We start from the raw sequence: 72,089 nt of genomic DNA, 5'->3' as shown, positions 1-72,089 counted from the left end.
ACATAAATACTGCAAATTCTGATTCTTTCGGATGCATTCTTTTTATTGTTTTGCAGCTGCAAAATTTGGGAAACCATACCACAATGTTGAGAGGATCTGTTGTTTGTAAGGTAATATCCCAGTTTTTCTTTTCCGAATAAAGGATAACTTCCATTTAAGGAGGTGTTTTTCAGTTAAGTATTTGGATTTCTTATGCTATACTTTGGTCTCTGCCTTCAAAAGATACCTGTGGCCTATGGCTTTAAGAAATGGACATAGATCTCTGGGAGAAGACAGTGGCCCTATATCCTGTCTCCGAGAGAGGGGGCACCTTTGGACCACATACTTTAACTAGTCTCTATCCCACAAAGCCTGCTGGTCTTTATCTTTGTGTGACCCTTTTTTAGAGTATGCTCCAATCCTTACTGTGGTTGTTGAGTAACCAGCTTGTAACTTCAGGGGGTGTTTGGGATGGTAAACCCCCCTAATAAATGTATCCTGTAGTAAATAGTTGGGTGCACTTGCTTTACATCGGGTTTAGTGAGGTGTTTGTCAGATTTCACTTGGGATTTTTACGTATATATGCAGACAAAAACACATATACATTTGTCTGTTTAAAGATCTTCAAAAATGGCTATTTTACTAAATATTGAATATAAGTACCGCTCACAATCTACACTCCTTGCCTTTCCTACTGCTCCTTCAGCCCTCCTCCTGTCCTGCCCCTCATATGATGCATTTTAATCAGCCTGATTTTGGGGAAATAGGAAGCTCCCCCCACCCCAAATATTACTCACCAGGTAACACCCCTAATTGTACCACACCTCCCATCTTGTTTTGTTTTTCCTCAACAATTCTGGAATCTACACCACCCTGATCCCACTCTTCCACATTGCGGGCTTATTACTTTTTAAAGATTTCAAGAGGGACCTGTATATCCTGGATGGTGACCAACTTGAATGCTTGGGTGTGTAAGACCAAGATCAGTGTGGCCCCAGAGGATCTGGAGTCCCCGTTTGGACTATCAGAACTTATTTGGCAACTTTAAAATTTTGTGGAGGGCAAGATTTGTACTGATGTGGTCAGGTCAAGATGCTCTGGCACCCCACTTACTAAAGCCTGTTCTAGTATTTTATGGGCATGGGGTAGAAAAGGAATGTGTGAGGCCCCTCCAATTTGCATACAGCATGAAATCACTATAAATTACCTCATCAGGAAATGTCATTATTGACTATCAATAATTTGGCATTATTGAGGAGACTTTTTATATAAGCAGCTGTTCAGATGCATGTATCATTACAACATTAAAAGTTTAAATAATAATCCTAATAAAATAAGTACATATATATAAAAGCAGGTTTAAAGGCAAAGCCTTAGCACGCATTAGTAGGGGCAGCTGGAATATGGACTATTACTACTTATTGTTCACCCACTGAAGTAGCCTTTTAAACCATGGCTCAGGTCTGTCACTGAAGCCTCTAGTGCTGTTTTAAACTGCCATATCGACCTGGTAAAATAATCTAAAGTAGGCCCTAAAGGCAAATAGAGCATAGTGAATTGCATTTAAAAAGTAGATTGTGTGTTAGGTTTTACATACTCTGATGGCGAAATACGCCTAAAATCGTTTTTCACTGTTATAAGGCCTATCTCTCCCAAGACTAACACTGTGTTAACCTATTACCTTTAATTAGTGGTAACCTCAGACTAGGCGCAGATAGAGAAATTATGTTTACATTCACATGAATTGTAATTTAAAATACTCTTTAATGGTGAAGTTGGATTATAAACTACAATTTTAAAAATGGCACTTTTAAAAAGTTTCAACAGCAAAGTTGATGGGTGGAATGCTTGAATTAATCTCTGCCCTTGGCAATCGCTCCGGACCGCATCCCAATCCAACTTTCTTTGCCCACTGTGCCACCTCAGTTTGGACCCAGCCATATCCAATCAGCCTTGACCATGCCCTAGTCAGAACAGTCCAGCCTGAACTGCCAGGAGAGGTCCTCCCTGAACTGAAAAGAAATCAACTCAGGACAGGTTTCACCCTTATTATGGGCACATCAGCCAGGTACAACTTGATTTATTTTCCGGTTCAAGGAGGACCTGGCTTGGCAGTTCAGGCTGGACTGTTTCAACTGGAGCAGGGTTAATTTTGAGTTGCATATAGATGGGTCCAAACTAAGGTGACATGGTGTGCAAAATAATTATGGATTGGGATGCAGCCAGTGGCTGAGATGAATTCAAGCATTCCATCCATCACCTTTTTAGATAATTTAGTGTGTCACCCTTACTGGGACGGGTATGCCCAGCCATGGGTCCCGTGCATTCTGTGTCACTGGAATCAAGCCGTACCGTTGCTTGTGCCCTGGTTCTGAAAGAACCTGGCTTGGCAGTTCAGGCTGGACTGTTCCAACTGGAGCAGGATCAAGACTGATTTGCCTACAGCTGGGTCCAGGGAATTCTCCCACACAAAGGCTGTCGAAAGGTATAAAAGAGAGTCCTCAAGAACCACTCTTCAGAACACTCCTGGACCTGTGTAGAATTCAGAAGAAGGAATGCCCTGCTGTTGGAAGAACTGGGAACTGCCTTGATGTATGAAGAAGGAAGATTAGACCTGCTTCCCTTGATCCCGGACTACCCCGAGCAGCATCAACGGTCAGTTGGCTTTCTTCCTGTGTGAGCTATAGAGACAGAAAATAGCTTCCATAGGCCTGTCCTGCAACTGCCTAGCTGAGCCTGACACCTGCTGCTGGCCTCTGCTGGGTTGAGGCCTAAACCCCAAGAGATGCCCCTCCCAGGTCCTGGACCCTTGGCTGACATCAGAGTGTACTCCTTCCTGCCTAACTGAAGGTTCCATCAGAACAGACGTGAAGTGACGTAGGGCCCTGCAAAGTCACGCAGGTCAGAACCGAAGGCTCCACCAGAGCAGACGCCGAGCGGCGCAATGCCTTTCACAACCACACCACGGTGACTCCGTCTGAGTGCTGCACCAGGTCCAGCGCAGAGCGGCGCGAAGCCTCACAAAGCCTCACTGCACAGTTGAAAGCTTCATTGGATCTGAGGCTGAACAATGAGAAGCCCTGCCAAGCCCCGCCATGCTGCTGAACACTTCTTTGGATCCAACGCTGAACGACGTAAAGCCTAATAAAGCAATGTTGCACAGATCTCATATCAAGGACATAAGCTACCACCCGAGTGGGCCGAACTCGGCCCTGTACCTAGCCTACACTCCATCACGTTCATCATGAACCTGTATCCATCCTTTTAGCCATCTATCCCTACAGCCACCCTTTCAGTCATTCATCCCTTCATCCACTCTTTCACCCATCCATCCTTTCAATCATCTTTCCATCCATCCTTTTGCATATCCATCCACTCTTTTACTCCATCGATCCATCCACCCTTTCCCTCCATCTATTCATCTTCCTTTTAACTCATCCATCCAGCCTTTCACTCAGCCAATCCTTTAACGTATCCATCCACCCTTCCACACACTCATCCATCCATTTACCCTTTCACTCATCCATCCATTCACTCACTCATCCATCCTTTCACTCATCTCTCCATCTGTTCATTCTTTCACTCATCCATCCTTCCTCCTTTTCATCCACCCTCCCTTTCACACATAAAGCTATTCTTTCCCTCATGCTTCCTTACATCCATTCTTTCACTCATCCATCCATCATTTCACTCATCATCCTTCAATCCTCCAATTCACTCATCAATTCATTCTTTCCCTTATCCACCCATCGATGCATCCCTCCACCCATCTATCCATCCATCCATTACTGCTTCACTCATCCATCCATCCATCCATCCATCCATCCACCGTTTCATCAACCCATCCCTCCACTCTCCCTTTGGCCCATCCATCCTTTCACTCATTCATCCATTTGCCTATAAACCCACCCTTTCATCACCCATCCATCCTTTAACTCACCCACCCACCCTTTCATGATAATTAGAAGCCTTTGTCTGCTGGGCTGACAACAGAAGAGTCCCACCCCGCTGTAGCTGCTAGCTGTTCACAACACTCCTGATAAATTGTGAAATGGAAGGTAGCATGTTGTTGGAAATTAGGTTGTTGATTGACTGGGGTGTGAACCCTGGTCAAGCAACAGTTACAATCCCTTAAAGGGTGAACCACAAAGAATCACTAATATAGCCTGTGCTTAACCATGGGTAGCTTGGCACGAAAAGCATTCTGGCTTAATGTAGAGGCAATGTGTTATTTATGCACCATACAAAGTGAAAACAAAACACACAAAAAATCCCTAACCTATTTGAAAAACGGTAGTAAATTTAAATAAATTATTCAACATAAAAATGACAAAAATCCAAACAGTAGAACCAGAGTTAGGAATTTTTAAAGTTTTTTATAAAAAGATCAAAGCGCCAACTGCAAACTTCTAGCTGTGCAAGGCCCGCCCAAAGTCGAAAAATATTGCTGACCGCGATGGAGGGCAGTTCGCATACAAGAAGTCATTTGGGCCCGATCAGTGCTTACCTTTGGTAAAAAATTCTGAGAAGGTAAAGTTCAGTGAGGCAGGGCTGCAGGTGATGTCTGAAGAAGGAGCGTTGGCACCAGATAGCCTAGGGTCGGAGCTGCAGTGAAGATTTCTACGTTTGAACTGAGTCTCTGAAATGGAAGTTGAAAATCTCCAGCGGGACGAAGTAGAGGGCTGCAGCCCAAGACAGTTCCACAAGGTCAAACAACCCTTTGATGAAGGGCACTGAAACAGATATGCTGCAGCGGAGAAGAACACAGTGGGTAAAGCCGCAAAGTCAATCCGACCAGCAATGCACCTCGGATGGATAGGTGAGCAGGATGGTCCCTGTCTCTTCCTGGTTCTCATAGCAGTTCTAATCCAAAAATGTTTTGAGATTTTGGCTATCTGGGCACCTTTATCACCACTTCAAAGGGTCAATGGGCACCACTTGGAGAGTCACCCAGGCTGGGTCCAGGTTCAAGATGGAGGAAACCTTTTGTGTCCCTGTGGCTCTGAACAGGAGGCCAGCAAACTAACCCCTTGGGAGTCACTCTGGATGTCCTGGAACAGTTGAAGATCCAGTCCTTGTCCCCAGGCAGGAGGTAGCAGAGAAGCAGGACAAACAAGGCAGCAATCCGGGCAGGTCAGCAGGTTTGGAGAGCAGCAGTCCAGCAGAGTGGCAGTCCTTCCAGCAGCACAACAGTCCTTTCTGGCAGAGCATTCACAGGTCCAGAAGTATGCTGAGCTATTCAGTTGTAAGTGAGGCTGTGCTCAGCTCCTTCCCCATCCTGCCAGCAGATGGCCAATTTAGGCACATCTAATCTCTCTATTGTGTGACTGTCTGAGAGGAATTCACAAAGTCTAACAACCCGTTACACCCATTCACACGAACTAGGTCAGGCTAGAGGCACAAAAGTGCTAAGTGAAGAAGAATGGCAACTTTCTAAAAGTGGTGTCTTTAAAATGTTGATCAAAAATCAGAGGGCTCTTCACTGCAATTCTAAAGACACCAAACATGAAAGAGCTACCTGCTCCCAATTTGAAATTAAATGTATTAAGCAATCCTGATGTTTTCCTATGGGATGAGTAGGCCTCACAGTAGTGAAAGATGAATTTGGAAGTGTTTCACTACCAGGACATGCAAACTTAAAAGTACATGTTCATCCTTTAACCCCTTCGCTGTGGGGGTAATTCCCCCATGGTGAGGGGGGGGGCGCGGTGCCGCGGTGCTCGTGACGAGCTCAGCTCGTCATGAGTCACAGTGGAGCTGTGCTCATGATGAGCTGGGCTCATCACGACTCCGGCCACTGATTAATTCGCCCGCACTGGTGCGCGTGGGCGGAACGCGGCCGTTATGACGAGCCCAGCTCGTCATGAGCACAGCTCCACTGTGACTCATGACGAGCTGGGCTCGTCATGAGCATGGAAGAGATTAATAACACAGCACCCTGCCCTATGGGCAACTTAGGGTCTACCGTAGGGGTTACTTATATGTAATAAGAGGTGAGTTTAAGGCTTGGCAAGGGGGTTTAAATGCCAAGTCGACATGATGGTTTGAAACTGCATTCAGACTGCAGTGGCAGACCTGGGAAATGTTTTAAGGTGCTACTTACAACGGTGGCACAATAAGAGCTACTGGCCCACTAGTCGGATTTAATTTACGAGCCCTGGGCATATATTATACCACTGTACAAGAGACTTATAACTAAATTAAATATGCTAATTGGATATATACCATTTTAAAGGAGAGAGGACTTTAGCAATGTTTAGCAGTCGTAAAGTGCACAGAGTCCTAAGACCAACAAAAATGAATTCAGCAAAAAGTGGAGGGTAAAAGGCAAATGGTATAGGGGTGACCCAGCAGAGACAGCCACGTCCAACATATGTGATCATGTACAGGTTGGAAGACCTATGCGGTAGGAGTCTTGGTCAAGCGGTATGTTTTTTGTGAACTAATCTGACACAGACAGCAGTGGCGTAGCTAGGGGGTGGCGGTGGGGGCGGTCCGCCCCAGGCGGCACTATTTTGGGAGCGGACAAAGGCATTCAGATAAGGCTCGGCTTGCTTTCATGGACGTTCGGGGACGGGCAGAGAAGGAATAGGACTCGGGCAATGTCCTCTTCTTTTCTGTGCTGGCAGCTGCTCCCCCCCTCTCTTCCTATTATTCCCTCTCTTTCTGTCTTGCTCCTCAATTACTGAAAACCGTAACTTGAAGAAACGGTTCACAACCTCTTTCCTTCTTTCATTTAGTTGCTTCCCTGTGAAATGGATCCAAAAAAGAAAAACACTCTTGCGGGAAATGCCCTTTTTCTGACATTTTTCTATTCCACAGTGCAGCGGGATGGAGAGAAATAGAAGGCTTTAAATATGAAAAATAAATACATAACTAAATAAAGCAAGACAGAGTGGTTGCAAAGTGGGCAGATTGGTTTTATTCACATCCAAATACATCAGCCTCACTTTACAGAGTTTGCCAGTGAAGCACTACTTTTGTTATCTAGTCTTTCTTTGAACAGCATTGTTGTCCCCAGGTGGGAAAGTGTACCATTCCAGGAGGGACTGCAATACCTGGTTGATGGGTGGATTGGAAAAAAATGTGTACCATGGCTCTGTGTTTATGGGTGTGGTCTTTATAAACCATACTGCTTACGTTTTGTAAGGATATAAGCAATGGACATTGAAACGGTTCCCTTCAGGGCCCTGTAGTCATGTCCTTAACTCTTCAGGTAAAACCACTTGCTGATTTCTGAATAGTGAGTGAGAGATCGTTAAGGTAACCATGTTGTTTCTGCTTACATTTCACATGCTTTACTTAATCTTGCATTCCCTATGAGTGTTTTCTTTTACTTTTTTTTTCTAGGGAGCATATTACTCTTTTCAAGTGCATAATTTGAATTGAGCCACATCCAAGTGTTTATAGCGGGCACAATTAGGTTGTAGCTGAAGGCAGTGCGAGTTTCTCTCAGTGGGGCAGTATGGTGTTCAGTGGGGGAGAGGATGTGGCACTATGGCCAGAGCTGTCGAATTTGGAACTGGGGAACTGGGTTCAGCCTTCATGACCAGTCCACCAGACCACTCTACTGAGGGGGCATATTCCTATGCTAGACCTTAGAAGGTGACACTAGACCTTAGAAGGCTTGATGTCTTAGCACAAGCAGGTGTACCCTAGTGGTGTCAATTGTGAGTTAACCTTGAAGGCCTGTCCACCACAATCCATACTGAAGTTCATCTCCAGTCTTGTGAGCAGGCTTACGAAGCAGCACACCCTAGAGCAACAGTGATCCAGTCACTGTGGCTCTGTCACTGAGGTCACATGAACCTTGAGCAGGTTACGGCGGTGCGAACGGTGTGACCACACTGGGTACCTATTTCGGGTGGGTGCGTAGTGTTTGCAAGTATATTATGGTTTAAAAAAAACTTGCTGCCTCCTTCCTGGCCTCCAGCAATTTTCAGAAACAATAAAAATGTCATGATATCTTCGGTGATTAATGTTCTCGCTAGAGAGAGATCCGAGTTTTGTCTAGTGGAAGGGTTGACTCCTGGAAAGGTAGCACAGAGGGTTAATGTGCCTGCTGCAAAAAACATGTACCATGAAGATCACAAAGTGCACTGCTTTAATGGGGGGACCATGATGAATGGTCATTTAATGTCAGCTGTAGCTGATGGGTCCCTGAACAGTGTCATGTATGTGCATGTTTGCATTGTGCTGAAGGGATTACCAGGTAATTGTGCTGGAGCAGAGTTTTCAGTTTGAAAATTCTGGGGCTTTTGAAGCTCTGGCATGTCTATTCGTTGTATTAATTTATTAATAATTAATAATTAATTATTTGTCTTGTGCAAGTGCGTTTATATTAATCAATCCGTTTGTCCTAACAAGAGAGAGTTACACGTGAGTGTGCATAAATGTGCTGTTTTAAAAATTAACGTGCATGTTTTCATGTTTAAATGTTGCTATGTGCTGTTTATTTTTGAGCACAAAACGCTTTCCGAATTAATGCTTTTCCATGTTGCAAGTGCTAGATAAATGCATACACATAAGGGTATTAGTGGGGTTAACACTGTTTAATCACTATGCTGTAGTAATGTTGTTTTTGTCTCTTTTAATTAAGATGGTCTATTAAGGCCTATGTTGGCCTAAGAAAAGATGGCCGAATTATGAGCCTGGCTGTGTTTATAATATGAAAACTGTGACGAGGGAGACCCCTGCTGGAAATGGTCCTGAAGCTAACTGATCATGGTCCTTGTTGAAAAACTTTCCATGAGGACAGCAGCAGTTTTTGGGAAGTCTCCAAGAGAAGTGAAAGTGTCCTTGGCAGCCTTGGGAAACAAAGGAGCCTTAGAGGGAAGCTCTGAACTGTGGCTCGATGGCCGAGGAGAAGCAGGATAATTGTGATACATGTTTTATTTTCTTGGTTCCTGTTCCGTAGTTTTCGTTATGTGTACTTTTCCTGAGCGGAGATTCTCAAATGTAGCAATGTTACATCCTTTCCTTCTCGCTCTGCTCAGCAAGTCAAGGCGGACATTATGGTTTTTTCTATGTTCGCAATGTATCTTTCTATTGTTTAGAAACTATAAGATGTTAGTCTAGAGAGGGTCTTTGCCACTTGCCATTTTGCCTTTGCCGCGTACCGAATCTGCGTTGCTGAGGATTGATGCTGAAGGGACTTCGTCTTGAGAGACATTTACCGAGAGACTTGTCCTGACCCGTTCTGACATTTAGCTAGAATAGGTAATTATGAGAAATGATTTACTCTGATTGATTTTCTTTGACTAATTTTAGATAAAGCAATATAATTTTAAACATGGTGTTGGATATTCTTTCTTGTCAATTATTGGGTTTACGTTATTGATTATTGTTGTATATTTTGTATAGATTATGCTTAGGGACAGTCACAAAAACCAGGTCTTATCGACCTCGATATAGATGCAGGGTGTTTAGGAGTGTTTTCCTTCCACAGGTGTATTGCTGGTAGAGTATTTGAGCGTATGTTAGTGAAATGGGCCCTAGCGTATGATGTATGCATGTGCGTGTAACTGTGAGATTACTCTATCCGTGGTAGTGGGGATATTGTACACACCCTGATCTCTATCAATTGTTCACGCAGCTCTCTGATGGATGTCACATGCGGTTTTTCTGAGTCCCCAGATAGATCATGCAGTCTGTGTGTTCTCTTTTGTACTGCCAGTCACTGCCAGTTCCCGGTGTATTCAACTGTGTAGCCTTGAACCGTGTCATGTATGTGCATGTAACTTGCATGATCGAGGTAACTATTAGCGGCGATACTACGTGTCTTTCGGTCCTCTTTCAAGTACTTGCCGTCCTTTTTCCCCAGCAACCTCCCCCCCCCCTCCAGGGGCGGCAATCTGAGTGATAGCCCCAGGCGCCACAAGCTCTAGCTACGCCTCTGACAGACAGGGCACTCTATTGGCTTTGTTATTGCTGCATCACCTGTTCCTATATACATGCGTGTCTCAATGATGTATGAACATAGCTTGAACTTGCTGTTATGATTTTTCTTTTGAAAATCAAATACAGAAATGGAAAACAACTCAAACGCTAGACTTGTTTATCTGTTGCTTAGGACAAAGTATTTTCCCCATGGCATGGAAAACTGCCATTGTGAAATCCCTTATAAAAAAATCCAGCCTGGCAGCACACTGGACCTTATAGCTACCCATTCGTATTGGAGGCGGGTTGCTGACTCCCCCCCCCCCCCTTTTTATATACGCGGGTGGCCCTCTATGGGTTGTAGGTGACATGCTGTGTTAACTATCAGTCGGAATGCTTCCATTCATTGTCTCGTTGTCATATTCTGACCGGACGTTAGCCGGTCCACTGGGTTGTAGGTGCCATTGTCCTGTTTTGCCTTGCCTTGTGTTCTGCCAATAAAATTGATTTCATACTAAAAAATCCACCCTTGACTCACAAGATCTCAGCAACTTTCAGCCAATATCTCTTCTATCAATCATTGGCTAACGTTTGGAAAAACTGGTCTTTAAACAGCTCCAGCAATTTGTCAAATACAATATTATTTTGGATGCCTTCCAAGGTAGATTCTCACTTGGACACTGATGATCTTACAGGTTTTGGATAACCTTAGATGCCTAGTCGACAATCTGGCTGTTAGAACACTTGCACATTAAGACCTGCCAGCAGCCTTCAATACCATAGCTCATTCCATCCTGAATAATATCCCATAAGAAGTGGGGTTTTGGACGGCGGCCAAGTCATCAAATGGATTAAATTGTTTCTGTCTGAATATCAGCAGATCACTTAGTTACCACATTTTAATTCCACTCCTAAGCAATTGAATGGTGGTGCCCCACACTCCTGCTTTTTAATCTACTCTCCTACATCTTCTAGGGGTCAGTTTTTCTATAGCTATGCAGATGACTCAATCAACCAATAACTTTGTGTGGAGGCGATTAGCCATCCATTAAAGCAGTGTATGATGCAAAACGGACATAAAAAACATTAAAAATACAATTCATAGCATCAGATCAAAGTATGTACATAGATATACAATAAAACATAGAATAAAAGGAATTTAAAATCGAAAACAATGCCAAATTATATCTGTGATAAAAGGACAGGTGTGCAACAATTGGGAGTTAAAAGTAGGAAGAGGGTACGTCAACATGTGTGTGGATTATCTCACCAAATTCACGACATCCAGTTGGAAAAAAGCATCAGCACCAAATTCCCATTACATAATTAGCTAAGATTAGATGAAACCAGAGTAAAGAGGGAGGACAAAAACCTCATATTGGTTCCGCCATTCACTCCCCACCTACCTTATCAGACGTATGTAAATCTTTTTCAATTAAAAGGATGTAGAGATACAGTAAATTGTATGTCCAGTACTCAATTCATTTAGGACTATAAAGGTTTGCACACTATGTCCATGACTGTAGGGGATGTACGGGGATATTCTTTCTGGCGTAGAAGACAGCCCATAAAAAGTATATCATACTGTGGCAGATCTACAAGGAAGGCAAAGATTATTGGTATAAATGAAGGTCTTTTAATCCGTATAATGTAGCGCTTCCTCTGATAATTATAAAACATGCAAAAGAACACCACATGCACAGTATTCTGAGCCATCACGTCAATCAAGGACAACTGGTTAAAATTGTGGAATAGTCATTCATTTTCGGGAAACTAATCAATCAATGGAAAGTGTCCAGTCTCGAACGAGTCAACTTAAACATATGCCTTGCATTTCAAAATGGCTTTAGGATAGGGTTACATATCAAAAGTGGTTACGATCATTTGATTTTTCAGGACGCTGGGCTTAGGTATTTCGATTGACAGTCTCAGATTTCGCAAGTGTGTCACGGCTCTGCTTTTTAGAGATTTTTTACTAATGAAATGTTTCAGACTTCTCAAAATACTAAGGGTGACCCAGGTTGTTGCAGAAACAGTGGATATAAACAAGCCATGGCAGGCACTGGTATAAACTTGAGTTGGTACAGTCCCTGATCATGGTTTAAATCAGTATATTCAGAAGTCCATACTTTATACCAGAGTAGGATGGCCTGCAGCATTATTAGGTCTTTGAGGAAAGGGGCTCCAAGTTGGACATAACATACATATACTGGGGCACTTTTAGGAGTGGCAAGAAGATACTTAAAAAAAAAATTTCTTTACCAGATGCATGTCACCACATTTCTTGTGTCCCCACACACCTGCCCCAAAAAGTGCTACACTGAGACATTTAGTTTTGTAAACCAACATCATTAACTCTGGTGGGTTAGAACCCAAACGACTTGCAAATCCTAGAAGGGCTGTACAGGGTTTACTAAATTGTAGTTTGCTATTGGAAATAGCATTATTCCATAAGCCCTCTTTGTCAAATAAAATCCTCAAGTAGGAGAAAGTATTAGTAAAACCAACAGTTGTGCCATTTATTTTTAAATCTCGACAGTTGGCAGTGTTCCTCCCTTATTTCATAACAAAGGTTTTTGATTGATTCACTAAGAGACCAAGGTCCTGCATATATTCAACAAAGTTTGTGAGCAGGGTCTGAAGGGCTAGTGGAGTACGTGCCATGAGGATGGCAGCGTCAGCGTAGAGTAGGGACGGTACAGGGCGATTTCCTACTTGCGGAAGTAATGCACCCACTCTGTTTATGTATAGGGAGAACAGAAAAGGGGCCAGGACACAGCCCTGTCTCGCTCCCCACTGCACCCTGAAGGCTTCAGTTCATTCCCCGCTAGTACCGTATCTAACCCTGGCTTTGAATCCAGAGTATATGTCCCTTTGGAAGCTAATGATCGGCATCTCCTCCCCATGTCTTTCATGATTTACCACAATTTGGCATATATAACGCTGAAGAGAGGTTGACAAAGGCTAGATAGATATTCCCCTCTTTGATTTTAAAGTATTTCCCAATTAGCATGCTTAAGTTAAGGCTCTGCTCTGATGCCCCAACCCCAGGACGAAAACCGTATTTTAGGTCTGACAGGGTGTTATGTGTGTCCGCCCAATCTTGCAGTCTGTTCAGAATAAAACGACCTGCAATCTTCACCAGGGAATCGAGCAGAGAAATTGGCCTAAAACAAGCTGGATTGGAACAATCTCCCTTTTTAGGTCTCGCCTGAGCCAGCGCATGCACTGTGCTCTGGCGAGACTTTTAGTAAGGGCTTCAGAAAATGCTTCCACTGTGGCCTAGAGCTTGAGTGCATGTGCGCGGGCGCGCGCTTGCGAACAGAGGCGCCATATGGCTTTCCTCTCTCGTCATGGGTGATCAGCTTTCAAGATACCAGAGCTTTCTTTCACATTACTGAAGCCGATAGCTTCCTTGTTCTGTTTCATATGAGGGTGAAACCGTCCACATGATGGTGCTGCTGGGCTGCAGAAATGTACAAGATCTGCGAATAACTTGTAATGTGCCTTTAATTTTTCACTTTTCAGTGCCGTCTGATCAAAGTTGTGTTTTCAAAATTATAGTGCATTTACCTCAGAGGCGCGCATTACTGAAGCCCCAGATCGACTGAAATGTATTGCATTCAAAGTAATACAGAACATCATGCATATACATTGATACGTTAAGCCTATTTAAAGTGTTGAAATCTAGCTAAAATGAGTTAGTTTGGGTTCTTTATTTACTTGAGAACAGTTATGGTCCAATGTGATCTATGATGCACTATCACGCTATGGTTTAGATTGGCGACGTATTTGGTGAGTAGACTAGCTGTAATCCTAATTGTCACACATGAAATGCGACGTGGTTTGATTTTGCTGCAGCAGTAGGAGTTACATAGGACTGTTAAGTAGATATTCTAGAAGTCATGAGACTGTTCTCCAGTGTTCCTGTTTGTCACCTAAATTATTCACCTCTTTCAAAGAACCCCCTAAACAAGAACCCCCTAATACTCAAGCTCAGTCACATGATATATATTTTTAGATCTGGCTTTAGCCCAGAACGCTTCATTTTAGTGAAATTATTACACAGCAGCGCTTGCTACTGTTTCCATAGAAAGAGTGCTTTTCTCTTCACTAATAACTGTGGCGCCATTTGATACATCTGCTCGAAACTAACCCCTAAAAAGTTCATCCATCACTGCTCCATCATGGAAAGTTTTTTGTGTCGACCCCTCAACCGTGGCCAGGAAAACAAGCATTGGCATAGCCAATAGGTCTCGCCTTTGGGACCTTATAAGTGTTTAGTTATGCAGCACAATATCCTTGGTGCAATAAAATCAACTGTTGCATGGCTAAACACTTAGAAGGTCCCAAAGGCGAGACCTATTGGCTATGCCAATGCTTGTTATAGATAGGGGTGATAATTGATTTGGTGCATGTTGTTAAGAAACCAGTTGCGCAACATGCCCTACGCACTAAAGTCAGTAGAAGCCCCCATAAAGCGATGTTGGCTTTGTACAAATCGACGGGGATAGCGTCTGCACCTGGGGCTTTCCCATCTTTACTTGCCAATATTGCATCATTGACTTCCTCCAAACTGAAGGAAACAGTGGAGGGAGTCATAAAAGAGTCTGCGGTTATAGTATGGCTGTGTCCCTGGTCTGATGCGGACGTCACAGTAGGTAGAAAATATATGCTAGCAAAGTGCTTTATCCAATCTTCCTCTGTTATAGCATCTTAATCCTGGGGACCTCATCTGCTCCCTATGGTATGGAGTTAATTACCCTCCAAGAGGCTCTATTGTCATTTGGGTGCAGCAATCACCCAATAACCCTGGGTACCAGAGCCCAGTACCATTATACCTGCTGCACTATCGAGGACAATGCTCTTGAAATGGGCCCATGGAGACTGCCAAGATGATTGCAGTACTGTGAGGCCCAGGAGCAAGGCTCTCTTCCCTAGGCCTCTCAGCCATAGTTTAGCGCTGAGATGCCCAGGGGAGGAGAACCCTCTTCCTTAGAACTTGTAGCCCAAGACGCCCAGAGACAGAGGTCCCCTCCATAAGTTTTGCCTCTATGATCCAGCGCTGCAAAGGCGTGGACAAAGGGTGCCTTTCTTGTAGGCCTCAGAGCTATGTTCTAGTGCTGCGAAGCCCAGGGAGGGGGCTCAAAGCTATGGTCCGTAACTGCCAGTCGGAGGGGGGCACACAGCCAAGATCTAACCCTGCCAGGCATAGGCACGGATAGTACCAACCTCTGAGCCCCACAGCACTATATTCTCCAATATTTGTGGGTTCAGTGCATCACAAAATGGTGCCCATGGCTATCCACAGGATGCCCTGGATTAGAACAACTGCAGTGACAATATGTTTTCACATTTGTAAGAGCAGGATCCCTTGGTCTGTAATGCCCACATATCCTCCCTGGGGTCAGGAAATGCTCACCCTACACCTTACATCAGCCAGTGTTTTCTGTTCTCCTGCGGACCCCTTGCCTCACTTATTAACCTTTGAAAGCCCACCAAACGCCTTCATATAATGCATATATTTTGAACATTATTGAATAGATTTACACCAAACCACAAAATTGGCGCACTGTCATTAGATGTATATTTTTATGCAAGCTTGGTTGGTATATTTCAGTTCAAACGTTTACAAATGGAAATACATGTTTTCTTTGGAGCTACAAATAGGAACGTCTTCTTTTATTCAACCACGTATAATGTTGTTCCCTCAAATATGCACGAATTTTGAAATGAACAAACCTGCGCTGAACGTGTCAAGTGAATGTCACATTTAAGCAGCTCCATCAAAATGTCACTTAAAGTTATTAGTAATTCAAAAATGTATAAACCCGAATGAACTCTCTACTCATCCATCGATGCATAGTCACTGTGGCCAGATCTTTAAAGTATACCATACATATTCTTCTAATAAACTTTCAAATCTGAGCATAGTTTGCTGGTTGGTGAGACGATCTGTTCGCACATACATATGGCTGCATTTTTCTTTAGCTCTTGCTTGTTGCAGGAGCACACCTTTCTAACCTGCCTAGACCCTTCCACAGCCAGACACTTGCACACGCCTAACAAAATACCTTTAGTAACCTTTCCCGAGGGGAAATGGGTTGGGCGAATAAATTGCATTTTAAAAAGACCAGCCGTGCGCCTGGAGGCTGAGGCGCAGAGGCGCAACCCGGGCCTGAGGATGACTCAAACAACTGGTTGCGCCAGTCTAGTGGAGTGCTTCGCATAAAGTCTGCAATTGTACTCAAAGAAACCCCAAGTTGGACTATTCCCTGCGCGCAGGCTGGACAGAGCCTCTGAAGATGGAGCGCTTCCTGGGCATTCTTCTGGGAGCTACGCTCTGCTTGCCACCAGGTAGGACGTGAACCGCCAGATTTTGGATAGGTCATGTTTGTGACATCAGATATGTTTGTTCAGACAGATGTCGACAAACATAGGATGTGCCAGGGTGTTTTTTAATACAGAAAAGTTGCTGCCGGCATGAAAAGAAAAGGGTGAATTAGCAGAAAGGGTTTAAGTAAAAAGCCGTTTTCGTTGTTATTCCGTTTGCCATCTAGGAAGGTTCCCCTCTGCGACAATTTGTCTGTGTGTGTGTGCGTGTGTGTGTGGGTGGGTGCATGTGAAAATCTAAGTTTGATTAAATGTTGCCTAGGTTTAATAATGACTGGCAGAAAACACGAAGGGTGTGTGTGAAAATTATGCGGAGTAATCTGCGTGACAAAGTGTTCCGAAACTGTACCTGCTAAACGTGGCCACCACATGTGTCGTATGTCCACAGTTAAAGGTAGCAGTTTAGAAGAAACCTTGGGGCAGATCTACGTTGGAGTTGCGCCACTTTTACGCCACCGTTGCGTCACTTTTGTGACGCAGCGGCGGCGTAAACCCTGCGCCACGTTGCGCCCTATTTACATCGTGAGGCATCTGTGGAGATGCGTCACGGTGTAAAGCCCTGCGCCACATGAAACCTGCGTCAGGTTTCATGTGGGCGTTTCCACGCAGGGGGGGTGTTCCGTCGCAGGAACGCCCCTGAAAAGTGACTCAGTGAAATTTATAAGATTTCACTGAGTCACTTTCCCAACGCTGATGCGTCAAAACCCTGCGCCTGCTTGAAGCAGGCGTAAGGCTTGACGCACCATGTTAGGTATGGGGTAGGTTGGAACAGTGCTGAAGTTGCGTCGCGCTTGCGACACAACTTCAGCACTGCGCCAACCTTACGCCGGCATATACGTCACGCATCTGCTTGTCCTTGCGCCACGATGCACCGCATTGTAAATGAGGCGCATCTGCGGTGGCGCAAGGGCAAACTTGCGTGACGCATCTTCTGTGGCGCATCCATGCTGATTTGCAGGGATGCGCCAGGGAACATAAATCTGCCCCCTGGCCTTTAAACCAAGGCATTACCTTGCACAAAAGACAAAGCCGTAGCAAGATGAGCTTTGCTGGCGCAGAGCCGGGCACTTGTTTTATGCGCCTGTGGTGCGTAAAGTCAGCCCATCAAGGGCCAGATGAACGAAAATAGGAATAGAGATTACCTAATTGTAATTTTTCGCGAAGCACAATTAGGAGATTGCTATTACTACTGTATGAAACTCGATTCAAAGTTGGTCTCAAATTTACCTACCTCATGAATATTAATGAGGTAGGTAGTAATTTTCAACCCACTACCATTTGCTGCCATCACACGGTCTGGAGGGTCAGCAGACCACTATGTCTGTGATAGCTTTTAAATAAAACAACATTTTTTTAAAATCACAGCCTCTTTTCTTTTAAGGAAAATGGGATGCATTTAAAAAGTAAAAATGAAACTTTGAAGTTTTATGTTTTAAGAGTAGACAGTGACTCCAGCTCTTAAAAAAACATTGTGTTGCCAACCATTCTGAAAGGAGACCCTTTCCTATTTGTGAATGGGTGACCACCACTTTTGAAACAGGGGTAAACTGTGAATGTTTTGCGACCACATTTCGGTTGCAAAACATCCGTACATACCATTTCAATTTAGTATTAGGAAGGGACGCCCTCAATATTCCCCTTCCAAATACCGAATCGCAAAACCCACTTACGATTCGGTAACAAGTTACCGAATCACAATTTCGGCTTTGTACATCCTAAAAAGCATTTTGAGGTTGCAAACGGCCCAATTCTGTGAATCAGGTTGTCTGCGACCGTAATAATGCTTCATACATCTATCCCCAAATCTGATATTTTTATGAGTTAATGCTTTATTTCAGACAGTACAGTTCAGAAGCAGTGAGCAAGGTTGGACTCTTACTGTGTCTGAACTGTACAATATAAAAATAAAACAATAAGTGAGAGAAATGTTGGGGTACCCGAATTCACTTTACACCCTGCAAGTGCATCTCAAAAAGTTTGGCCACTGGGCCCATTGCATCAATACGTTTGTCTTGACAGGAAGACCATGTTCTGACAATACTTTTTTAGGGTCCTTCTTATATTTAGAGAAACAAGTCAGCAATTGTGGATCAATAGTAGGGGATGTAAGCACCTTGGGGCATATTAGCAAGGGCTGGCAACATAATTATCGCCGCTTTAGCGTCTGTTTTTGGGCGAAAAACGGCGATAATTATATCACAATATCATCAAGGACACGCTGGCGCGTGTTTCCTTGATGTAGAGCCTGTTTTTTCACGGCCTCGCCTCGCATCGCTAATTAGATGCAAAGAAGGTGTGACTGTGAAAACAGCACATGTTAATATCGTGAAGGCAGCTTCGCGATATTAACAAGGAGGTGCAGCGATAAAAAAAATCGCGCTACCTCAGCCTTAACTCAGGAATTAACGTCTGTTAAATTCCTGACTAAGGCATACTTTTAATGGGAGATGGATTATGCTGATAGAACCACAGGGTCCTATCAGCAATGTTATCGATGTTTTCAATGGAACATCGCTGGAAAACCAGCGATGTTTCATTGAAAACACCGCTATCGCTGAAATATTATCGCCATAGTGCTATGCGTTGTAAATATAGCATTATCATGGCGATAATATTCAGCGATAGCCGGCGATAATATTTCTATCGCTATGAACGGCCAGCGATAATTATCGCTGGCCGTTGATAATATGCCCCCTTGTTGCCAATGAGAAGTGGAGGCCATTCATATTTCAGTTTGTTTCTATTTGATTTATCCAGCGGTTGTTGCATGCTATGTTTAAGATATCCCCCCACATGTGGGGAAGTGGACCAATCTGCAGACAATGGATGAACAAGCAATGAGGGGTCAAACAAGGGTTCCCCAGAGAAATCCAGTATTTCACAATGGAAAGCATCATCATCTTTTTCCGAAGAGGGCTTCAGAACTGTCTTCAACTTGCACTTAGAGGGAGGAAACCAAGTGGAATCAGTCTGATCCTGAGTATCAGAATCCATGTCCGAAGCATAAAGAAGGATGTCAGAGTCATCATCATCATTGAAAAGAATCCATATATTTATGTTTATCTTCACGTTTGCCTACGTCAGTAGAAGAGGGGCGTGTATCAGATTTGTCACCACCTTCCTGCAGAGAACAAACATCTGCAATCATAGCACTGACAGCCTCAGTAATCTTGAGAGCAGTTGGAACTGCTGAATTCACTGGACCCAGCGAATTAGACACTGAGCCCTTTGAAAGACAACATTTCTTTAAAGGCTTGGTTGGAAAATGAACTTTGCAAGATTCAGGGCTCTTATTTTGTGTATTGCAAGGAAGACTGCTACTACCAGCAGCAAGGGTCTGGGCCAGAATTGCCCTGGGGAATAGAATGCATGGAGGAATTAACTGCTTTTTATTGTATGCGGTTTATTAACCATGCTATTGACATTTTTGACATGTATTTATGTTCCAATTGTGGCGCAATTTTTGCATCTCAGAGCACAATAGCTTAAATAAACATTGTAATCTTCCTTTGTGTCTCTTTCTTATCTTATTGTGGACAAGTGCGAGTTAGAGTATGAATGGGTGTGTCCTGTTACCGCAATCGTTTAGAGGGTCGAGAGTGTTGTGATCTGGGGTGCCAAATCAATTGTCTCTCTGCCAAGGTTAGGAGGGCAAGTGAGGCGCTATAGCTAGTCAGACTTGAGCTCATAGATACTGATGTGTTAAGGTGACTCAGTCCACTACATGCTGATGTTCTATGGGTCTAAGCATAGTTCTGTTCCTGAACAGAATCACTGTAACAGTAACAGCAATAATCTCTTCAATGGACAGAGCTACTGGTGTGCTGGATCTCACAAAGAAGTTGAGATACTCTTCAGCTGCTTTGGATGTCAAACTGTGGCAATGTAGCGGCACTTGTGAAAAGTAATCTGCAAAGCTTTGGTTTGTGTACAATCACATAGTCGTACTCTTGCAGTTGCAACCCCTACAGCTTGCTGCCAGGGGGCATCTTAGCTTTCGGGTTTCCAAAGATGGTGAGAAACGCCTGCTGGTCTGTGATGATAGTGAAAGGTTTCCCATATAAAACACATGTTCGCAGGCCCACACTCCAGCAAGACTCTCCTTCTCCGGCTGAGAATAGGCATGTTCTATTTCAGACAGGCTTATCCTGGCATAAGCCACAATGTGTCTCTGGCCATTTTAATGGCCATTTGTTGAGCAAGGATTGCCCCCAGCCCCACCACAGTCGCATCTACTGTGATCTCAGTATGTAACTTGGGGTCAAAATAGTCCATTTAAGTTGCATTCTTAATCGTGCTCCTTTTGTGTTGTCCTAAATACCAGTATGTAATCATTGTAATTGAAAGCATGTGTAACAGGTTGAATTACGAGCCGAACACCATCCTGAAATAGCCCGCAGTCGAAGATACTCAAAATCTCGGTCTTTTGTATCTGGACAAACCAGCCTGAGTTGAAAAAGTAGTAATGCTTTTACAGTTCTCTTCCAGTTCAAGTTGATGGTATCCTTTGTTTAGGTTTAGTTCGGAGACCAGAATGTCTTTCTCTCTCGATTGCTTTATTGGCCTGGCGCATATCAACAAAAATGTGCACTATACCACCACTGTCCTGGCACCACAACTATGGGCGAAACCCACAGTTTGGGACCGGTGGAGCATTCAATGATGTCATGCTTCAAAAGTGTTTCTAGTGTTTTTCTCAATGGCTTCTTGTAAGTAAAAACCTGACTCTGCAGTGAAGTTGGGCAATAGGGTGAACGTCCTCATTAATATGTAGTTGCACTTTCATCTTCTTGAAGCTTCCTAAGCCATGAAATAAAGACGGCAACTTCAATCGACATTTGACATCAGATTGACCTTTGCTTCTAAAGCTTCCTTTATCTTTTGGTATGATATTGCATCAGTTTGTGATACTTTCTTGAGCACTTCTTTCACGCCATCACCAGCAAGGTCTTTCAGATATTTAATGTTTTTCTTATTATCTTCTTCTTCTAGTACATCTATGAAGTTATTGAATGTTTCGATCCATGCAGTTCACTTGGTACCATTATTCTTTTTCTCCAATGTGTCAAACAGTGGTGGTGGCTTCAGGAATGTAACTGCATCGTACTTTGTGCTCCCTTCTGTTGCCATTGAGAGCACATGCTGTTCAGGCAGCATTCTTTGCACAAAGCATGACTGGCAACCTCTCCCTGCAACCCCCCTGGCTTGGGCCTGGTCGTCTTGTCTGATTTTGAGGTTGTATAGCACTTCACTCGCTTGTGCAGGGAAAGTATGTTTCTGTTTTCGTACCTGGTCGTCACTGTCTTTAGTGTTTGCTTCATATGGATGATGGCTCTGTGTTATGGTGCAGTACATAATCTCTTCTTTCAGCCTTACCAGCGGGTTCTGTTGGGCTTTTCGATTGTGCTCCTCTGCATGTCTTTCAACTTGTTCGAGGGCTGTGTATGGGCTGGAGCAGGGCTTTGACTCCACATACATCAATTGCAGACCTCTTTGCATCAACTGTTGGTGCATGTGGCAAGCACGAGCCATTGGCTGTACCTTTGCAAACTCTCAGGGAGAACAGCCTTGTTTCTTGGGGCCATGTATTCCATCACCGTTCCCAGTTGTAGCATCTTCCCCAGCCCGGGAGCATGCAAATAAACACTCCACACACAGAGCTCTGTAACAGACGTCTTTATTTTTCAACATATGAATATGCACTTCATGCATCGCGTCATAACTTTCATAACCACACCTTAACACCTCCCAGTAGATTATATAATTCCTGTTTAGAGTTCACCCAGAACTGTGAGGGTTCTGGTGTGCATAATATCAAAGACACTACATATAATAATGGGCCAATTAAGGAAAACAGACAAATAATAGAGATGTATGTAACAGTAACAGGCTAAACAAAGAGAAATAATAGCTAGATATAACAAAGCATTATAAACAACAAAGAAAATATAATGACAGTGTAAAGAGCTTAACTGACTGACTGCTAGCAGCACGAAAGTGGAAAGATGACAATTGAAGGGACTATTTATAGAGACCCTAATGTAACGCCTGCATGACCTCCATCTGTAGTTCATCACCTAAACCTGATGGGATGAGTAGTTTTCTTTTCTGTTTGTTAACCATTGAATTACCTGGCTGCTATTGAATTAAATGCAAGAAAGAAAAGCATAATACGAGCCTCTGGTCTTGACATACAATTCAAGCATTTTTGCACTTGTCTGCACCAACCTACACAAGTATTTGAAATTGGGCCAGACATATTGTCAGGCAAAGGTTGATGGGAATCTGTTCAGTACTTTTTGCTGTGCATTAGAGCAAATCCTCCTATTGGACTTAAAAAAGGAAAAGCACATTTTGGGACCCCAGACCATGGCCTTGTTCCTTGCTGGCCAACATATATGACAAAGCAATATGAAATTTCATTCTGCTTCCTATGGCTTAGGTTCCAATACATAAGAAGACATTGCAAATTTCACAATTATTTTTTTTAGTAACTTGTACTAATATGTTGCATCACAAAATCTTCATTCAATTGGGGTCGCAGAATTACCTGCCTCATGAATATTAATTAGGCATATCACTATGCGGGACTTGTAAGGTTGTATAAAAACAATGAGATGGTGGTCTGCAAGGAACAGTGGATCAACATTAATCTGCTAGATACCCATAGAGGAAACTTTTTTTTAAAGCAGTGTTTCTAAAAAACACAATGTTGTTTCGAAACACATTGTGGAAGAGAAACAAGAAGCTGGGGTTCCTGGGACCACTGCTTGCTCCCCGCAAGGTTGTCTGACAGAATTCCCAAAGGGGAAACTATCAGGGACAGCTTCCACTTTGCAAATCAGCTACTGCCTCCTTTGAGGAGTCAATTACTTTTTAGTGGTTTGCGGTTGCAGACCACTGATACATACCATTTTAATCTCAATTACGAGTTGACACCCCTTCCACATATCTTCATATTTGCATTTCAGAAGGGATTATTAAACCCATTTGCATGTCAAAAATAAATTTCAGAGTCAACTGTAAATGTGTGAAAGTTCAGAGACATACATGCTTTCTGACACTAAGATACTTAATAACAGAGGAACTGCAGCTTCTCTATAGATAACACCATTCTTCTAATGACTTGTTTAGCGTAGCATAGGTATTATTGTGTTAGATAGGAAAATAACAAACATGACATTTCAAAACAAGCAGTTTTGCATGAGTAATTATTTTAGTAGTTTTGACTTTAAGCTTTCAGGATTATATATACTCATGAGGGTTCAAACAAATTACTTTAGATTTTGTGAGCTAAGTTTAAGTACTCCTTCCTACCTCTGATTGTTTAGTGTAGACATTGGAGAGCTGGTCTCTGTTGTCACTATTCTTGTTTGTTTATCATTGCTGTGTGTTATTAGTTAAAGCGGATGACTACTGTCCCTCAAGTAATGAACATACTTCTCAGTTTGAACCACTAAAGTCACTAAATTACCCCCTGGTAGCTATGGCACAGAGCAGACAGTCTTAACTTAGAGGCAATATGTAAATTATTTATGCTGTACCAAAACAGTAATATAGTCAATACACAACAAGGAAAATCGCTGTTTAGAAAAACAGAGTGCATGAACACTGTGACTTGGCTCATTTTGACATCTTCTATTTTTTATCATGTGATCGTTTGCAAATTTTTAAATTTCTTTTAGTAGGAAGTGTAAAGTTTTAGACAATCACAGAAGTGTTAATATTATGCTTGCCCCCTTTCTAGGCTGACATATTTGTTATTGTTTTTGCTATAGTCACTTCCATAACATCATGGATGCTTACAGTGGAAAGTGACATGTTTTTACTGTTTAGTTATAGGAGCATACAATAGACAAGTAAATTGAGATCACATATTTATTGCCATATTTGTTTAGTTTTGTTGATGCTTTAGTGTTACGCAAGTCTGTTTTATGTTATTTATGAGATACAAATGGTGATTAGATACAATAAACACCCTGGTATTTGCCCATTAATGAGAGGTGCTTCACACTAAAACTATCACATCATAAGTCACCCTGGTTTGCAGCGACCACCAGCCTCAGTCAAGGCTGTTCTGGGAGAGGTACCAAGAAGTGGCCTCCAGTCTTAAACTGTTTATCATTCCCAAGCAAGAGTTGTGATAGAGAAGAGCTAAACTCCTATATTTACAGAGAGAATGCTTGCTGTGTGACCCATCTTAAGAAACTCGATTTACAAACTTGATATTCTCTGCTTCTGCTGAAATTTAGCATTGGGCGTAGAAGTAGCAAAAGGATCATAGGATGCTAGGAGCTTGGTAACTATGTTAGGAATTATCATATTTATTTCACTGGATATGTCAGAAATTGCTGCATTTATTTTTTAATTTTGTGTGGTAACCTTCAATATTTTATGACTTATGTTTCAGAAATAAACATTTTAAATTTCATTCACCATTTCTTCTATTTTGAGTGTGTTATTTATTTACAATCAGGGTGTGGAGTTCCACTGTGTCCCTGGATTCATCTAATGGGACTGATTGGGTATGATATGGGTAGCAGCCCAACTGGATTTCTAATTTTTATTGGTGCATTGAATGAAGTCCATGCACCAGGGCGTGTGAAATCTGACTTCTACTGCTTGGGTGTCAGATCATGACAATTGGTTCCCAACACCATGCGCTTGGACTATCTGAATTCTTAAATCGTTTTTGATGACACTAAAAAAAATCAATTATGATAAACATACGGGATGGCCGTTCTAATATTGGTCCCTTCCTTCAGGTTAAATAGGAAATCCCTGTTTACTGTAGGTTTGTGAAGCATGGCTCTTAAAAGAGTGTTTCCCATTCTGTGGTTTCTACATTTTTGATCTTATGTTTATTGAATCTGTTCAATAACATTTGTAGCTCCTGTTGTGATAGGAGTAGATTGCAGGGCGTCAGTTATACATCAACTGAAAGACAGAGGTATACCCGACCCAGGTGGTGCAGTACAGGCCTCAAATAAATAAAATAAACTTTACTAGACCTGCAGGTCTAGTAACTTGTATAATCTACCTGACCTAACTATAATGTATTTGACTTATAAACTGGCCTTGTTATGTCACCCTAGGCACATATTTCTTTTTGAAGAGACATATTTTTCTTCATTATCACACATAAGAACAATTTCCAATATGTGAGTTCATCATTCCTGGTGTACAAAATCAACTATTTTGTTTGGTTTAATAGACTAAACGTTTGCTCCAAGCATAATAAGAATCTAACCCACATATAGGATACACATGACCCCTGACTTGCTTCTTAGTTCACTAACAGCATTGCCATCAGGGCAGGGGAAGGAATGTTCTCAGTTCATCTTTAATAGCTCATGTTTAATAAATATATTACAAAAGCACGGGGTGGTAGTGCACTGTCATTTATAGACACCACAATTGCCACTGAAATGGCCAAAAACGTTCCCACTAGCTTGCAGGTTTACTTACAAAACTATAAACAATAATCTATGGAAATGTGGTTTCAGTAAACATATTTATCATTTGCAAATCACCAAATAAAGTGTTCTGATTTGTTTCCATCCTATTAAAATATTTTTTCTCATCGCATAGAAACACAAAACAAGGGCTTTCGTTACTACTGAAATTCATTTTGAAATATTTGCAGTTCACCTTGTAGCTATTTAAAGGTGTGTTGCAATGAAACATGACATCCTACAACCTTTCATTTCACACTTTTTGTACAGCACGCTTATCAGACAGTTCACTTTAGAAAATCCTTGAACTTTGCAGTCAGAGAAAGAAAACTAATTTTAGATGTAAACTGACTTTTGACCTCTGTATAAATGTGACATGATAAAAACAAGATTTAAAGTCCTCTTTAATGCTCTTTCACTTTGTGAATAAATAGAACACCTGTTATTTGTCAGCTCGCCAGAAGAGGTGAGTAGGCCCAAAATATAGCTCGACCTGATAAAATCTGACTCGCCATAGTGAGTAGGCGAGTAGGTTTGTCGAGGCCTGCAGTAACCTTTGTTATACATGTGCATGTTGCATGTCTATGAAATTCTTTTCTTATGGTTAGAGTTTGACCCTATTGATGCTAATAATAGGCTTTTCCACACATATAAAAGGTACAGTGCTGCCTGCACAATACCAAGCATATTGTGACTTGGAAGTCCATTTCACCACAACTGAATTGGTTGTCACTTACCACACACACACATATCAGAATGGTAGACAGGGTCCACTTAGTAATGATGGGCCAACCTTGCCCATATGGGCTAGATATACCCCTTTTCTTAATCAAGGAAAACAAAAGGCTAGGGTGTAATATGTTTACAAAATCAGACAGTAGTTGTAAACTGGAGAATCAGACAATATATACTGCATGAACTGCACTAGAGGCACAGGTTGCCTTACAGGCAATCAGTCCCCAGTCTATAAACGCTATTATAGGCAAAATGCCTGTAAAATGTGAGAGAATTGCATTCTGAATTTCTTGCAAGACCAACCAGTTGGAAGCAGTCTATTCCCATACAACACCCGAATGTTGACTATGGAACTTATTATGAGTTTGGGGGTGTGGGAGAGAGTGCCCCGCCACTGTCCCACTCTCACACCACCAAACTCTACTGCCGACCAACCGCCGGGTTTACAAGTTGTAATCTGAGCAGGCGGTAGCTGGCTCACGGTGTTGCCTTTCAAAGGCTCATAGGAGAGCCTTAGAAAGGCAGCGCTGTGGGACAGCCACAGCACGTACCAGCACGGCATGGATTGTGAAGTCCCTGTCATGCTGGAACAGAGAATGCGTGCAGCCTGGGGGCACACCATGTGCCCTCAGGCATGCATTGCAAAGGCCCTGAAGCAACATGTGCCCTGTAGAGCAACCTTTGTTGACTCTCTGCCACCCTTTCCATGGAGGTCTCTCCACAATGAAAAGTGTGGCTGACAGCCAACTCGTAATATGCTTGTCGGTGCTGAAGAGTGTGGATCCCTGACGGTTGGGGTGATCCTATTGCGGTCCAACTGCTTTAGTTGTAATACAGAAGTCAGACTACTGGTGTGGCAGTCCCAGGCTGCCACCACACCTCCACCACAAGTTTGGCAGTCCTATGGACCACCAAACTCATAATCAGGCCCACTGTATCTTCCCCTTAGAGTGGTGCCACTCGAGGAGTGCAACACTGGGGGAAGCATATTTGCAAGTATATATACTACTACATGGCACATCCACATTGGGGGTGTTACCTGCTGCATTAAAACAAGTATAAAATGAGCACCAAAGCTGCACCAGCTTTAATTCTAGGAATGAAATTTAATGGATCATTTTTACACCTTTCCCTCAATCATTGAGTAACACTCACGACAAGCAGCTGCTGTGTCCATAAGCCAGAAACTTGCAGCAGTCCCTTTTCAAGAATGGGAGTTATTGAAAATAATTTCTGAAACATATACATCTGTAGGCTGTGACACTCTGGGATTACAAATCACCTCTAAAAGCAAAAGGTGAGATTGATGGTTCCACTAAGGAAACAGACACACCAGAGACTAAAAAGAAGCAGAGAGTCACCAGAAGAAAAGGACTTGATTTACATCAACTCAGGAGTCCAGCTGGGGAACTTATAATTTGAGGGGCCATAGCGAAAATAAAAAGCTGGATTGTATCAGTATTCAGATAGCCATTCTTCTCATTCTTTCAGCACTCCGACAGAAACAGGGCAGAGAGCAGTGGACCGAGTTCAGCAGAAAAGACAAGTATACCAAGCAGAAAGTTGAACAAGACAAGAAGCAGAGGTCAGTGTGCCAAAGGCAAGGAAAAGTTTGAATTCCAAGACTCACATTAAAAATAAAAAGTAGCCTGACTAAATGAAAAACACAGCCTGCAAACCACTGATAACTCAGGGGAGCTGGACTTGGGCAATATCACTTCTGGACAGCTCAGAAGAATTGACCAAAGTGAGCCAGACTATTCGAGAGCTTCTGGTGCTGAGTCAGACTGAAGAATTTATACAGGTAGAATCTCCAGATGTAAACCTCCATACAGGGTTTATAATGTTAAAAAAACCAGATAGAAGTGGATATACATTGTAATATTAAAGCAATATTCAGGCAGCATTCATCAGATAGCTATGATATCATTCTTGCAGCAGAAGGCTCCTCTTCAATCTTTATGCGAGATGCTCCACGAGGAAAGGATGTAATAATGTTACCATTTTCCTTCTTTATTCCTGAAGGCCTCAGGGAAAAGTAAACATGTGAGTGGGCTTTAAACAAGCTCCAGCATTGTATGGAAACCAACCGGGTTGGGACACGTCATCCCTTTATGGAGTGAGCCCCAAGCACAGGCTCAATATCCTCTGAAGCCAGAGGCAAAATGCAACATAAAAGCTGTGTTAGATCAGCTGTCTTAGATGAAGGCATAATAGCACCAAGTAGTTCTACAATGAAAACCCATATTCCTTCCAGATTTAAATCTCAACAGATCATATAGAATAGTATTAGATTACAGAAACTTAAATTCACGCGCACTTGTGCTGAACAGAACGCTCAGAGCACAGGACTCATGGTAAAGCTGGCCTGGAAAAAATATAAAACAATGCTGTACATTCCCACTGGGTTTTTTAGCCAAAATATAGCACCTGAAAGTGAGTACATAACTGCTTTCTTATTCAACGGATTTCAATTCTGTTCCAAATGATTGGCAACAGGCTATAAAAAAAGTCATGGTTTATTTGCAGCATGTGTTATGGAAATTATGGAGATCTTATCGGAAGATAGGGAAGCACTAGCTTAGATTGACAGCATTTACATAACAGATAATGACTACTTAGAACAACAACTGACTAGGGTGGTATGGCCTGGTGGTCAGTGGTACGGTAGATGTCGTCGATGGCGTGGACCCGGGGGCACTATGAGATTGCAGGCTGACGTTATAGTCAACAGTCAGAACATGCCCCTGGAGTGCACCGTGACTCATAAGAGGAGGGAAGATGCTGTGGAAGAGGTGCGTGGCCATGGACTGGGGGTGGAGGCAGCACAGGAGGGAGGGTGGGTGATGGGCATCGGGACCTTGCCAGAAGACAGGACATTCGGAGTAATGACAACGGGATCTACCGACTGGAGGAGGAACCCGAGAGCTGGTAGGGGGGAGAGAACAGCATGCGGCATACTCAGAGATAGGCAACACAGACGAGGTCGCTGTGGCTCTATTCCAGAGTCACGACCTCAGGCAAGTGACAGGAAGAGGGGCAAGAAACATTGTGTGCTGGGCTGTGGCTTGGGGATACTTGGTAGGCTTATAACGCAGGAGGTGGGGACCACCAGGGAACTTCCCACCTATGGTGCACGGATTTGTCACTGGCAATGGGGGGAGCACATTACAGAGTAAAGTATTCTTACAATAAGCATAAAAAGGCATGAATACCACTGACGGGTGTATAGAGCAGTGATTATCATACCACCAGCATGGGAAGGGATGAGATTGTGTATACTGCTCATCGTCATGGAGACCACAATCCAGAACACAGCCATTAAGACCTTCATGTTGCATTGCACCAAGATGTCGGTGTTAGGACCCTTCGCGCTCGCTGAGCCAGATAACTGAGACCTCCCCTTTTTATGTTTCCCCGAGGGTAGACCTAGCCTGTTGCAAAGATACATGTCAAAAGAAGAGGACTAAGGAAGAATCAATGCAGGAAAAGGGGAACCATACAGAACATATTTGACGCACTCTCTTGCCTAAAGTGCTGTATTCGAAATAAGTCCCTATATACTCATATATATTGGTCTGGGTCATACTCTGCTTCCTGTTATGAAGGTGTGAGGACCCTTCTATAGAACTTAGCCGGATAACTAGGGTCCAGATGTACATATCCTAGGGTTTGAGAGTACCAAATAGTGAATTTTAGCGATTAGGTAATTGCAAACAGCGATGTACAAATGTGTGTTCAACACATTTAACTATTCCCAGTGGGTCGCAAATAAACCTACCTCAATATTCATGAGGTAGGTCATGGTTTAAGACCCATTGGGAATCACAAAAATCACAGGGATGGTGGCCTGCTTGGGTCAGCAGACCACCATGTCTGTGATTGCTTTTAAACAAAATGTTTTTTAATGCTGCCCATTTTTCTTAAAGTAAACCGGGATGCATTTCAAAATATAAAATGAAAAGTTTTCTTTTCATTTTTAAGAGTAGGCAGTGGTCTGAGGGTGCCCCTAGCCTGCTGCAGAGATACAAGCCACAAGAAGAGGACGAAGGAAGAACCAACGTGGGAGAATGGAAACCATACAGAACATATTTGCCTAAAGTGCTATATTCTAAATAAATCCCTAAATACTCATATATACTTGTCCGGGTCATACTTCCCTTCCTTTTACAGGTGGACTGGATAATGACAATAGTGACCACACAATTACAAAATGTATTAAAAAAAATATAAAATTGCATACTTTAATGTGATTTTCTTCTGATAAAAATTATCCAAGAGGGTAGGGGTCTTGCACCAGACATCTTGTATAGTTGTGCCACATTAGAGCCTCCAAAAACATTCTGAAAGTTATAAACTCTAACAAGATTTCTTAACTTTGGAAAGATATAATTACCACATTGTGCCAAGCAAATGAAGCCTTTGTACGCCTTGATTTATCCCACGTTTTCTTAAAGACAGTGGAATGAAAAACACACAGCTATTTCAGTTGGGGGCATATTATCTAAGAGATGCGATAATTATCGCAAATCACACTTAGCGCGATTTACTCTATCGCTGGATTACATCACCGTGTTAGCGACGTATTATCAACGTTTTGCTAACAGGCGATGTAATTCCAGTGATAGAGGCTGATTCTCAGGAATAGTGCGTGAAATCCAGCGGTGATTTCACAGTGCTAAGGAGTGGCTTGCCGATAGGGGAGTGTGGACCTAACCTGGCAATCCACCTCCCATTATTAGTATGCCTACGTCACTTTTCAAGCAGGCGTTACATTCCTGCGATAACTGCGGTTAGCGCAGTTATTTCTATTGCTTCGCTTGCTTGCTATATCGCGAAGCCGTGTCAGCGAGGATTCCCATGTTGTTCTACTCGGGAACGCCTACTTTTAATGTCATTAGCAATATTGATCGCTGACATGCAAAGTCGCAAGGAAACACACACTAACGCTTGTTAGCGTGTGCTTGATAATGTTGAGATGAAAAAAACGCCGCTTTTTCGGCACTATGTGCCGAAAAAGTGGCGATATATCTCTTGATAATATGCACCTTGGAATCCAGGAAGACATGTTAGAGACTGAATATTTACAGACTAGGGATAGCAAAACAAACCTAGCTATTAGAATTCTTCCCAGTTCTTCAGGCTACACATACATAGATTATGATAATGCACATACAGTTCCTATTGCCTGCAAATCATATTGGTATTCCACAGCTGAAGAATGCTTCGCTCCATAGAAAGATTCTCAATGCTCTGCAGACAGCCATTTTGAAAAAGCCCGTTGGTGCAGTGAAACTAATAATTATAGCCTCTCCTAGAAGTGGTAATAAAACCAAGCATCCCTAATGCTCCAACTCTGTACCCTCGTTGGGTGCAGTGGGCCACGTCATTAAGTAAAATTAAGAATTATTACAATACACACAAAACATACCGCAAACTCCAAATATTTTACCCACCAAAGACTATTAAAGCGTGTTCAATATGGATAACTTTGCACAGCATGCGCTTGTTACTAAACAAAAATACTCTGCAGATTTCTCTGCATTGCAGGGAATCTTTGAAAACCAGTGAATTTCAACTGCTGTATACAAACACTAAACTTTAGTTGATTGATCTGAGAAATTCATGCTGCGCTGCTTGCACATCATTTCTCACACTAATACTGTAGGATTCATCCTTCTGTGTGCAAGGGTACAATGGCGACTTAGCACGTTGGCACTTCAACAGATTCAGAGATTCAAAGGGGAAATCAATAAAAAATAAACAACTCTGGGGAAAGGTGCCTGTCTCACAAGGCAAGCTTCCTTTGATCCTTTTTGAACACATCATGACCAAAAAAAGTAAGGGCATTCATGATAAAGGGAACTGTGCAGTCCCAAAGGCAGTGGCTCATACTTTTAAAGTAGCAGTGGTAACAAGATCTCAAACAAAGATTGACACAGACATTTTGGCAGTGACTCAAGCAACAGCTAAAGATGAGAAGCCTCCTGATGGCTGTCCTTGTAAATGGTCCTAGACCTTTAATCAAGATAACACACGGCATGCCCTGTGCCCCCACCTCACCTAGCAGGGTAGTATAATATTGATTTTCACCCAATAGTGTGTTATGGGTTTGTATATTGCTGTAAGAAAGAACCATGAAAAATCAGCCATAAAGATCCTATTAGTACAATACCTTTGTGAATAGCAAACAACTGCAAACTTACACAAAAGTGTATGTTTACCTTTGTGAATCAGGCCCTATATTTTTATTTGCAATATGGAGACAGAGAACGCTCAGGAAGCAGTGCACCAAGAGCGCGATCTTCCTCTACATTAAGTCTGCCTTATGTGTTTAAAATAGAAAAGTGGATTTCATATGAACAATGTCAGCTAATAACACATCAATGAACCTGGAACAGAGTAAGGATGTAACATTAAGTATGCTATCATTAGATAAGCGGATGTGCAGTTCACACCGCCTCCCATACTTTTAGTGTATGTTATTGCCATTGGTAAATGGGTAAACAGAAAATTGTAAGAACTCTTTTTTTACCCTGACAACCGCCCTTTACCTGCACATCTAAATCTGTGTGAGCGCTGCATGCCCTTTTCTTTTTTTTCTTCTACGCTGTCCCTCCCAGCATGTCCTCCAAGAATCAATTTTATTCAAGATGGCTTTCTTAGGGTTCAGTTCAATGGCTTAGTAGCCACAATTCACAATCATGCATAATGACCCACACTCTCTCTGCTGGATAAAGAGGAAACTTAAAGAAAATATCTATTGAGATGTTGATGTGCAATTATTGTATCTTCACAAGAAAAGGAGGGGAGCTTTGGGTTGACAACCTTATAAGTTGAGTTAAATGAATATGTTGTCTTTATGGATTGCTTAAAGTACATACCTTTATATTGTGCATGACATGAATATGTTTCTGTTTCAGCCCATTCAGTTGTGTGCTATGTCTGCGACTCTCAGACCGACAATGTCAACTGTATCATCAAGACATCAAACTGCTCCTTGACTAACTACGTCTGCATGACAGTGCTGGATACATCTGGAATAGGTATGTGTCATGAAGAGATAGGAGCATTACAGATTCAAAGGGGTTTGGGCAACAGCCAGGCACTGCAATCTAAGACACCTCTTTGTATGGCTTGTCTGATTGTGGACATTTTATGTGGTGCACTAGCAAACAGCAGGAAGCTGGATCCAATCCTAGTGTCAGTAGCTTGGCTGTGGCTTCTTTTCTGTAGTCCAATCTTGAAAAATGTCTGATTATGTCAAATCTACTCAAAGATTACAATTTCACTTACTGAGTGAATTTGAGGTGTGTAGGGCATATCTCAGTTCATCCTTCTTTCTTAAAGCTAAATCTCATACTCCCAAGCTGAATTATTCCACGAAAATGGGGGTTTAGAAAAAACAATGTAATTTGTTTGCCATAGCAGATTACTGTTTTCTTCAGGTAGATCAACCATGTGCAGCCATTTTCTTCCTTAATTATTTTTAAATTGTGCATGCTTTTTGTTTACAAATGTTTGCCAAATTTCTTCCAAAAACTCCTACATCATTGATGGGAAAGATGCCACATCATACTGGCTGCAGCTCTTACTGATAAGTCTTGAGATAATATGTCACATTCATGTGTGAATACCTTTTTTGGAAGATGCTGTGGGGATGGACGCCTTTAGGGTATAATAATTCCACATAGATGCCTGGTAATTCAGAAACTGGAGCAAATGGAATATGCCCAAAACATCAGAAGTGGAGTTCGTAGTTTGTGATTTTTGCTTTTTGTAAAGCCTAATAATCTTGGGTGAAGGACAGGGATATAAATGATTATAAGGGGCTGTACAGTTTGATTGCCAGAGAGCACATGTTTAGCAATTATGTTACAGAACTGCAGAAACATCTAGTGGATAGTAAGCTCACTGACCCCAGGGAGCTTGCAAAGGAGGCAGACCACTGGCGCAGCACCAGGGACCGCAAGAAGGTAGCCGAGAGTAACCCCAAGAAGGGTGGTTCAGGTTCCTCCAGCAGAGTAAGGGGGAGGTCCAGGAAGACATAGGTCCCAGAGAAAGATGGGGCAAAAGGCTCCAGTGCCCCTTCTGAGAAAAAGGGGTTCTGGTAGGTGATGGCCGCAGGGGAACTCTGTCTGTACCAAGGAACTGCCCACTGATGGAAACTCTACAGGGGTGGCCAAGTAAGTAGTCCACAGAGTAGAACATGCCCTGATCTACCTTTCTTGTGAGCCTCAGAGGGTAGGCTCATGATCCCTGAGGGTGGGAGTTGTCACTTCCATCAAATCACTGTGAATGGGATCCCTGTCACTGCTCTGAGGGATACTGATGCCAGCCAGACCATGGTGGAGGAATAGGACAAGTGTGCGGGGTAAAAAAGGCCCTTGGGCAATACTTTGTTTGCCTTATGGCTCTGGCATTCCTAGATTGAGATAGGAAAGTGGCCCAGAGGATAGTCATAGTTATCCCCCGATGCCCATTGACTGCATCTGGGAAATGAGTTACCACCAGTGTTACAAGAACTGGTAAGGGCGGCCGCCCTGAAAGTTCAGGTTTCTGGGCATACCACTCCAAAACGAAAGGTACTGGAGCCCTGATGGAGGGGCAGGGGTTGGAAAGACTCACCCTTCGCCCCTGTTCAGCTTCAGGGTACAGACACTGAGCTGAAGAACAAGTCTCAGGGTACCACCCCTGGAACGGTGGGAACGATAGTGGTAGGAGGGTGCCTATCATCTGTGCTGTTGCCCCCACTCTGGGAAACTTCAGAGGTCAGAGAACCCTCAGGGGTCATTAGGGAAACCCTTGCTAGCCTCAAGGCTGGAAGTGAGGCCTGCCCAAGGCCCCTTTGGAGCCACCACCAGGCAGTGGATGGCCTACGCCTCACTCTTGACATTGACAGCTATCAGTGGCCTCTGTTGATTGTTGTCCTGATGGGCAGAGTTTCTCTTGCATTTGGTAAGGCGTCTGCTGAATGGGCTAAATTATTATTAATATTTGTTGGCCATGGTGGTACTGTCTGTCTAGAGGGATGCATCTATGAGCAAAATAAGGTTAGAAGATTCTCAGATGGGGTCCACAGGTGAGGAGAAGTGTTCCCCAAGGGTCAGCCATGCGGCTTGGTAGAGTGTTGACAGAGGGAATCATCTGAGCTCAAAGGGGCATAGAACTGACATGTTCCACTGCAGAAGAAGCCCATGTTCTATTGCCCAAGCATTGAAGCCCATGAAGGTATTGATTAGTCTTCCCTGGCTTTTGGCTGGAGGGGGGTCTTGTTGGACTTGGCCCTCTCTGCAGGGTCACTTCAAAACGTTTTAACTTCACCCCTTCTGTTTTTTGAACTGTTACTGTTGGCTTTTAGGACTCTGTGCACTTTACCACTAATAGCTAGTGCTAATGTGTTTGTGCTTTCCCCCTAAAACATGGCAACATTGGTTTATCCCCAATTGGCATATTTAACTTATTTATAAATTCCCAAGCAAAATGGTACCATGAGTATAAAGGGCCCCTAAATTAAATGCTACTAGTGTTTTTTTGAAACATGTCTCCGGCCTACTATTGTAGGCTATAGTGAAACTTTAACCTGCCAATTTGACCCCGCAAAATAAAGTTTTTGCCATGCTTAAACCTTCCATTTTAACACATATAAGACACCCCTAAAGTTGGCCTTAAACAGCCCATACGGCAGGGTACATTGCATTTAAAAAGTAGGATGTCATTTTATGTTTTACATGTCCTGATAGGAAAAAACTCCTACATTTGTTTTTTACTATTGTGAGGCCTACTTCGCCCATAGGATAACATTGGGTTACCTTATTATGTTTAATAAGTGCTAACTTTTGATTTGCAGCAGGTAGAAATACCATGTTTGGGATCAAATAAGTTTTAATTTAAAAACCTCATTAAGGTTAAAGTCTGATTATAGATTGCAATTTTGAAAATGCCACCTTTAGAAAGATAAAGCAAACACAAGTGTTTGCTTTGTTCACCCCAAGTTGGCAGGATATGCCCAGACGTGTTCCCTTGCTCATGTGGCACTGGATTAAAGCTAGCCTGGCTGATGAGGGGTGTTTCCCCAAAACCGGTCCCAGGATGCTTGTTTTCGGTCCAGGGAAGACCTGGCTTGGCACTTCGGGCTAGACTGATCCCATAAGGAACAGGGTCAAGACTGATTTGCATATGGCTGTGTCTGAAATGGGGTGGTGAAGTGAGCTAAAGAACGATAATGGATTCAACCCCGATCTGTGACTGGGCATGAGTGACTTAAAAGTTTCAGTGCTCCGTGAATCATCTCCTTGGGCCAGATTCACAGAACTAACTTAAGACAAAATCCTAAACGTACTACCATTTTGGTATTCACAGAAGGCACTTACTCATTTTGGTATTCACAGAAGGCACTTACTCATTTCGGTATTCACAGAAGTTAGGAGCCCTAACTTTAGGACTCCTAAATGCCTTCTGTGAATACCGAAAGTCTTAAAGTTAGGGTTTTTCTCAGTTTAGGAGTAGTAAAGTTAGGACTCCTAACTTTAGGACTCCGCAGCAGTAAATCCTCGCAGAAGGGTGTCCAGCTTCGTGGAGCCCTAATCAGCTGTAGCCTTCAGCTTTATCCCGCTAGGAATGATGGCTTCCAAAAAATAGACTAAGGGCCTAGTTACAATGTTGGTCAGAAACCTTCCGACCGCTGGTTGGAGGCTTTCTAACTGACATTGTAGGTTTAAATAGTGTCAGTTAATAATTATAATGACAGGGGTTGGAGTTTAAACCGGCCAGGGATTCTGACATGGTTCCGACAGGCTCAAGAGCCCATCGGCCAGTCAGAAAGGCCTTTCTGAAATGCAACTGCTGCCGCAAAGTGTCTTTGGGGTCCCCTAGCAGGGACCCAATCCCACAGCAGCCTTTTGCATACTGCCCTGGGGGGCACCTAGGGTGCCCCCTTAACATCCCTGTACTGTATGGCAGGCACCTCACAAGTGAGGTGCCACATGATGCAGGGATGTTTGGAAACATCCATTTTTCTATGGGAGCTTATGCTGCTTGCGTTTTCCGGCCAGATATTTCCGACCACACTGTGTGCGGTCACATCTAAATGATGCAATGGGAGCCGTCGACCTGAGGTCCGTCGGTTTCCATACTGCAATGTGACTGGCGGACATGAGTCTGCCCGACATCTTAATCAGGGCCCTAAGTCCGAAAATAGGAATCTTCACTGCGACTTCATCAAGTGGCACTCCAATGCTGTTGCCTCCTCCTCGGATAGTTGTCCCAGCTGCCTTGCCCGACTGAACTTTACCTTCTCAGACATTTTTCTTTAAAAATTCTTCTAAGTCCAAAGGTGAGCGGAGACCAAGCTCAATTCACTAAGTGTATGTCAACCATGCTTCATCGCAGTTGGCCATAACTTTCCACTTTGCTCCAGCCTCATGTGTCTAGATGTCCGTGGTTGTGCTGTGATCTTTTAGGTGTTACATTTCTCTTTAAACTTTAAAAATTCATAACTCTGGTTCTACTGATTGCAGTTTTGATTTCAAATTATTTATTAAAATTGACTCTATTTACGTCTTAGTTAAACGTGACTGCTGTTGTGCCAAGCTACCAGAGGGTTAAGCACAGGTTAATTTACTGACCTTATGAGGTTCACCCTGATAAGGACTTTGGCTGTTGCTTGTGTAGGGTTTCTCCTCCCTCAACCAATAACACAGTTTCTTACATCAAAGCCATACATGGGTGAGTGGCACACGACTTGGGAAACAAACAGGCTCTTTCACAGCCCGAAAGAGGGCATTGCTTCAATAGCAAAGGGAGCCCAACGTAGGATCCCAGAATGGACTGGAAAGAGCTGGCAGATAGGGACAATACAGCTCAGATATTTCTTTTCAAGTACATCTTTATACATATATGCATACATTCTGAGGGGGTGCTCCAGTTAAGGAGCACTTTTTGGATATTAGGTGGTAGGAAAAAGGTGAGGAGAGGCAGTTGCAACAGCCCTTTCTCAGATGCTCAGGAAAGGAATTTACCCAAACTACTTCAGTTTCACTACCACCAACCATCGCTCCTACCTACACCTTGCTGTGGGGGTAAAGGGTAGTACTTAAAACTCTGGGGCATATTTACAAAGCGGCGATAGAAAATTATCGCCGCTTTTGCGGCCGTTTTCGGCCTAAACGCGGCGATAATTTTATCGCCTAATTAGCAAGGCCACGCTAACGTGTGAAACCTTGCATTAGCGCACGATATCTTAACGCCCAGCTTTGCATCTCTAATGAGATGAAAAGTGGGCGTTCCTGACCTGACATGACAGGAGAAATGTCGCTAAGCGACATTTCTCCTATCATCAAGCCCCACGCTATGAAGCATAGCAGCAAGAAAAGTAGCGATAACCCCTGTTATCGCTACTTTCCTTACGCCTGCTTCAGGACTGACTTAGCCATGATATCCTATGGAAGGTGGATATCATGGCTATGTTTGTGGGGCCCTATCAACAAGCTAACGCCACATTTCGTGAGATTATCGCTGGGTTTCCAGCGATAATCTCACGTTAGGCAGTTAGCGCTAGGATTTTTATCGCTTTTGAGATAAGCGTTGCCAATAGCACGCTATCTCAGCGATAAAAATCCACGCTAGCCGGTGATAATTATCCTAGCGCTAAGTGCGCTTAGCGATAATTATCGCCGGTTGTTGCTGATATGCCCCTCTGCAGGGTAACACGTTAGGTCCAATTTTCAAAGAGCCATTTGTAGTAGTAATAAAGTTTTGGAGTACAAGTGGTTTGGATTAACGACTCCTAGAACGTCAAAGAAGGTGCCCTATCAGTAGTACAAGCCTTTACACCAGTCTTATGTCACCCCTTGACATCGCAGTATTATCCTGGAGTAAATCCCACCAAAGAGGTGGAGTGCCCAAGGCTTGTTCAGCCTAGAATGTTTTTGACCCACACGCACATGTTTGAGTCCATGTCAATCGTCTGCAGGACGGGGAGGGGAATGAAACATCTTCGAATGTCATGAAAAAAATTAAGGAAAAGACGGAAAATACAGAAAAGGATAAAAAGGTCAGCATTATCACTGGCATTCCTCAATGCAGAATTGTACTGTCACATATTGAAGCCAAGTGCTACATGTCTGCTAAATGTGTTGTACCTCGAGTCAAATCTGTTGTACTTTCATTCAAATCTGTTGTGCTTACAGACAACCATTTTGAGTTTTCAATGAGAAACTTTCCTTTAGAGATCGTATGAAAAACAATAATTTTTGCGCCCACAACTTTGCATCTCTAACCCATTATGCCGTTTTGCACCATGTAAAGAAAAACACGAAAGTAAGGTACTGAGTTTTTTAAACAAAGTCTGGTGCAGATTGGCTTTGGAGGAGTGAACTATTAGCAGTCTAAAAAGAGTCTTTTCTTTCAAAATACAAAAATAATTCGACATTCTGTTTTTGAGTAATTGAACTGGTTCTGTCACAGTTTTTTTTTCGGGTTTTTTGCAGAGTCTTATATAGCGCGGACTTGACCCGAATCCGAATCAGGTGTCAGAGCGCTTTACATTGCACCAGTTACGTTACATGAGGACACACAGTCATTTGTTTTTTGTTAGACACGGGAAGATTAAGTGATTTCCCCAGAATCACAGGATGTTCAGCGTCATTACCGAGACTCGAACCCAGTTCCGAGGTCGAGCGCCCTAGCCGTTAGGCCAACTCCTCTCCCCGTTACTCTATATTTCCTTTAAATTCAAAAGGCCTTATTATGCGTTTGGCAGGGCGAGTTTTCTCCTGTCTGGCAGGCGTTTTTGGCATTCCCAGGGTGGTGAAATAGGCACTGCAATGAGAGCATCAAAGGCAGTACCTGCATGGCATGGACTGCTACAGTCCATGCCATCAGGTACTGGTGTGCATGCATTGGGATCAGAGGAGGACCCTTTTCTGTGACCCACAACCGCTGGATTCAGTGGTACAAATCAGTTAGGGGAGTTATTGGAATTTCGCAATTGCCTGAATGAAGCTTTAGCTTTGAAACTCATAGCAGTGATAACTCCCTCATGACAATACCACCTTAGGCATAGGTTTGCAGCTCAGGTAGGACCAGAGTTAACATTTATCATTTTGGAACTAATTAGTCCATTCTGTAAATACAACAAAAACTCAGTGTAAATACAACAGAAGCACAGCGTAAAGACAATAGAAACACAGCATAAATACAATAGAAACACGGTGCAAATACAATAGAAATGCAAAGTAACTACAACCGAACCACAGCATAAATACAACATAAGCACAGTGTTTTCTTTAGTGCCACAATCTAACAATTTAACATAGAATTGACAAAACTGCATTAATTTACTTCAATTTTTATCAAATTGAACTTCACCTTAAACACTTCTGAATGTGGCACTGTTCAATTACCTTTTTTCATTGCAACAATGAGTTCAAAGACTGCATGAGAAGTACAGTAATTGCTTAATAGATGTAAAATTTGAGTGACGTCATACTTTGTCACTGTGTCCCTAGAATATTGTTATTTACAGCTGTACTGACATAATTCACTGAATAAGGTCTAGCAATGCATAAAGTTTCACAAACCCACCAGACACCTCTGTTCAGCCGGACTCCTACCCACACACACCACCAGCAATGAAGAACCTGACCCGGCAGTCATGTCTTCTATCTCACTCCTAAAGCCTGGAGTGACCTGCCCATGCACACCAGAGCAGCCTCCTCACTTCTTGAATTCCAAAAGAAACCAAGCCCCGACCCTGGCTTAACCAAACGCCTACTGCTTCAGCACAAGGATACCATACCTGATGAGTTGCACGCTATACAAATACACATAACATAACACTATAAGAAGTATCATTAAGGCGTACATTACAGATTCTGTGCATCAAGTACCTGGTCAGTGGCATTTTACAGAGATTTTAAAATCACATTCATTAATCAGCCTTGCGACAATACATTGAAGAAGACTTCTGTAAAACAGAGGGATCTCGCTGACATGGGAGGCTTAGCTGCATCACACAGGACCCAGTGAGTCAATATGTCCCCAGTGCCACTCCATGCCACTCCAGTGGCATCTTTCTGAGGACAAATTGAAGACAGTAAAAAGATAAGCCCAACATGAAAGATCCCCACAAATGTGAGTTGTGTCTCCCTTCACTTCAAGCTGCCTGACAATGCTTGGACCTAATGTGAAGTAGCCAGGTCTTTGTCTTAGGGGGTTGCAGAGCGAGTGCAGGATTAAGGCAAAGCATTTTGTAGCCATCCAAATATTTGGAGTGAAGTCACAAAACCCTAGATCTCTAGGCGCCACTGGACTGCTTTCACTTGTCTATCCACCATAAATCTGTTCATTTACCCACCCTTCTAGATTCCCATCAATTTACTCATACATTCTACCATCCTTTCCTCCATCCACCCATTGGTCTATCCTTTCACCCTTCTATTCATCCACTCATCTGTCCTTTCACCTTTCCACCCATCCATCTTTTCACCGTTCCATTTATTCATTCTTTCACTCTTTAATAATAGATCCATGCTTGTAGCATTTAAATTACAGGCTCTGGGTACACGTAGTGCCATTTACTAGGGACTTACAAGTATATGAAATGTGCCAATTAGGGATAAGCCAATTTTACCATGTATGAACGAGAGAGCGCAAACACATTAGCACTGGTAAAGTGCACAGAGTCCTAACGATAACAAACACAAATTTTGCAAACAGGAGGGGTGCAGGCAAAAGATTTGGGGAACAACCACACCAAGGACGCCAGGTCTAACCGAAAGCCTTGGTGCTTCAGCTTGCTACTGCGTGTAAGGTAGGTATTTCTTATAAAAACTGTTTACCTTTTAGAAGCTGTATTTTTTGTCACTCAGCAATGTCAAGACAGTTGTCTGTCTCCCCGTACCTTACCAAACCAGTTTCCCAGTTCCCTGCAGTATCACATACACTATCAAATATAAATGACCAAATAAGATTTCCTCAGGAGCAAGTTCGGAGATTACCGCAAGCAACTCAGACTAACTTTGGACATATCGAGATGGATCATAAAAAACATTTTTGTGTTACACTATTTCATATTCTTCCTGGTATGTTAAGGGAGTATTTAGTGTAACCCCTTTTGATGCCATATTTTCAAAGCAGGTTTATAGAGGTAGTAATGTGTGGGAAGAATATGTGTGCATATTTGCTGTGTGGTATTTTATTGTGGTAGTGCTGTGCTGTATTGTTTTAAAAATACATTTTTGCTGCATTATTGTAATGTACTGTGGTTGTGTTGTACTTTTGTGTTGTATTCTGTTATGACTGTTTTGTTGGGCTGCGCCCTTTTATGTTTAAAATGTGTTATATTGCTTTATGTATGTTACAGTGTAACGTTCGTTGTCGTTAGTTTCAATATGTCGACAAGTGCAGGGACATTTCCATCCAAAAGCAGCAGGTGACTTTCAAGTTCCTGAGACGAGTGGCCATTAACCACTGTCTAAGGTGGCGAAATAATGCTGCTCAAGATCTTCACCTATTTAAGACACTAGCCAGCCAAACCTGTGGTGGAGTCTGTCTTAAATTAGCACTTGCAGTGGTCACTTTATGTGATAAGGTCCTATGTATCCTACTCACATAGAGGAGGACTGTCACTAATCTGAAGCTGTCGATTCCAGCCTCATAGCCCACCTAATGGGCTATACCAGCAAATTAAAGGCCCCAGGGCTATAGGACCGAGCTGAAGGCAAGGGCCTACATCAAGGGAGCAAGACTTTAGCAGAGGAGACACCCTCCCTCCTTCTGTGTCTCCAGCAGGAGACAGAGGCAAGGGCTTTCGGTGTCCCTTCACCTCTAGCCTCCGCCTCTCCCTTTCCCCTGCATTCCACATGTGCTGAAGAGACTAGACACAGACCCAGATGCTGTAAATGCTGGCAATGCAAGGCTGACAGCAGCAGGCCTACACCAATGTTTATAGCCTGCTGCTCCTCCATTTTCTTTATTGGAGCAGTCAACTTTCAAATGTTCTAACTTATTGTTGATTAAATCTTTGCATAACCTTCCACTGATTTTTGTAAACTGTTAAACAAGGCCCAATAAAGCATACTAAAAGGGAAACTGACTCAAGACCAAATTGTGCAACATTAGCATCAGCTCCTGTCCTCACTTTGAAACACAGGAAACACTGTATGATCGACCCGGAAGTCGTTTAATGAAACTGTCCTTCCAAACCTTATATAATTTGCCACTCTATTTGCAGTGGCCATAAACGTCTTCTCTGATTTTATTTTATTTTCCATCAGGTTCTGCGAGTGAGGTAACGACCATCACCAAGTCATGCACTACTCAGTGCACCCCAAAGAATTATAATGTGGTTCTGGCGTCCTACTCTGTTTCCTGCTGTTCTAAGGACTACTGCAACTACAGCAGCGCAGAGCGAACAAAGACCGGCCACGTCGCCATTTTGCTTTTATGCCTCATCGGGGCGCTCCTTCACTCGACGGGACTGTGATGGCTGCCGGGGCGGGGGTGCATGCTCAGACCGAGGAATTACTTGACTTGTTCACCACGGGAACCATTCACAAAGATTCATTCTCTGAGTAAGTGTCTTACTCAAGGTGACGGAGCAAGGACGCCAGGGCTCCTAATGGAATTCAGGACATGGGGTCCCCATCACCTGGTTGAGTCCTGAAATACAGCTGAATTTGGATGTAGAGGGTCCTCGGACCCCTGGGCCCTGGTGGAACTGCACCTGCTGCTCTGCACTATTGCTAGCTATGCCCATGCATACTCCTGGAATTTCAGGTGAAAATTTGTCCTAAGTCAGGGGTACGATACAACTACTCACAGCAAAAGCTTTATGAATTGAGTCGCATATGGCTAGTGAGGAGAGCCCCTTTGGCCCTGATGAAGCACACTCCTGTTCCACTGGGCCTATGGAGCTATACATTCCTGTAATCCAAGTAGAAATAGTTAAAAGTGTGAAAGGCCATTTAGCAAGGGGCACTTTGAGAGATCAACATAAAGATTTATATCTTCCAGCCACATACATTAGTAATAGGTGTTTTAATTGGGCCTGGCCACGGGGAACAACAGAACATATTCAGAAGTTATGTGACAGGAACTCCACGTTGGGAAGCTGAAACACTTACCTGCTCTGGGATGGGCAGTGGAGAAGATATGACAGTGACTGCCTACACGCGGGGCCTGCTTGTATATTGAATCACTAATATACTCGTTTTTATTATTAACTATATTCAGATACCGCAGAACATCGTTGTCAAGCCTCCTTATTAGACAATAGTGGAGGAACAATTTCCAGATAGGGGGTGGTGCCTTTAATGTCACATCACCGAAGTCACTGTGACGGCATATCAGCAACAACCGGCGATAATTATCGCTAAGCGCACTTAGCACTAGGATAATTATCGCCGGCTAGCGTGGATTTTTATCGTTAGCAACGCTTATCTCCTCAGCAATAAAAATCCTAGCGCTAACTGCCTAACGTGAGATTATCGCTGGAAACCCAGCGATAATCTCACGCAATATGGCGTTAGCTTGATGATAGGGCCCCACAAACTTAGCCATGATATCCACCTTACATAGGATATCATGGCTAAATCAGTCCTGAAGCAGGCGTAAGGAAAGTAGCGATAACAGGGGTTATCGCTATTTTTCCTGCCGCTATGCTTCATAGCGTGGGGCTTGATGATAGGAGAAATGTCGCATAGCGACATTTCTCCTGTCAAGTTAGGTCAGGAACGCCCACTTTGCATCTCATTAGAGATGCAAAGCTGGGCGTTAAGATTTGGAGTGCTAATGCAAGGTTTCACACGTTAGCGTGACCTTGCTAATTAGGCAATACAATTATTGCCGCTTTTCGGCCGAAAGCGGCCGCAAAAGCGGCGATAATTTTCTATCGCCTCCTTGTAAATATGCCCCAAGGTTTGTTAAAACTCAAAGGGCAGCATAAAGTGTTGCAAATGAGCCATGTCCTTTTAGCTGGAGAATGGCAGGGTTGGAGTGATTGTCCAGGGGTGCACTTCGAAGATACAAAGTCCCAAATATATGAGTAAAGCAAGGGTGTCAATTACAGCAGGCACATTGATATGACCTCTTGAAATGGCCATTAAATGTGAATCAGGAACACAGTTTTACTGCTAAACCTATGCATAATTACCACACTAGTAAGTGTCTTGGTTTGTATTGATGGTATTAAAATCTTGCTTTTCATCACACTTCAGAGTTACAAATAAAAAAAAAACAGTAAGCCTCCTTTGCTCTTTACGTGCTGCTGATAACTTTGAAACAATTGTAAAGTTCATTTACAAGCCTTTCAATTTTGTTGTGTTATTTGACATAATGCAACCTTCTCTTTTCACACTCTGTACCACAGAATGACTATAACTTGGGTGCAAAATTCACTCACTTTGCAGTAAGAAAAAGACAGTCACCTCTATTGCTTTTCAAGTGCTTTCACCACATTTAAACAAACTGGCATTGGCAAAACCAAAAGCAAGGGCCAGAGTGAAGCGGGATAGGTGTCCTGGGAAAGGGACGGCAAGGGAGGGAGGATAAAAAGCCTGGGTAAGAGAGAGAAAGTCTGGGGGCAAGGGGAGGAGGAGAGAGTGACACCAAGGCACGGTAACTTTTTGTGTCAGAGTCTCAGAAGGTGGGAGGAGAGGAACAGGGAAGGGTAGGTTAGGAGAAAATGATTACAAGCATGCTAAGTGTGCACTAAAAGGAAGAAAAAGGAGATAGAAGCAAGTAGCAAGGCATGCACTCCCATGGGCTGCTAAATGAGGAATAAATGCCACAGAAAAGTAGTACAATGAGGTCAGCAGTGGAAGGATCAAAAGCAGTTGTTACGAAAATAATCCAATCAACAGCATGGAACTGAGATTGACAAGACGATCATCCAGTCATAAGTAAAGGGCTGAACCAAAGCCTAATCTATGTCTAGGAAGATCATTCAGTTGCGGTTTTGTCTTTTGGAGAACAAAAAAAGTGCTGACTGGTTCAACATGCCGCTATGGTATGGCAGACCAGCTGTCACTATTTTTATTTATTCGCTGAAGCAGCTGTCACCCTGGAGGCAGGAGTGGCTTTTACGAAGAAACTTCTGACTCAGCGGTCAAATGTAGTGGCTATGGGTAATTTCTGCCCTGCCTCAGCCATTTAGCTGCCAGCAAACCAAACTCCAAATGAGTCATTTTTGTGAATCTCTCACTGAAGAATGGACCTAATTTCAACTCTATTAGTCCCCTTACTTACTCACGTTCCAAGTTCCAATGGTGATGATCTTGGTCAAAAGCAGGTGGATCGCTTTGTGGCTTCCAGGGATCTCTGGCTTTCACCACAAGGGGTCATAGCTCTCCGTGAAGGTAATTCCTCTCTCCCCAAGGCCAGGATGTCTTTTGGTTGATGTTTCTGTAGCTAGGATTCTTTTACATGGTCGGGTAGCTAGCACAACGCATAACCCTCCTCTTTTCGTTGCTGGGCTTAGGATCAGCCATGGCGGAGTTCCGATTGTGGCTTCAGGAAATCCTAAAGCAGAACGTGTGCTAGAGATTTTGCTCTGTGGTCTTCCTGTACTTCTGGGGAACATTCAGCACCACTCTGTTGTTGCTGGTTTTCCATCCTTATTTACCTCCTTAGACATTGACTCCTATTAGTGCTTAAAAGGGTGCTTCAAGGTGATAGCTTTACACCGGGCCATATAATCTTTCAGGCTAGCTTGCAGCCTTATCAATACATATATCTTCCTACGCCCTTACTTCTCCCAAGCACCCAAACAGTTGGACATATCTCCGCTCAACTTGTTTGGACTTAGCTGTCCTTCCATCAAACCTCCACTGCCTGTCCTACAAGTCATCAATACTACTTCCTCCTTAGGGGCTACTTATCATGTAGAGGAACCACCACGCCACCCTTCGCCATTCCCAAAAACATGTATTGCTATTAAATAAAAAAAGGAGCAAGAGATTGAAAGTCTGACTTTTCATCCTACCTAATTGGACAACTGTACAACAAATAAGTAAAGGTCAGATAGGGCAGGCTAGAACTTTGACTGGACGTCTGTACAAACGCCCATAGGACACCTGTTGAGTTGTTGTATTCATGATGCTAGGCCTTCACCCACACTAGATGGCATCCTACATCTTTGGGCCCACTCCCCACCCCGCCAAGAGTCAACTTATTTTGTAATGGATGGCCTCACACACACAGCAGAGCTCTAGACAGGGGAGCATGTTGAAAGGTATGAGCTGTTCCCAACTGATACTTACTGGATTGGTGACTTACCCACTAAGCCACCTGGATCAGTGTGGAACCCCTGGATGTATCAAAGTGTGTAAGATTAACTTAACATCAGTTTAATCATTGTCACCATATGACAACCCTAAAAAAAAAAAAGAAAAGTGAGTTACAACCCTTGTTATGTATTAGCGCCTACCTTTTTCATGCCAGTGTAGTCTAACAGTCAGTGGCATTGCGTCAGGACACAGGATTTCTCTGTACACCTACCATGCCTACTGCGCTGAAATTGTGTTGGGTCCTGTGTAGAATGGAGCGTACAGTATCTAAACTCTAGTGTTGTGGTACTTCTCTCACCCTCTGAACCACCCTTGTCTTTGTGATGAGTGACACATGTTGGTTTAGTCCACTCCTGCCACAGTCGATTGGGACCCACAGACAGGGGATCACCCCTTTCAGTGACCCATGAATTGGGTAACTAGAGTTAATTAGCAGATTCAAGACAAAGGCTTGCCAAGTAGGACCCTTTATACCTGTCCCCACAAAGTGCACACACACGCGCACACACTCACACACACACACACATCAAAAGGTATATCTATAAGAGTCACATTACATTTTTTGGTAGGACAATTTGCAAAGGTACTTGAAGCCATACATCATAGCTCTTTACAACTGAACATATCTCTGCTGACAGCTCAACCAGCACCAGAATGCTTGTGGTTCAGGCACCCCAACCAGGCCTATATCAGAATTCCCCACCCCTCTCCTCAGGTGTTCACTGTTGTAGCAATGTTACTGAGTAGCCTCTCCTCTGATATTACAGTGCTGGCCCTACTTGTGCTTTCCATTCAAATGTATTGGACGCGGGATAACTTTGAGGTTCATGAGGAATTAATGGCCCATATTTAGCTAACTAATATATTTATCCATGTAAATATGTATACAACGTATGCTTTCTTAAATGTATGCACGCCAATATATATATCTCAACACTAGACACAAAAGAATGTTATATTTATATATAAGTTACACATTTGTATGTATGTACTTGCTTGTTCAAGGTTTGAGCCTACATTTAAAGGATACATGAAGCATTACTCACAATTATTTATACATCACAAAATAACAAATCACGTCAACCAGTCTTGGTAAATCTGGGAATGCACCAGAATCCATGGGTGGAGGAGGCAAGATGGCGCATGAGTGAGAGGTCGGGTTAGTCTCGCTTTGTGTACCTCACTCCTGTGTGCAGAATGTGCAGAATGTGAGAAGGGGAAGGAGAAGGAGTGGAGTGGACGAGGAAAAAAAAAGATGTGGAAAAGGATGGACTGACTAAGAGAAGAGAAAAACGAAAACGACGATGTAGTAAGGGTTACGACCAGCAACGAGTGACCTGTTAAACTGTTTGTATCGCATTGAAATTTGCTCACCTACGTCCTTGAGTCCTTGAGTCTGTTTTTGAACCCGAGTCTAATGTAATTGCCCGCCCATCTGTCTGTCTTGCATCGGCTCCTTTTGAAATTTGCCAATTACTGTCTGCTCTCGTCACATTTTCATCTACGTCTAGCTTCTACTAGCGTCTAACGTCTATCAGGCGAATACGTTATAGAAACGGCAGGTATTGAAGGTAAGACGATATGCACAGAGTGCTGAGAGAGTGCTAAGAGAGACATTGAAAAAGACATTAAAGGGGCAACATAGTGGAACTACGGGAACTACGGGATACGACATGATTCACTTAGCTAATAATCACAGAGAAAGTACGTACCAGTTCAGTGATAAACTCTCATTGTGCGGTGGCTTGTGAGAGCGTCTGTGTGGGATTTTCCTTCGAATCCTTTGAATCTGCAGCTCTTGGTATCACCCGATCTCCCGATATTGAGCGTGGCCGCATTTTGTTTGTAGTGTTATGCTCACGCTGTTGTCAATTTGCCAGTTTCTTCCTCGTGGGCGTCATCAGCAGACTTAGAGCGCCCGTATTTATTTCTGTGTCGGCTGTATATTACGCGCTACGCACGTACGCACACCGGCGAATTTCCTGGTTCCTGGTTTTGAAGTTGCATTGCGTTGCCAAGGGAACTCCTCGGCCTCGGCCTCGGCCTCCAAGGGATTTAGAGTGCCTCTGAATGCCCCGAATGCCCTGAATGCTCTCGACAAGCCCAAGGAATGGGAGAGAGGAAACGAGGGAGAGAGCTGGTTTGGGACAGCAACCAGGAGCTGAATCTTATGACCCTGTTGAACTCTCCTTTGATTCTACGGCTATAACAAATAGTCTAAATTTACACTGTTTGAACTCTGGTATATGTAAAACAAGTAAAAAGGGAGGAAATAAAAAGAAAAAGAAAAAGAAAGCCTGGCTATACTGGGCAATTGAACAGATAAAAGCGAGAGAAGGGACAAGGAAGGCAACGGGGACTGTGGAAGTACCAATAAGTCATGCCAGTCAGGTACAGGTACAGGTACAGAATAGCAGATCCATTCAGATACAGATACAGATCAAGATACAGATAAAGACACGAATAGTACGAGATATGGCAACGGCAGCAGTAGAAGATGACCCAAACGCTCTGATGCAACATGAACCTACAGAATCTGCTGAGAAACATGAGAAACATATCCCTGTAGCGGTTAATCAATTGACGGGCGGTGAGCAAAATTCACAAATTCAACAGATGCCAATATCACCAATATCGCAAAAAATTAATGGGCGGCTAAAGGGACCGGAAACAAGAGGGTCTAAGGCTAAAGAGAATAATGTTGAAAGGAATACAAGACTCGAGGTTCAAGAAACTCAAGAGCGAAATAAAAGGAAAGAGAAAAGTAAAGAAAAGGAAAAGAAATTACCAAAAGAAAAAGAAAATGAAAATGGAAAGGTAAAGGCGAAAATAAAACAAAAAGAATTCACGGATGAGAAAAGGCAAGAGGCTATTTCCGACACGGAATTGTCAGTCAGGAAAGCACAACGACTTCAAATAATCAAAAACCTAAAAGCTGCTGCTAAAATTACTGGGCAACCGATAATCACCCAAACTAGAATATCTACTATCTTTAGCCCTCTACCAAAGGACTGTTTCAGTAAATCTGGAGATTACGAGATACATGACAAAAAATCTAGTGGTCCAAATAGCGATATGAACAGTGTCAGAGATGAATTCCCGGGATGTGCTGATACTACGGGTCTTGGACCCTTAAATCCCGAGAAAGATATTGGTCAACATTCCGCCTCTGGCAGATTTATCTCTGCACCTACCCAGCAAAAAGAAAGGATAAAGAGTACATCTATCGAATACAAAACAAGAATAAAGCATCAAGTACCAAACAATAGCTACAAGGATCAGCCAACAAGATTAACATTACAGGAACTTGCCTCTGATCATGCCTCTGGTGAGAATCAAAAGCTGTCAGCTAATAAAGCAACTACTGAGGAAAATTCGGACTCCGATATATATGAAACTGGATTGTCTACATCAAGCAAACCTAGTGCTATTACAGATTCAAGCTCTGGACAAGTTGACGATGATTTAAACTTCCCTGATTCTCGAAAATCTGGCAAAGACAACTTAGGTACAACTCCCAGGAAAAGACTAGGGAAAAAAAGATCGAAACAGCAAAGACACAACAAAGCAATTCATAATGAAATTAATGATCCCGCCATTGAAACTGACATGGACAAAAGTAAGATAGGCTCTACATGGGAAAATCCCCTCTTACAGAGTATGGATGAAATGATGATACAACAATGTTCCGACTTGGAAGAGATAAAAGGGGGGAAATCCAATTTGAGAAACTCTGGTTCAACAGTGGAACCATCGCTTGGTGAAATCTTGAGTTCAATTAATCATATCCACAAAGACCTTAAGAAAGACAACCAAAGAAACCATGATGCCATCAAAAAGCTACAAGGTGCAATTAAGAAAGTCGGCAATACATGCATTGAGATCTCAGACAGACTGGTTTCTGTAGAAACACGTACAGAAAATCTGGAAACCGATGTTATCGATCTCCGCAAAAAAGAAAAAGAACATGACGGGATTATAAAAGACCTTATGTTTAAAATCGAGGATCATGAAAATAGATCGAGAAGAAACAATCTGCCGTTTCTCGGAATTCCCGAAGGATCCGAAGGAAACGACGTAATAGGTTTTATGATCATACTTCTTAAATCCACCTTCCCGGAACTTGAAGGCTGGGATTGGGACAAGGAAATACAGAGAGCTCATCGATTCCCTTTGATGTTATCCAAATATTCTCAGAAACCTCAACAATACCCTAGAGCAATACTAATTAACTTTGGGAACTTCCTTCTTCGTGAACCCATCCATAAATTAGCCAGACCAACATCTCAAAGGGAATATAAAGGATTTAAATTCTTTGTTCGACCAGATTTCGCACACTCCACCATAGAGAGACGGTGGAAGATGCAACAGTTATTTACACCCTTTGAAAAAATGGGTGCAACTGTTTACCTTCAAAACCCAGCGAGACTAAAAATAATCTATAAAGGCACTACGAGAAGCTTTATAAGTGATATCCAAGCACAAGAATATTTAAAGGAAATATCTGAGCCCGAACCAAGATATTCTGATAATCCATCAAACGGAAAAAAAAAAAAATAATAAGCTGACAGTAATTGACACTTGTGTTAAAAAGTCCTTTATTCTGATTCTGACAGAAATTGACACTTGTGTTAAAAAGTACTTTATTCTGATTGTTTGAAATATTGGAGTGAAAAGGTGTAGGGGGTCTGCTACCATAACAATCTATGAATCCATATTACAATAGAACAAACTTAGTTAACCCATAGATAGATCTATTAAATTTGTCATCACTCGCTTTTCCATGGGACACAGGAGTGGGCCACTCGGGGGCTGAATCGGGTGAATCACTCAGACGCCCACACTTGGGTACATCGGCACCTAGGATGCCTCACTTGTTGGCTGGGAGGGAGGGGGGTGGTGGGTTGGGGAGAAGGAGGAAGAGAGAGGGGGAAACAAGGATTCACTTAGAGGGAAGGAGAGCATGATTCAATGCTATCACAAACCATATAGTTATCATTTAGAGATTATTAAAAAAGAAAAATCCAGTAAGTCTGAATGCGTCGGGAGAATAAAAAACTATAATGGCTAGACTCAACATATTATCAATGAATGTCTGCGGTCTTAACGGTCTAAAGAAAAGACAGAAAGTTTCAGAAGGTCTTAAAGCTACTGGGGCTGCTATTGTTTGTCTTCAAGAGACACATATCGAGGGGGCTCAACATTACTTATTAAAAACACTCGGATATCGAATCATTGCCGCCACAACCCAGGGGACACGTACTAAAGGAGTCACAATCTTAGCGAAGGGCGGGGGAGTGCAATTCCCTCGAACTGTTGCAGATACACTTGGACGATTTGTAATAGCCGAATGCCATATTAATAATGGGGAAGAAAAACTAACTATATGCACAATATATGGTAGTAATAGTGACGATCCAGAGGTATTGATCCAGATTTCGAATGAGTTAACACATTGGCCTCTACCCATGATTATTTGTGGAGATCTAAACATTCATTTATCCAATGGATGGCTTTCGGATCAAAGATTTATCTATCAGGGTAGGAAACGTAAAGTTTTTAATGCTTTAAACGAAATGTGCCTGCTTCATGGTTTAATTGATGGGTGGTCCACTAAATATCCTACAGATCCTGGATATACTTTTTTCTCATTCCCTCATTCAAAACAAGTACGTCTTGATTATATGCTTATTTCCAATTCTCTGAGATCAAATTATCATATCGACAGATTAGCTAGAGTTCTGTCGGACCATAATCCTTTAATGCTCAGCCTCATGATTACTTCAACGAGATCCAAAAATAATTTATGGACATTTGAAAGAGCATAACTCTATAATGATGCATACTGTCAACAAATGTATACTTGGATCCCGGTTTTTCTTGAAGATAATGTTGGATCCACGTCAATCGACGTAGTATGGGACACCTTGAAGGCTTGTGTCAGGGGTGAAACTTTGAAATTCTCCTTAAGAAATAATAAAAAGGAAAAACAAAACATGGCACTATTAGAGCAAGACCTACGAAGAGCTGAAGAGGATCTAACTAAAGCAATACAGGAAGGCAGGGCGATAGATAATGCGATGGGTAAAGTGACAATAGCCAAATCCAGATATGGGCCTAAAATCTGAACCCGCGGAAATAAGAATGGCTTTTCAGAAGTTCTATAGGGAATTATACCATGAAGATGATAATGATAGCGGGGACCCCAAAACTTATTTAGATCTGTCAACTCCTAAATGCTTGCAATTAGATGACCAGGAACTCCTTGATAGTCCAATTTCTTGGGAAGAAATATTAATGGCAATAACTGGCCTATCTAAGGGAAAAGCTTCGGGCACGGACGGAATCCCTACTGAATTTTATGCTAAATTTGCCCCTCAACTAAAAAATATTCTAACACTACTTTTTCAACATATTTTCCAGGGAGGGAACCCACCGAAATCTTGGTCAAACGCTAAAATTATTGTCTTTCCGAAGAAAAACAAAGACGCTAAAGAAATGGGCTCTTATCGCCCGATTACTTTGATTAATGGGGACTCAAAAATTTACTCTAAAATCCTAGCAGCCCGATTGGCACCCATTATTCATAAAATTGTCTCGGAAGAACAAAATGGCTTTATTCCTGGGAGATCCACAACCGATCACATACAAAGAGTCATCTCTCTTTTTGACTACACTGGAGTGACAGGTGATCCTATGTCGCTTATACTGTTGGACGCAGAAAAAGCATTTGACAGGGTATCCTGGAAATTTTTATGGGCAGCAATGGCAAATTGCGGGATTGGAGCAAAATATATACTGGCAATTAAACAACTCTATATAAACCCCACTGCCCGGGTCTTGATCAATGGCATATTGTCTGACAGCTTCACCATTCATAGGGGTACAAGACAGGGATGCCCTTGTTCCCCCCTTTTGTTTGCCATCTATATTGATGTATTTATACAAAGATTAAAATTTAAAACTTCAATACCTCCCATTAAAATACGAGATCTAGAAATAAAATGCTTGGGCTATGCAGATGACATAGCTATTGTTACAAGCAATCCCATCGATGCGATGAAACACATAGAGCTAGAAGCATTGGATTTCGGTCAAATCTCTGGATATAAATTGAACTCCAGCAAAACCCAGATAGTAGTAAACAATAAAATCACTATGAATGATATGAGGATTGTTGATAAAGCAACATATCTTGGGGTAAGCATTAGTGCTAAAATCGAAAGCATTGTGGAAGATAATATTCAGCCCCTAATAATTCAAACTAAAAAAGAATTAGCTCGGCTACACAATCTACATTTAACTATTGGTGGAAGATCTAATGTGGTTAAAATGTTATTTTTTCCTAAATTTTTATATATTTTTTAGAACCATCTGTCTTGAATTTTCCCCACTAATTTTTAAAAACATTGATTCTATGTTTTCACATTTTATTTGGGGATATAATAAATCACGTAGAGCACTTAGATGGATCACTTTACCTAGAGAACGTGGGGGATGGTCATTACCAAACTTCAAACTATACTATTGGACCACTGTACTAAAATACAGCAATAGTCTCCTAATGGAGAACCCAACGGGTTACACTACACCCACCCCGCAAGAACTTATTTTGGGTGAAGACAGTATTGGTTGTCTGTGGCGCCATATGAACGATGACTACTTCAAAAAAGTAAAATTTAAAACTATTTCTAGCATTTTCAAAGTATGGCGTAATATAAAAAAATTAATTGGTCTAGGTCGATATTCATATTATACCCCCGTACTTCAGAACGCGGATCTTCCAGAAATATTTCATGACATGCATATACAAAGATGGGCTGAATTAGGCGTTAAACAACTAGGTTGTTTTTTTTCTGATAGGGGAATAAAATCATTCAATGAATTAAAAATTGAGTTCCATCTGACAAATCAGGATTTTTTTAAATTTCTCCAGGTTAGAGATTTTTTAAGTAGGAAAATGGGTGGCCCTATTAAATTTCATCGGTGTGATATTATAGAAAAATTGAGACTTGTTAAGAACCCTAGAATTGGAGAGCTATATGCAGGATTAAATGCCCTATTACCCGACGATATGAACAAACATTTGACGACATGGCAGGTCAGACTGGGGGGTATATCTCAAATCCCTTGCGTGGCCTATGATATGTCATTAACTCATTTAATGTCTATGAAACTTCAGGCTCAATTTTTCAAAACATTTTTTTCACTTTATTACACTCCTGAAAAACTTGCAAAATGGGGGACGGGGAGTGGAACGTTTTGTCCAAGATGTGCTCTTCCGGCAGCTGATATAATGCATATGTTTGCTTCATGCCCTGCTTTAACTAAAGTTCTATCGGAAATCTCTGACTTTCTATCAAGGATTTTACATTGTAAGATTAACATTGCAAATGCAGAAGTATTGTTGGGGGTTTCCAACAACGGTCGTTCTAGCGAGCAACAGGGGCTGATATTTGTCGGTATGGCCATCTTCAGGATGTGTGTCGCCTCAGCCTGGATAGATCCAATACCCCCATCATTCTCTGAATGGAGAGCTCGGCTATTGGCGACTTGCAGTCTAGAGGTTGCCATTTATAAAAATAAAGGGAGGGATAAGAGGAAGAGGGGTATGAAGATATGGGCACCATTGATTGCCTGGACGCAAGAAAACTGATTGCGGAAAATGGATATTGATATGTCATATATTGCAAAATTCTGTTTGCCTTTCATATCTTGTTTTTTTTCTTCTTTTCTTCTATGTACAAATAAGCTCTCTGTTGGTTAAATACACGAGTCACTTGTTCCCCGAGTGAGGGTGAGGGGGGGGGGGGGGTTAATGTGCTGTTTTAAAAAGAAATAAAAATGAGTTAAAAAAAATAAATAAATAACAAATCATTGAATAAGTAACTCTTCTCCGGTTCTAGTGGAGCAATGCAGAGACCCACCTCCACGTCACTTTGAAGCTGGTCACAAGCCTAAGAGAATCAAGCAGATGCCTGTCAACTCTGGTCCTTGCTGTCTTCAAGTGAGGCAGTGACATCCTACTTGTCATCATAAGCTGGCCCCAATAATGTCCAGTTCTGATGTGCTGTGTGTCATTAGTGATTCTACCCTTCTGTTTGTTCCTTGTGCCCACATACTGCCATCATAGCATTTCTCATCCAGAGTCTGACACTTCTGGACTTCGTGGAAGAATGCCCCCCTGCCAAGTGTTACTGTCTTGATGTCCTGTTCATCCTCCCTGCTCTGAGATGGAATCTTTGTGTTGTACTTCACAAAAATATAAATAAAATCATGAACCCTTCCATATCTGCGATACAAAGGTGTCAGAGATACATTCTGAAATTTGTGATATTGTATTGTGTGTTTTGTGATCATATTTTTTTATTATTCAAAAGGGGGCGCGTCACATTGCCTGGCACCCCAGCAAACGTTTTCTCCCAGATGCATTATGGTAATGCAGGCGAAAAGTCACTCTACTTCACTCACAGGTACTGAAGTGCTTGCTGTTGTTTGTGCAGCCAGTGCTGTGCATCTCTTGACACGTTTTTCTGGATTATTGTCTTTCATCAACAGAGTCTACCATGTCTGTTTGTGGGTGCTTGGAAGTGCTGCTCAAAGGCTTTTCCAGGTTGAGTGCCGCTCATAAAGTGCACATGCATTCAAAGGGGCTCATCAGCCTGTGACTCCAGGAGGAGCTAATGAAAGAGAGGTGGGAGCACACTGCCTGGCATACCAGCATATCCCCAAACCCTTCTGGGTACCAATTCCATCTCTCCTGGTATCTTTTCAATGCCCCTACATTCTTTGAAACAGAGAAACACCAGTATTTGCACTGAATCCTTTTCACCTACTTAGATGACCAGCATGTCCGCACAATATTTCCATGAGCGGTCCTAGATGTATTCCATCCTATCTCCACCAGTGCACTTGCATTGGGATACACCATTACCAAAACAGCACTTAAAGGGACTCCTAACTGCTTGCTTCCCAGTTTATTCCAGCAAAGAATGCCCACGTATCCACATGTACAGTGGATCTAACAGAAAGATGTGAGGTGTGAGGGGGAGGAAATTTGCTAGGTGTGTGGGAAGCTGAGTGGAAATTACTACTTGAGTTCAAGCTTGCCCTCTTGGCTTTTCTGTCCTGTAAAGCAGCTGTCATGCTATCTGCCAGTCCTCCTCAGCTTAGACAAGCTCACCCAGTCCCAGACCCTTTCCTGAAGGCATGGCTACCGGATGAGCAATTGGAAGGCCCGTTTCCCCACCAGCTCCTGGTACCCACACCGGCAGATACACTGTTAAGGCTCCCCACAACGGTGCCTAACACCCCTCCTCTAATGTTTCTCTCACATTTTCTCAAGGTTCATTGGCATGTTAATTTTTTGCCTGACCACAACAACACAACATCTACTCTTCCCCTCTATGATCAACTTTTAATCTTCTCAGCTGCATCCACTTAACTTCCCTGTGAAATGGTTCATGCTTTTTAACCAGCTCTAAAAGTAATCTAATTCCCCACAATGCCACCTGACCAGTGTTTGGATGTCTGTGTAAGTTGTGTATTATTGCATTCAGACATACAATACAACTTCGGGCATATAATACAATAACCGACCTGCTCCTTAAACATGCCGGACATATTGTTCTTGTCGCCACTAGTTAGAATTGTTAGCAACAAGGATTTTGTTGTGAATATTTAAAATGAAGATATAAGACCATGAATGAAACATTACAAAAGCTTGACTAAGGGGTAGAGGTCTTTGGAGTGGGGTTTAGACCCTCTCCTTCTCGCCTGCACACCACTCTCGCTTGCAGTCACTCTGTTAGATATTTACGCTCTTTTTCTCTGTACATCTTTCGGAAATTCTCAGCCTGCTACACAATATACTAGAGTCATGGCTCGCATGAAAAAACACAGAAACACAACATCTCGGAAAAGCAAATACTCGTAGGGAATACAAGAGGAAGTTAAACGTGAAAAGACCAGGGACTGCACCGCTGACATGAATTACTTGAAGGGATTTGATAGTCGTTGTTGAGGAATCAGCGTTTTTGCCTGTAAAATTAAGCACATGTGTGTTAGGTGCAGTAGGGACTCGTCTCAAAGTCATCGGGTTTACGGATTTGAGGCCTGGAAGGACCCACCTCACTTAAAGCCCCACTGAGAGTCATGAATGACAAGGCAGGTGAAAGATGGTGTCTCAATCAGATGCAGTGGCATGCAGGCGGGAGAATGTCTGTGCTGTTGTGGGGGGCAGAATGAAGAATATGACGTCAACTGGCAGTGTCTTTAGAGTCTCACCCAGAATGCCTTGTGCACCCTCTTACAGGCCCAAGGTGCCCAAATGCAGTTTATAATCAGACCCGTCCTGGTACCCTTGGACCATGTCTGCACATCTCACCCTGCCTGGGAAATGAAACATTTACCAATGCTCCCTTTAGTGAATTAATGGGAACAAAACTGACTTGACCATACCAGGGCCGCTTGTGCCACCAAACCCCACTCTGAAACATTATTAGGGTGTTCTCCGTCCCCATACACCGCCCTTGATGATAGGTCCCTGGTCGCCGCCACCAAATCGAACAGTGGACCACATATAGCTGTGGAAAAACAAAATGCTCTTCAGATTTCCAGCAGGAACACATACTATACCTCACTCACTCCAGAGTAATATTTTTGATGTCAATGAATCCACAATGCATGGTGACAACAGCCTGTTTCAGGGACCGTCTCATAACATTGGTTGACAGTGAGGAATAGACAACAGGCAATGGGGTCTGACCGAACTGCATTCAGGGTAGGTCCTTCAACCTTTGCTTGGAGGCCAGTCAGCAGCCTTTCAGCGAGGATCCTGTAATGAGAGCCAAGAGGCGGTGGGATCTGACCACACTGCATTCAGGGCAGGTCCTTCAACCTTTGCTTGGAGGCCAGTCAGCAGCCTTTCAGCGAGGATCCTGTTATGAGAGCCAAGAGGCGGTGGGATCTGACCACACTGCATTCAGGGCAGGTCCTTCAACCTTTGCTTGGAGGCCAGTCAGCAGCCTTTCAGCGAGGATCCTGTTATGAGAGCCAAGAGGCGGTGGGATCTGACCACACTGCATTCAGGGTAGGTCCTTCAACCTTTGCTTGGAGGCCAGTCAGCAGCCTTTCAGCGAGGATCCTGTTATGAGAGCCAAGAGGCGGTGGGATCTGACCACACTGCATTCAGGGCAGGTCCTTCAACCTTTGCTTGGAGGCCAGTCAGCAGCCTTTCAGCGAGGATCCTGTTATGAGAGCCAAGAGGCGGTGGGATCTGACCACACTGCATTCAGGGCAGGTCCTTCAACCTTTGCTTGGAGGCCAGTCAGCAGCCTTTCAGCGAGGATCCTGTTATGAGAGCCAAGAGGCGGTGGGATCTGACCACACTGCATTCAGGGCAGGTCCTTCAACCTTTGCTTGGAGGCCAGTCAGCAGCCTTTCAGCGAGGATCCTGTTATGAGAGCCAAGAGGCGGTGGGATCTGACCACACTGCATTCAGGGCAGGTCCTTCAACCTTTGCTTGGAGGCCAGTCAGCAGCCTTTCAGCGAGGATCCTGTTATGAGAGCCAAGAGGCGGTGGGATCTGACCACACTGCATTCAGGGCAGGTCCTTCAACCTTTGCTTGGAGGCCAGTCAGCAGCCTTTCAGCGAGGATCCTGTTATGAGAGCCAAGAGGCGGTGGGATCTGACCACACTGCATTCAGGGCAGGTCCTTCAACCTTTGCTTGGAGGGCAGTCAGCAGCCTTTCAGCGAGGATCCTGTTATGAGAGCCAAGAGGCGGTGGGATCTGACCGAACTGCATTCATGGCAGGTCCTTCAACCTTTGCTTGGAGGCCAGTCAGCAGCCTTTCAGCGAGGATCCTGTTATGAGAGCCAAGAGGCGGTGGGATCTGACCACACTGCATTCAGGGCAGGTCCTTCAACCTTTGCTTGGAGGGCAGTCAGCAGCCTTTCAGCGAGGATCCTGTAATGAGAGCCAAGAGGCGGTGGGATCTGACCACACTGCATTCATGGCAGGTCCTTCAACCTTTGCTTGGAGGCCAGTCAGCAGCCTTTCAGCGAGGATCCTGTTATGAGAGCCAAGAGGCGGTGGGATCTGACCACACTGCATTCAGGGCAGGTCCTTCAACCTTTGCTTGGAGGGCAGTCAGCAGCCTTTCAGCGAGGATCCTGTAATGAGAGCCAAGAGGCGGTGGCATATGGATACCATTGTATTGATGTCAAACAGTGCTTAATGGATGGAAAAATGAAAGCCCTTTCTCAGGAGGCGCTGCAGCGTACACTACCCACTCTCCCTGCTTCCGCCACCAAATACCAGTAGCAATGCTACCTGCTTCCCATCACACTCCTGCAGAGGCAAACACTATTCCTGGCCCTCCATGCCTGTACGAATGGCCTCAGGGGCTGGCAGTATTACTTTGTATGCTTTTTGCATTGTTAAATTCACTGCTGACATTTAAAAATCTAAAGACAGCAGAGGACTGAATGTGCTGACGTCGTAATAAGTGCTAGTGTAGAAATAAGTGCTAGTGGCAAGCACCGTAAAACCCTGCCACAAATTAAGCACTGAAAACTGCAGAGTCCCGAGGACTTGAGTCCAACAGGAGTGATGCCCCACAAACCTTGAACAAAATTGGAGCCCACAAACTCATACATCTTAGCAGAGCAATTCCCACTCCGTCATCGGGGTCATTCGTCATAGGAGATTGAATTTTGCAAACTGCATCATAGAAGCCATGGGATGACATCACATCAGCCATTAAATTCATAAAGTTTAGTACTGCACGACTAACGACCTCCTGCTCTTTTAATCTCTGCCCCGCACATTTCAGATTACATTCTTTCACATTGCCCTCTCGAGTACTTTAGCTGAATCAAGCACAACTATTTGCCAGAATTTTCAAGAAAAAGTATTCTGTAAAACTCTAACTCGCTTTTTCCATCTTTAGCTTTTGGGTTGTCGTAGTTCCTAAATGGTTACATTCCTATTCCCTACATTATTGTCCCCATTTAAAAATCTGCAGGACAATAAACATCTCAGAGACATCTCCATATAAGATGTTGTTGAAGCCATGTTTACAATTCTATGTGCATCTGTCCAACTATCTGTTAAAAAGAATTCCAACTTCCAGTTGTAGCAAGCTGCTTAGACTGTTTTAATCAAATCAATTCCATTGAGAAATGAGAAAAGCTCCGCCTGGGAAATGGGAGCTGCTGTTGAGTGTCTGAGAAACTGTGATATTCCCCAACTGGGACTTCACTGCAGCCATGTAGAAGCAGCATTGTATTCCTCCCCTCCCTCACCCAGAAGGAAGCTCTTCTCCAAGGAGACACAATTACAGGGAAACATGTGGCTGGGCACTTTATAAATGTGGGTAAAATGCATAGTATGGACTGCATATCCCAGAAAGCTTTTGAGTACATGTGTGAAACACTGCACTGAAAAATCCTTAAGGGCTCCGCCCAGGAGATGGACGCTGTTTGTGGATTGCCAAGTCAGTGGACTGAACCTGAACTTGAATGGCACTTCATAGTAAAAAAAAATATTATAGGCTGCGTCTACCAGAATGCATCTGAAAGGACTAAAGCAATCTGTCAGCGTGGAGAAAAATGCTGAAAGGCTGTGCCCAGGATTTGGAAGATGCTGTTCGTTGTTTGAGGTATGAGGACACACCTGAGCTTTCATGACGCTACATACATTGCGGCATTATATTCCTTCTTGACTTTTGGATAAGATCAAATGTAGTATCTGTTCTTATTACTTTACTACACTGCAGAATTCATAAGCAGCTTGTTATGTATCCACAGGATGATGAGTCACACAGACAACAAATCTCATAGGCCAGGAGTGTTCTGCACCAGCTTTGCACATATTTGACGGCAAACACTTTAGAAATATCAGTAAAATGAATAAATACACTACATGTACCAGAATGCTCTTGGAGGAGTGGTGCAAATGTTTGGAAAATATTCACTTTAAAGATCATGAATGTATCAATGAGCTCCTGGCCATGTTCAGCGCTCCATTGCTTAACCCGTTTACCACGGCGGTAATTCCGCCGCAGTGCGGGGCGTTCCATTGAGTGGGCGGGGCCGCGTCGGCCAACGGACGTGCGCAGCACTACCGAGGTAGTGATCGTGACGGCCGTTGGCCGACGGGCGCAATGAAGGGGTTAAAAAGCAGAAAAACAGCAACCTTCACACAGGCCAATATGCTACATACACATCACTTCCCTGGCTAACTCAGCTCAACACCTCCACTGGTGAACACATCTAAATGTATCGGCAAAGCCCGCAAAGTTGTCACACCAGAGAGGCTTCCGAAAAAACACCTTCCACACCTTGAAATCTGCCCTTTAGCATATGATGCAATTCAGCTGCACTGCCCCGGACAAAGCCATCCCAATCTTTCAGGAAACTTCCCTCCCATGCTGACCATCTTGCAAGCAAAGCTCAAAAGGATCACCTGCACACCATCAATCCCAACATATGCACACACATTGCTTCTTAAATTTACCACTGAATTATGCCCACCTTGACACCATGAAACTTTGCTTCGTTTCACTGAGCCCAGTCCAATCACCAGCATGGCCATCTGTGTGAAATCTGTTTCTGGTGCCAGCAGGCCTCCACATTTTCATCTTAGTCCTGAATTTTATTTCCTGTGCTGGCCTCCGAATTCTTCACTAGCTTTTAATTTGGAAAATGCAGCCTTCACCTTGTCTGATTGTTCTGCCCACAATAAGGAAATATTGTTACCTGATCAGCCCTAGATTATGTCCTAGATCCTTTGCAAACATTGTGCTTTAGCATGAGGACTTAACGGGTAGTCCGTGACCCCTGAGGGTCCATGATGCCTTCTTAGGAGGTCCGCGACAGCTTGGAAAATTAAATAATATCAGTAGAATCATAAAATGTATATAAACTTGTATTGTGAATTAAATAAAATATGTCTCATTTGTGTATTTGTTTGATGCATACTTGTTTCTGTACTTTTGTATTTTTTAAGATTCAAATCATTGAACTTCTTTAGGCTGGGGTCCCCGGCTTCCAGTACTGATTCCGTGGAGTCCCCGGGTTCCAGTTGGGGTCCACCATAGTCATCAGGTTCAAAACTGCTCTGCTATATCTCTTAAATAGCATAGTAAGTGGTCGCCCGAGGCATGCCCTTACATCGTCTCATTAAACCTATCGCACATTTTGTAGATGCCGTCATTCACCATACGGGCACTGCCTGAGCCACACCCATAAACATAGCCAAAGTGTTCTCCTGGGGTGATTCATCTACTCATCCACCATTCTCCAGCTCCTAGCTCCTGTTTTCACTTCTTTCACTTCTTTCACCTCCCCTCTCCACTCCACTTTCCTCTCATGATTTGCTTTCATCTCTGGCGTCCCCTGAGACCCAACCCCTTTCCCACGTGTAGTCATCCTCTCTGCACCTCTGTTTCTTCCCTCTCCCCGCTTCGCCCTCTACCAGGCTCCGTATTTTTGCCATTCTCCTCATGTTACTATAGTTTTTAGTTTGTGCTATTCCTTGTTCACTGTAAAGAGATTTCTTGTTGGTTTACTGTAAAGCATACAGGCACCCAGCATAAAATGTGAAATAAATAAAGATAAATTTGATTCATTGATTCCTTTCCCAGCGAAACAGCGGATAAATCATCTTGCATTCTCTCTCACTCTCTTCAGTTTGGATCTCAAACGTTATACCATAAAGTCATCAAGAGACCGATGATCAAGCCACCTTACCACTGCACCTTCTTCAATATCTGTATCCCATGTAACCTGGACAACCCCCGCATTTGCTGTACCAACCACAATAGTGAACACTCTATGCTACTTAAAGCTCAACTGGGACCCCAAATGAAACAAGCATTTGCAATGCAACCGTTCTCGCCTTTGGGACCTTATAAGTATTTAGTGATGCATCATATTATCGCACAGTAGTGCAAAGTAGATCTCTGTGACTGTAAATGTATCACTGTGTAAGCGTTCTGACAAAGAATCAGATGCAGCCCCCTCTAACATTTTACTCCATGAGGTAGTTTAGTTGCTAATATAAAGTAAACTTGTACACCCATGGGGAGAGTAAATAAAGTGAAGAGGAGCTGTTGCCTTCATTTAGAAAAGCTAGCTTTAAAGGGGCACATTTTGAATGTCAAAAAAGAAACAAAACTGAAGCTGACATCATCAAACAAGAAGCATTATGCATGCCTGTTGTTGATGATCACTAGAGAAGCAGGGCTGTACTAACTACGAGGTTTAACGTGACTTCAATGGAGGTCGACCTGTGGTGAAATCCAGCATCCCAAATTAAATACTTCAACAGATTGTGTGTAGGCCACCGTGCTTGTGTGCCCCAGTACCGATCTGCATGCTCTTACTGAAAGCTTGCAGAAAGCCTTCCCTCTCACAAAGAGAGCAGGGATGGGGCCTCAACAACATTCTGCAGCCACCGAGAACACGTCAAACAAGCATTTGCAATGCAAATAGGTCTCGCATTTGTGAGTTAGAGCTATTGACGTTGTAAATGGCAATGTTTTTTACCTACACGTTTTATTTTTGGAGTGAATGTAAGTAGTGTGCAAAATGCCTTGGAAAGGTCTTGCACTTCGTAATAAATATATTGGAAAAGACGCAAAGTGTGGATTGTGTCAACAAATGCTTGGCAGGTACCTCATGGGTAAAGTGTCACCACACATGCACACTGTGGTGCTTTACTAATGCGAAACTCATTAATAAAAGTAGTGCTTACAGACTAACCAACGCGATCGGGATCGGAGCACGGGACCAAATCCCGGTTTCTCTTTCATTTTCTAGACTATTTGACTCACTCTCCTGCGTCTTGGTTATCCCCCAAACACTGGGAGGCAATGAAGTTTGCCAAGGGGGCGAGGGGCAGGGGGACTTCAGGGGTACATGAAAATGTATTCATTGCCTAGTTGTCAAAGGTCACCCGGTGCTATTAGTTAAAAGTGTTCAGATTTCATTAAGATATTATGAGTACTTTTCTCGCATCTATGAGAAAATCGACATTAACTAAACAAAATGCCAGAATGTGTGTCAGTTTTCACAGTGTTTTAGACAGTCCTGGTAGTTTAGTTTCATTGCATTAATTTGTGTACTTACTCTTTTACACAGCATCCAAAGTAGGTTACCTAACCCCAAAGCCCCGAGTTGTTAAATGACCCATAGAAGGGAGTGTTTTACAGTTGAGCAAATGTGTCCAAATGTAATTTTGGTAGTGCCATGGAATGATCAGCCAATGAGGTACTCGATGAGCAGGTATTTAACCACACGTTCAAAACGCACGGTATTGTGGCTGTTGTTTGTTTGTCCACAACCACCTCTCTGAATGTGTTTATTAACACAGAGCAAACAATCAACAGAGGAGTGTATTAAAATAATACCAAAATAGAAGAGCAAACATGCAGATAGTCACAGTAAATTATCACTGTTGAAAAAAAACACTCGTTTTTAAAAAAAAAGCCCTCACTCACCAACCTGGTTGGTGACATGCTTCATCATTGGGCCCCACCAGGAGTGGCCGAGTGCCACCCTAGTGTGCTGCGACACCAGTTTACTGCGGAGCTGGTAAAAAACGTGTAAAGTGAAGGTGAATTTGGTGAAATTTAAAAATGTCCAGTTGTGTAAAAAAAAAACACTTTATTAATTTTGCCAATCAGAAATAGGTAAAAGTATGTGTGTGGGATAACAAACTGACATTAGAAGTTCATATATTATCATATATCATCCCTGAAGGTGCGGTCATCATGTTTCTGCCTACATGAATATTAATCAGGCTTTCATCAGGACCAAAGGTGTAAAGTGTGAAAAACCCAGCGGCATGGGCGCACTAAGGCCCACCCTGACCAAGGGTTCGCAAGTGTTAAAAATATCAGACAACACTTAAAGTAGATTCCGTCAGGCGTAGAGAGGAACCAAGTGTATTCTAGCCAAAAAGTATGGTTGTGACAAACAGAGACGTACAACATAGAGAAACACAAAAGACAAACAAATTTGCGTCAGTATGCTTCTAGAGAATGGCACAATTGAGAGACATGCATACGTGCTCTTCAAGGTGCACTTATGGTAGCAGTAACAAGAATTAACACAGAGCTCCATCTACCAGACAGTGCTCACAGAGGGGCGACTAAAGAACAGAACAAAATGTATTCATTTATCCTGAGTGTGAAGGCACCCGGAAGGCTTAGGTGCCTGCCCGGAGAGGCTAGGGATCCCAGCACTTCTACAGACTCTGCCGTGCTCCTCTGCACCAGCAGGACACATCTCAGAATCTGCCGCTTCTGCTAAGAATAGGTGAGGGGGATGAGGTTGGGGCATGCGGGAGTTGCCAGCAGATTTCAAGGTTATTGAAAGTGATGATTCGGACGTGAGGCAATGGAGACTGACTGTCTGTTTGTCTACACCAGTCTATTTCTCTACCATCTACCGGGCTCACTGTCATGTATCCAATCATCTCTCTTTGTTAGAGGTGCGCGAGCCAATATATTAATTAGCAGGTATAGCCAGCCGGAGACGAGGCAAGCGTATACGAGCCAGTGGGCGAGCCGTGAAAATGATGGGCATGTTAATCATAAAGTAAACATGATGTAAATGTGCGATAATGTCTCTTCAGAATTCAAAAAAGTGCATTTCTTTGGCGCGTCAGCTCAGTACACAAGAATATAGCACTGAATTGAGAGGAAGTTATTAAAAGTGCTCGTTTTAAACTTGATATAAAACACTGCAGCTCCTACCGTCCGAGAACAATGCCATTTGTGAACTAAGAGGCGTCAGTTGCCATGCATACCCCAAATGTTGCCTAGATTCTTATTATATTTGGAGTAACATTAAAATCTAGTTCATTAAACACGAGAAGTATTTGTACAGCACGCATCTTGAACTCGCATATTTCAAGGTGGCAATAATAAAGATGAAAACCGAAGTGCCGGCAGGCAAGAAAACACAGACGGGAGTGGGGGGGGCGGGGTGGGGGAGGGTGAGAAGTCACAGACTGAGGAAGGGGGCGGTGGGGTGGGGAGACAGGGAAGAAAAAGCCGTGGAAGGATACAAATGATGAATGAGGAGAGACTAACAAGCCTCAAACCAATCGGAAGGCAGCATTTAAGACAAAAGCCAATGGTCAAAGAGTGGGCGGAGCTTCCACAAAGCTTCCACACTACAGTATATACTGCATGCCTCGCAAAGTGATGGCAGCGCATTTGCGCTGCAATGCTAGGCGAGACCTAAAAGAAAATAGGGACTAAAGAGGCCAATAGCCGTGGAAGGATACAAATGATGAATGAGGAGGGACTAACAACCCTCAAACCAATCGGAAGGAAGCATTTAAGACAAAAGCCAATGGGCAGAGAGTGGGCGTAGCTTCCACTAAGCTTCCACACTACAGTATATACTGCATGCCTCGCAAAGTGATGGCAGCGCATTCGTGCTGCAAAGCTAGGCGAGACCTAAAAACTATCTTGGTAGCTCTGATTAAAATGGTCTCTGGAATTCTTCGCACGCGCAGCTCCCCCGCCCCTACCCTTCCAAATTAAATCAAAGTTTGGATTTAGCGAAGCTGACAATCAAGCAGGGAGCTCTGACGGCAGCTGCACCCTGATGGCAATTTAATGAAGCGTTTCGGCTGGTTAATATGTAGAGAAAAGCTATAAATGTATCACTGTGTAAGCGCTTCCTCATGATCACAAATGTCACTCTGTCACATTTTCTTAATTTATTCCTGGCAACAACTTGATGAGTGTGACATATAAATGACAACACCATAAGAGTTCATAGCTTTTGAAAGGAATCCCTCCCTCCATTTCGTAGTTGTAATTTGTTAAGGCATGGTAGATGATACAGCTGTTCCCTATTCCAACTAGCATCTCTTCCCATTCCACAGCAGGTTATGTAAGCAATTTGTCTGTAAATAGAGGCTCAAGTATTGCCTCAAACAGTCAACAATCAATTACATAACAGGAATAAGTGGATTATAAATAAACAGAGCGCCCGGTTGCCTGGAGGTTAGCTACAATCTCTCTAAATCCACATACATGGATACACACACTAATCAATGCACTGTATAATACACAAAATGTAAAATATAAAAAACATTTAGGAAAATATATACCTACAATTTGATAATTTTCTAATGCGCCCCTCCAAGTTCCCTCTTCGGTCCAATGCATTCAAAAGGAAATCGATGCAGTGTGTGCGCCTCTGTGTCAATACACCTTTAAAAGGGGTGTTCATGGCTGTTCGTCGGTGTAAATGTCAGCGCTCTCAAGGCTTCTGATCTTTTAGTCCTGTACTTCTATTTCTGGCCTGTTTTGATTTATATATATATATATATATATATACACGCACACATACACACACACACGCACACACACACACACACACACACGCACACACACACACACACACCCTCTCTCCCCCCACACACCCCTTTAAGTGGGCCTGGTCTTGCCGGTGTTCAGCACCATCAGTTCTAAAAAGCAGGTGCTGAGACTGGTCCTTTCACAGTGTCATCATTTCAAAACAGGAGCATTTTCGATATGCTATACTACGAAGCCATGGCTATTGCCTATTAATGCAACTAACACCCATTGACAAAGCCAATAATACTGGCTTGTTGTAAGGGTAATGTTACTTGCTGAATTATATATCTGCATGTAATGACAGAAGTACCAAATTGCCAGTCGGACAGCAACCTGAGAAGATAAGCATAGATTTTCAGCTAAGGTGCTTTTAAGCCTGACCCTTAATTACATTGGTCATGCCCCTTTGCGAGACCCCCCAGTTTTTCCATCCCACTTAAAGCCCTGTATGTATATATATATATATATAATAAGAAGCAACAGCGTTCCCCCGTTTCCGGAGCCCCAGGCCCTTCAGGGTGGCCTCACTACATGAGCACGGAGCAGCTCACAAACACCACACTGGCAGGAAAAACAATGTGAGGCCCAATACCTTGAGAGTTGCTTTATTTCAGAGTCTTTACAGAGCGTCTGTTTCCTTTTTCGCCCAACGTTTCAGCTATTTGCCTTGATCACGGACAGGAACACAAGCGCCCAGGTGCGCACAGGTGTTATTTAAAGGGTGTATCACGTGACTGCATTAGTAAGTACTACCGTTCCCAAAGTGCATTGTGCATATTTTTCAAATCGTGGCATGGCAATCCAGAGTTATTTTGTTACTTCGGTGATAATAGCTGCTGCACAAGCACTGATATTTACAAGGAATCGTTTTCAAAGCAGGCAGGTGAGTTAAAATCCTTGTCGCAAATGTCTTGGAAGTATTTGGCTCATGAAAAGAAAGGCATCTTTCAGGCACGATTAAAGCAGGGAATCATCCCTCTTTAAATCCCTTCCACGCGCCATTCCTTTTGCTGCATTAGACATCCCTTCGTGGGTTGGAAGGCGCGAGTGAGCCAGGCTCCTCAATTAATATAATAAGAAGCAACAGCGTTCCCCCGTTTCCGGAGCCCCAGGCCCTTCAGGGTGGCCTCACTACATGAGCACGGAGCAGCTCACAAACACCACACTGGCAGGAAAAACAATGTGAGGCCCAATACCTTGAGAGTTGCTTTATTTCAGAGTCTTTACAGAGCGTCTGTTTCCTTTTTCGCCCAACGTTTCAGCTATTTGCCTTGATCACGGACAGGAACACAAGCGCCCAGGTGCGCACAGGTGTTATTTAAAGGGTGTATCACGTGACTGCATTAGTAAGTACTAGTAAGTACTACCGTAGTACTATGAGATTTGTATCCAGAGGGTACCCTATTAAAACTATACAAGAAGCCATCAATAAAACACAGAAGTTGGTCAGGAATGATTTGTTAATCCCCAAAAAGAACAGAATAGTAACTCAACAAACAAATCAAAACTCTGATGAGCCGAGACTTATCATCACTTACAGTGCACAAGAAAAATCCATTAGGAAAATTATACAAAGAAATTGGGCAATGGTCAAAAGTGGCCCTGTTATAGGTCATGTGCTTTCATCCAAACCCAACATTACCTATAAAAGAGCTCCTTCAATGTACAATAGTTTAGTGTCTAGCAGTCCAGAATGATCTAATGTTACCAACTGGTTGACTGTCCCCAATGGATTTACTAAATGTAAGACATGCAAGGCATGTCAGTACGGCATGAACAAAAAAAGTTATGTTACTGCATTTTGTGATAAGGAGGTTACAATTAACAAACCTCTTCATTGCAAAACAGAATATGCAATTAACGTGCTCGAATGCACATGCCAACTCAGATATGTGGGAAGCACTAAGCTACCAATAAGCAAAATAATTTTACAGCACATCAGGGCTATCAATAACTGCGACCCTACTTACCCTGTTGCCAGACACTTTCGTGAGGTCCACAATTACAATCTAAAAGACTTCTCATACTTTGTCATTGATTCCATACCAAAAACTAAAAGAGGTGGCGACAGGGACAATCAGCTTAGAAAGTTAGAGAGACGCCATATTCTCAATATGGACAGCAAGTCCCCAGGCGAGTTAAACAATACGGAGGACCTATATACTTGTTTATAAAAAAAATTCCTACCCATCCTTAATCACCGCATGTCCTTTTCCAGTAACTATGAATTTTTATGATTTATAATATTATCCCATATTTATTCTATTTATTCAATTTTTCTTAAATAGAGCCGTACTGGAAAAATAGAATAGATTCATAAGGGAATTATATTATCTTTCTTCAGGAGGCTGTCAAATCACCAGAACCAGTAAACATCATGGTTTATTAATATAGCTATGTTTAGAGGCCCCTGGCGCGAACTCGAAGGTGGGAGCAGCCGCAATGGAGAAGCTGCAGTCCGGCAAAGAGGCGAGAGAACCAACGGTACAAGACATTTTCACTGCCATCATGACTGTCCGTACTTCGTTGGAGTCACGAATTGACTCTGTGTCCTCTGAAGTCTTCCTTATTCGGGCTGATATGCGCTCCATGAACACACGACTGAAAGATGTGGAGGTTAAAGCGAGCTCCTTGGTCGACGACACCTCTGAGCTACAGCGCAGGATGAATGACCTTCAGGCCCACACTAATAAACTAGAAGCGCAGCTGGATGATTACGAAGGTCACTCTAGGCGCAACAATAACAGCATACTGGGGGTCCCGGTGTTAGGGTATGTACAAAGAACCATGTTCAACCTTACTTAGAATCAGGAACATCTGGTTTCATGTAATTCCTTTTTTTTACCTTATAAAGAAATGCCTTTTGTACCCTGTCAATGCTTGTTGTTTTTTTTTGTATTTGCCAGTGTTTGTTTGTTTTCAGGATTAGGTATGTATCATTCTCTGTATATTGCCAATGCTTATTTG

At 43.0% G+C, this 72,089-nt stretch overlaps 1 protein-coding gene across 1 annotated transcript; it reads left to right on the top strand.

The window, feature by feature from the left end:
• Positions 1–16,021: 16,021 nt before the first annotated feature.
• On the top strand, positions 16,022–45,687 carry LOC146830615 (lymphocyte antigen 6E-like). The gene is made up of 3 exons (XM_085604803.1): positions 16,022–16,215; positions 33,365–33,487; positions 43,721–45,687. The coding sequence occupies exons 1-3, from the start codon at positions 16,164–16,166 to the stop codon at positions 43,927–43,929; spliced, it is 384 nt and encodes a 127-aa protein (XP_085460929.1). The 5' UTR covers positions 16,022–16,163; the 3' UTR covers positions 43,930–45,687.
• The last annotated feature ends 26,402 nt before the right edge of the window (positions 45,688–72,089 follow it).

This window comes from Triturus cristatus, chromosome 5_1 (genome assembly GCF_964204655.1).
Source record: "Triturus cristatus chromosome 5_1, aTriCri1.1, whole genome shotgun sequence".
In the NCBI taxonomy this organism is placed as follows: Eukaryota; Metazoa; Chordata; class Amphibia; order Caudata; family Salamandridae; genus Triturus; species Triturus cristatus.
The sequence above is the reverse complement of the archived record's forward strand: the minus strand, read 5'-3'. Positions and strand labels throughout refer to the sequence as shown.

What these genes read in the sequence shown, in the direction of transcription:
- LOC146830615 (XM_085604803.1), top strand. Translation starts at nt 16,164, where the DNA reads ATGGAGCGCTTCCTGGGCATTCTTCTGGGAGCTACGCTCTGCTTGCCA. An exon ending in TACGCTCTGCTTGCCACCAG is followed by an intron (nt 16,216 to 33,364) that starts GTAGGACGTGAA and finishes TTTCTGTTTCAG; the next exon opens with CCCATTCAGTTGTGTGCTAT. An exon ending in GCTGGATACATCTGGAATAG is followed by an intron (nt 33,488 to 43,720) that starts GTATGTGTCATG and finishes ATTTTCCATCAG; the next exon opens with GTTCTGCGAGTGAGGTAACG.